Raw genomic sequence first — 72,089 nt, forward strand, 5'->3', positions numbered from 1 at the left:
ATGTGTATGGGTACCCTCTCTGTATGGTACCTCCATCTGATAGCGAATAGGCGACCATGCTTCCATGCTCCTTAAAGACAATGCTATCGATGCAGAACAACGATCGAAAATGGGGACACACACTGTGCGTTTCAGATTAATATGGAAAATCACCAACTCGCGCAATCTGCTGTTCAATGACACCCATTCAATGGTCCTCTTAGCAAATCATGCTCGTAAAAACAGTAGTTATTTTGCTTCTATAGCACACTCACAATCGTGTCATGCACATTATCACTCCCTTTACATGAACAAGTTGGCTCATATGGTAAAGCTTTGCAGCACTGAAAACAATCCCGTATAGACAATTAGCTGCGTTATACTCCGCATAGCCTCGATTGCAACCTTACGGGGGCCTGCATAATTATTTTACATGATAAACATATTCATCAAGATTCGTGTGATGGTACTTGCAGCTTTTCTGAGGCTTGTGGTAGACGAAATAGCGATTATGCCCACGGAAATAAAAATATATCTAAAAAGGAGAGCGTCTACTAGGTATAGAAAGAGTGCACTATGGCTTATGAAAGATTCCAAAGAAATGTGCTCTTTGCTCTGCCTTAGTTAGCGTTGCGGTCTTTCAAATCGGTCCAGTCTATGCCGAAGAACGTGGTCGTACTCTGCTGAGATTCTCCTGGAGGGTCATTGTTGTGCGTCCATTTTTAATCATTGGTAATCATAACCGTCATCACAAGGCGGCGATGACGGTTGACTTTTTCAGTGCACTCCAAGTGGGTTTTGCCTGAGGAACATGCGCGCAACAATACTGTTCTTCAAAATTGGAAGCCTTGTTATGACAGGAATCAAACAGAGAGGTAAAAAACTCAGGGATCCCCGCCACCTAATTTTAATTTGCCTTCACAAATTTCGTCCGAGCGTGTTTTTTTTTTCGTGCTTCTCCTTTTGCTTCTCCTTTTAGGTGTCGTCGTCTTTCTTCTTGTGTGTGTTGTTTTTTTTTTGGCGCAAAATCTTTTCGGTATGCTCCTTTTGCATCCTCCCTTCTGAATTTCGCAATGGAGCAGTGTGATGTGCAACTGGCTCACAGGTATATCAAGCAATAATAAATTATACTTCAAATAGCTCAGTGTGTTGGAAATCCGTGAGGACCTGCGGCAATTGCCTTTATCTTTGAATCGCGAAAAGACCAGGTATACTGAGTAGCCCTGGTTTATCAAGAGATATGCTGTTTTGCTTAGGCGATGCTTGATGGGACGTTACGCAAAAAATATGGACTCACGAATCGAAAGTAAAAACACGGACATCCAATGTTGTTGAATCTGCTGCTGAATCTTTGAAATAAATTAAGGCGTCGGTTTTAGTTATAGAGGTAGCTACAGTAGTGGACCACATGTCTCCTGTAACTGTGTCTGTGTCCTGACGTCCAAGGCAATGTGTGATGGTAGTCGAGCTAACAATGGCAAGTAGGGTGTGGCATAAATTAGTACGACACATATATAATTTCGTTCTAAGTTTCTGTTGTTCCTGTGTAACAGTAGCACATAGCCATACTGGCAGATTGGCCGGGATAGGGCACAAACCCAGTTAGACATACCCATTGCTGCAAGTTGATTTCTATTCGACACGACAGCAGCTAACACCAAGTTATTCGTGTGACCAGCGACACATAACTGGTGACCTAAATTGTCCACTCGGCAAGACGACAGCTGCGAGCCCCCGAAAATTGGCGGAAAAACGCAGATACAGCTTTAAAAGTAGTAGTACACTTAAAAAGTAAATCCTCCATCAGAATAAAAGCAAACAAATTCACCGAAATCTCCACGAGTAAAGCAATGAGGTTATGCAGATCCTAGACAGAGTTATTATACTTTATTTATTTTTGGATTCGTGAGTTTATTTATTTATTTACTTTATTACCCGCAGCGCCTTAACAGGTATTACAGTGCGGGAGGATATACACAAAAAGATAAGGAAATACATACAGTGTAAGTCCCACAACTAATAAAGATAACCACTAATCACAACCAGTCACAAAATACACATGTCATTGGCACAAACTTAAACGTGGTTATGCTAACATGGAAAAAAACGTCATTAAACCCAGTTTTTATAGTGTTACGTGTAGCTGATGCCCAATACTATTTGCAATTTATTTACAAGGGAGCTAACAGAGGTCGAAATGGTGACGCTATATCAAGCGGGCACACGTCGTCTTCTTTCGTCTCAGTGCAGCCACACTGTGGTGGCTGTTCCGTATCATTACCCCCGGCAGTAGAAGCACCGTCCCGCAGCTTACTCTACACATCCGCGGTGAAAGGTGTTTGATATGGGTTTAGTCTCGCCACGTGAACGATGTCACTTGTGGTTGACGATAACGCTGAGTGGTCAGCAGGGACGATTTCATACGTCACATCGGTCACTTGTAACACCACACGGTATGGGCCAGTCTAGCGCAACAGCTGCTTTTCGGAAAGGCCCACACGTCGAATGGGTGACCAGAGAAGCACCAGAGAACCCGGCGAAAAGTGCACGTCGCGATGGTGGCAATCATAGAGGCGTCTCTGATGCTCCTGTGAGGCCTCGAGACGGGTACGGGCGAGCTGGCGGGCGTGGTCGGCGTGTGCGATCGCGTCGTGGGCGTATTGAGTGGCTGAGCATGTGGCCGAGGGCAGCAAACAGTCCAAGGGCAACGCGGGTTCTCGGCCATATAGGAGATAAAATGGCGAATAGCCGGCGGTGTCGGGACGCGATGAATTATACGCGCACGTCACATATGGTAAGTGAAGATCCCAGTCGAGGTTGTTGGCCGCAACACACTGCGAAAGCATGTCAGCGATAGTCCGGTTGAGGCACTTCGTGAAGCCGTTGGTCGGTGGGTGGTAGGACGCGCTGAATTTGTGCTTTGTCGAGCGGGAGCGGAGGATGTCCTCGACGACTGCCTTGAGAAAGCTGCCACCACGGTCAGGGAGTGATTGGCGAGGAGCACCGTGCATTAAAATGATGTCATAGAGAAGAAAGTCAGCAACGTCAGTAGCGCAACTTGTCGGGAGGGCTCTGGTGTATGCGTACCGCGTGGCGTAATCAGCAGCGACAGCGACCCATTTATTTCCGGAGCCCGAGAGAGGAAATGGTCCAAGAAGGTCTACACCAACACGGAAAAAGGGCTCGGGTGTGATGTCGATCGCCTGGAGACACCCAGCTAGGAATGCGGAGTGCTTCTTCCGGCGCTGACGGCGCTTACAAGCGGCAACGTAGCGCCGCAATAAGCGGGCGAGACCCGGCCAAAAGAATCGATGGCGTGCACGGTCGTATGTGCGCGAGACTCGCAAGTGTCCAGCCAAGGGAGCGTCGTGAAGTAGCTCGGGGACTGTCGAACGCAGGTGTAATGGAATTAGGAGCAGAAGGTCAAGGCCGTGTGGATCGATATTGCGGCGTTATAATGTCCCCTCCTTGAGGCGAAACATCCGGAGAAAGGCGTCTCCAGGCGTTGAATCCAGACGGTCGATGAGAACTCGTAATGTAGGATCGCGGCGTTGCTCGTTGCCGATTTGAAGCAACTGGGACACAGAGGAAACGCAAGCGATGGCATCCGCATCAGCCGGCTCGTCGATGGGGTACCGGGACAAACAATCGGCATCCTGGTGCAAGCGTCGCGTCTGATATACTACAGAGAAGGCATATTTTTGCAGGCGTAACGCCCAGCGAGCGAGTCGTTCCGTGGGGTCCTTGAGTGAGGATAGCCAGCGGAGACCGTGGTGATCAGTGATGACACAGAATTGGCGTCCATAGAAGCAAGGACGAAACTTTGCAACAGCCCACACAAGAGCGAGACACTCGTGCTCTGTGAATGCGTAATTGCTCCCGGCGGGTGATAAAAGTCGGCTGGCATTGTCTATAACGCGATCATGTCGAGGCTGGCGTTGTACTAACACTGCCCCTATTACGTTACCACTGCCATCAGTTCGAGCTTCCGTTGAGGTAGACGGGTCAAAGTTGGCCAGGATTGGAGGCGTGGTAAGGAGAGTAGTGAGCTGCGAAAAAGATGCGGCATGGTCAGGATCCCAAGACAACGGGCCGTGTTTCTTCAAGAGGGCGGTAAGGGGATGTGCGATGGTCGTAAAATACTTCACAAAGCCTCGGAAATCGCCCTTGGTAGATTTCATAACAGGAAACTTCGTAACGGCGCGAATTTTGTCCGGATCAGGTCGCACGCCGCTGGCATCCACGCCGTGTCCAAGGACGGTTATTTGGCGGCGAGCGAAGTGACATTTTGACGACTTCAACTGGAGACCGGTGCGGCAGAACACGTCACGAATCACTGCAAGATGGTCTAAATGCGTGTAGAATGTGGGCGAATAACCGATAATGTCGTCCAGATAGCAGAGGCAGGTGGACCACTTGAACCCCTGAAGCAGAGTCCATCATTTGTTCGAAGGCAGTGGGCGCATTACATAGACCAAAAGATATCGCCTTGAACTGAGAAAGGCCGTCAGGGGTAACATGCAGTCTTCTCTCGGTCCATGTCGTCGACAGATATCTGCCAGTAGCCGGGCTGTGTGTCGATAGAAGAAAAATTGGTGGCACGGTACAAGCAGTCTAGAACGTCATCAATACGTGGCACAGGCTACACGTCCTTTTTATGTGATTTTTTTCAGGTGGTGACAATCTACACAAAAGCGCCACGTTCCATCCTTCTTTTTGACAAGTACGACGGGAGAAGCCCAAGGAATATAGGAAGGTTCGATAATGTCCTTTTCAAGCATGTTTTTCACTTCCTGCTGGATAGCAGCTCGTTCCGGTGCAGAAACACGATATGGACGTCGGTGCACAGGTTTCGCATCGCCACTATTTATGCGATGGGTCAGAACGATCGTTTGACCTAAAGGTCGATGTTCAAAGCCACAAAATGTCGCGATAGCCTTCAGGAACGCGGCAAAGGGCTTCAGCTTGAGCAGGTGTGAGGTCAGAGGAAACCATCTTCTCAATGTCAACGTCAGTACCATGCGATGACGTCACGGTATGGGCTGAGCTGTAACGATCTTGCACTGTGAATAGCTCGACCTCATCATGCTGCAAAGCGCTAATTATAGTCAATGAGATGCCGTGAGGCAGAACTTGCGCGATTAGCGTGAAAGAGACAAGGCGAAGGCAGGTGCGGTTGCAAGCAATTGTCAGCACAGTGTGCGACATGGTAACACCATGTGCAAGTACAACGGCCGGAATTGGTGCGACCACGTAATTACCGTCAGGTACAGCTGGCGAGGACAAATCGACGTTTGTCACAGAGTGAGGCGGTAGGCGAATAAAATCCATGCAGCTCAAATATCTTGGAGGCAAGTCCTCAGTGTCAGCAAGAAGAGGCAAGTCAAGGTGAAGTGAGCCGGCGGAGCAGTCATTGAGGGCGGAATGATTGGCAAGGAATTCCAGACCGAGAATGAGTTCGTGAGGACAATGCTCGATGACAGTGAAGAGAACGACGGTGTGTCTCTCAGCGATAGTGATTCGTGCAGAGCACATGCCAACAGTAGTGACAGTCCCTCCATGGGCGACTTGTAAAACTCAGTTCGGGGCAGGCGTCAGCAATTTCTTGAACCGACGGCGAAGAATGTTCTGACTCAAAAGGGACACGTGCGCCCCGGTGTCAATCAATGCGCACACAGGAACGTTGTCGATGAAAACGTCCAAAGATTCTTGTTCGTAGGCAAGGTGAAGCGAGGATTTTGTGCCGATGTCGTCATTGCAGCTTCACCTCCAGAAGCTGCACTGTCTAGTTTTCCGGTAGGGGGTACGGCGAGTAGGTCGGAGAAGGAGCACGGCGTAACGGGGGCGAATGAGATTGACGGCGGGAGGGAGAATGCGAGCGGGAGTAGCGGGGTCGTGTCAAAGGTGTCACAGGGTCCGATGATGGGGCGGGCATAGAAGGAGCGAAGGAAAAGGACGCGCTAGAGGGACGAGGGTCGTAAACAGGAGAATAGCGCGTCGGAGAAGTCCAGCGGCTGCGGCAGTGAAGAGCGACTTGTACAATGCGTCGGCAGTTAAAATAGATTGGCTAATGATGTAGAAACGAATTCTAGATCAATAATGGGAGGGTAGCTGTAGTAATAAAGCTGAATAGTAGGTCTGAAATAAAGGTAGTACAAACCTATATTCCAACCTCCAGACACGATGATGAAGGAAAAGAAAACTTTCATGAAGATTGAGTGTGACTAGAAGGATTTCTGCGACCGCCCAGCATGGTCTGGTTGAGAGCCTGCGTTGTGGCCACATCAGTGTTTTCGTAGCGTACAAACGCTTTGCTTGTAGCCAACGCGCTGAGTCAGAGTAGGTCCTTCTGATCATTAATTGACGCATCTAAGTGCGACTCCTAAAGTTCATAATTTATTATAGGGTTTTAAACATGTACATCACTGCCGATCCCAGCACAGTACTTGGCTGAATGTTCTGCCGCCCCTACCCATTGGACGTACATTTGCCTAACGACGTCAATAGGGCGAGCTATCCGATTGGCTGCACAGGGCGTGTCATCGGTAATTTTTCGAACCTAATTTTCCGACTATAGGTCTTGCGCGTTTGCGACAGCCACTTTACACCGGAGGATTACTACCACAATAGCGTTTCGCGACTGCGGTATTTCGGTAAACACAAGCGAGGGGACAGGTGCTGGCCGCTTGATCATGCCGTTTCACGGGATGAGCAGAAATAAAAACGTGAATGATGCGCACGGTGCAGCCACCTGGTGGCATAGACCTCAACCAAACACAGTAGAAGTAACGAAGTGTATTCTTCTTTGCTACCGGCATAAATTTTTCGCAGAAGCGTAATTGCTAACATGGTGTTTTTGTAAATGTTTAAAATGGTATACACTTGATTCGAAGCAACATTAGCTCAATGTTTGGCTGGTTAAGACCTGCGTCATCAGGTTGGCTTGAACGTGCAGACCGATGAGACCACTCACGTGCGTCTACGCTTAATTTGCTTCATCAGCTTGAGATTATGCATCCAGCGATCCGTCGAAACGCCCAGCTCGCCTGTGGTTACTGAAATACCAGACACGTTCAGCGCTGCGACAGATTGCTCGCAACGCACGTTGCTTCGACAGCTCTCGCTTGGCGGCGACTGCCAAGCAGCTGCCGGAGAGGTTGGAGAGCCTTCGCGCGCTCGCTCGTATAGAACCCTAAGAAGACGACACTACGTCTCATCATCACGCAGAGCCAATGAAGGCGGAGCTATAGGCCCCGATCTCTCGGCGCATCAGTTGAGGAGAAAATGCAAAACTATGGAGGAATGGAGGAGGGTAACATGTAGTCGTCCGTAACTCTGTAATATGATGTGATTCAGACAAATTGTGGTGCGAATGATTTACTTTAGCTGTAGCCTACGCCTCTACAAAATTTGCCCGAACCATTTCCGTGGTCCTTTAAAGTGTACGTAATAATGCCCGCAAAGAGGGGAAAGCTTGCAAATCGAATGATTTCGTGGTAAGTACGGTATTGTGTGGGATGAGTCGCGATCTTTCTACGCCGTGTATGTAAAAGCGAGTCACTCTTGTTTGCACTGCCGCCCATTCACCACTTTCGCACGTTTCGCCTCTACACGTATTATCAGTATGTATTAATACCAAAATGACACATGCTTGCAATTTACTTTTTTCGGCTGACGTAGCCCGGTGGAGCTTCGTACGGCAACTACTGCTGATTACCTGGTCCCACAACGTTGGATGAATGCACAAAAAGCCAGCAACGAGCATTCATATAGAGCAATATAAACATTTCCTTATTTCACAAGGCGTCTTGCGTCTTCTTTATGAAACTCCATGAGGAACATATTGGATGGAGGCTTGTAAAGATCGTCCGAAATAATGTTTACCTAATGAAAGGATTCCGCACGAAGACTGCCCGCGGCTAAGCTGTAGAACCAAAAAGCAATGAAAAAAAAAACCGCGCCGATGAGCGCCGCCGCCGTAATGCGTAGCACCTAGCGTTCAAAACGCGCACGCCAGAAACCGGAAGTGTTGCTCAGGTATTAATGTCGGAGGCTTGGTGCGCTGCAGTCGATTCGGCCGCTGGCCTTTACGGAAGTGTCCACTGTTGCTGAATCCTTTGTCTAAGGCTGAGTGCTTGTGCTCCGCGATGTTTCACCGTTTGACGACTCGCAACGCGTGCGCATCGTGCAGTGGTGCACGAATACCTAAAAAACAAGCCCTGCAAGATTCTTCCGCGTGCCGAAAGACAACAGGTGAGCGCGCACACCTAAGGACATCAGAAGGTGCATGTATGTGAACGCGGCTTTGTCCATGTGTGCGCTCCATGAGACTTCGGACGTCATTGCGCCTTGATTGTGCTACACTTCCTTCTTACCGGCAGAGAAAGCTGACAAACAGATGTTCCTCCTCATTGTCACATGATCTATGACTAGTCTTTTTATGTGCCAATTCTCATTCTGCAACTTCAGTAACTCGCCTAGCTTTCCATTCCACCCTCAGTGCTTTTTCTGTGTGTCCCCGTTCTACAAACATACCAACAACTGAAAAATTACTGTTCGTGTTTAATAATTTACTCAGTAATTGCCGATGGTAAAACCACGCGGACAACCTTCTACGTAGGCAAAATACGTTTTTTTCTCTGGAAAGCATGAGCATTTCAAGTGTCCTATATGCAGATTTTTTGCAGTTCGTGTTTATTGCAAAAAGAGTGCCCAGTAGGTATGACTTAGTGTGCCTTAAGTGACGTAATTTTTGTGCTAAGCATTGCATTCGTGGTGAAAGAAAAGTCGTGTTCACTAATTTAACCTGCTCTTTGATTGAGGAATATGCCTCTCTGCGAATATTTCTTTATGCGTTGCTGCAAAAGTTGACTAGCGTCTGCTCGCCTTTGCCACCGCTACGCAAATTGTGATAAGGTGCAAAATAATGTGCAAATGTGTATTTCTCAATTCAATACAAGGTTACTTTGGTTCTGCCATGTCTTTTCCAATTTACTGAGTAGTAATTAACATGTCACGCATTTCATATACTTTTGTGCAGGTATACATAGGTAAGTTCTTTTTTTGTGTGTTTTTTTCTGGTAGAGCCGTCAATAAAATAATCTTATACTTTTATTCAATTCCTTAGGTATTTTACGTTTTATTCTTTTTACCATCACCAGTGAATTTTCCTTTTCTTTAGTTGTCATGATCATGTCATAGAGGTCGTCCTCTTTTGTGCAATATCTCAGTGAGCGTAGCAGAAGCTCTATGCGCGCATATCAGCCCTTCCACACTTTGGTGTTTGGGGTAATATATATATTTTTTTATTTGTGTAGATGAAACGGCCTTCGCGTATTCTAGAGCATTATTTTTATTGTTATGTCACTCTATGAGCTTTTTTGTTGAGTAGTCAAGTACACGTCATGCATTTTTCGCCTATGTTCATTTCTGAACGTCTCTCATACCCCGTTGTGCGAAAATCTTTGTTATCGGTGACGTAAGTCTAAAACGAGGTCAAAGATTTGTTGTGTTCGAGGTGGAATTTATATATGTTCTGGAATATGCGGGTATACGCAAAGTATGGACCAGACTGCCTCTGTGCAAACGCACAAATAACCCACGGCGCATCATACGCCAGTTCGCGAACAATGCCGATGCCTAGCGTAGGGCGCGCGCACGAGAAAAAGATGCGCGCCGCTGAGAGGCAAAAAGAAAACAAAATTAAAGGTGCGCGCGGCATGAGGAATGGTGGAACAGGAGCGGGCGGGTCATGATAATAAAAACAAAAAGGAAAAACAAACAGCGCTAGGGTGTAAAACCCCTTAAACTTCGTAAAGAAGTGCCACGCTTTGAAGAATGCCGCTTCCTCCTCCAGCGCTCTGGCCGAAGCCGACGCCGCGTCGCTATTGGCCTAATGGTATCGCGTGGCCCCTTGCGCCGGCTTCGTTTGTTTACAGTCGCGCTTCACTGCCATCTTTGCTCGAGAAGCGGCGCTTGTTGGCGGCATTCCTTGCGTTCCTATTCTGCATTGTTGCGATTTTGTGAACGCCTTGAAGGAAGTTTTGTGGCAAGTGCGACGTCGCTTCACGTCATTTTCTGTGAACATGGACTGCTGCGCCTTCGGATGCCAGAATAGCTTTAGCAAAGGCAAGAAACTATTCGCAATACCGTCCAGTAAGCGCGAGAAGTTAAGAAAGATATGGCTTCACCGAATCGCGAGGGAAAACTTCCGACCAACATCCTCCACGCGACTAAGCGAGGTAAGTGTTGTCTCTCTTAGTATAGTGTGTGCCAGGCTTGCATATTCTGTTGCGGGCAGTAACATAGTAGGTATTGCACAGTTCACTGGGCATGTTGTCATTTGTCTGCATGCTTTAACGCGATTTTTACGCAACGTCTACTTTGTTTATATACGCACTAAGTGGTCGCGTTGGTCTTATTTGGTGCGCTTAATCGTTTTGTGCGCCAACCAGCGTGAGTTCGCGGGCAAGTGAAGCTGCGTGCGATAACATGATTACAAAATTTGTAAGATTCAGCGCAGTCTTTTGGACAAAATTTCAGTCTCGATCATGAAAGCTTCTCTTAGGAGAGCCGCTGTCTGCCTTTTGTGGTTGCTTACTAGCCTTCTTAACACAGAATAGGTTTGTTCGCCTCATTTGTTCGTGTTTCTCGTTGGCGGTCGCCCGGTTCCTTGTTGGCGGTCACCCGGTTCCTCGTTGGCGGTCGCCCGGTAGATTTGCGATACAGAGGCACCGATGAAAAGCGTGCGTCCACTCCCAAAACCGTGTTACGCGGTGCATTCGTGACAGTATCATAGGCAATTGGGACGTATGTGCGTAATTCGCGTGAGTTTTATAGTGTGCGAAGCTTAACATGCGGCGGTGGAGCGCTCGCAAAGAAAACGTGCGTTCGCCCGCTCGTTCCCTGGCTGATTTAGTCGTCGTTCGTGCTTAGTCGTTTGCTCGTTCGTTCGCACGCTCGTTTAGTCATTCGCTTGCTGGTTCATTGCACTATTAGTCTCTACAGTTACTGTGTCTAATTGAGACGCGCATGCTGTATGGCACTGAGGCTGTTGCGTTTAATTACGCAACGAGACGATAAATGGTGCCTAAATGTCAACGACTGTACCAAATGTCCGCCTTCAAGCACATAATTCCTTTAATAAAGAACGAACAGGTTTCCCGAAGGTTTCGGCTGCTTCTTACATTGCCAGTGATTGTCAATATTTTCTACATATCTTTTTAACTGTCGCGTCTACTGGCCGAGACACGGTCTTGCACTGGCGATTTCGTTTACATTAAGGTGCAGTGCAAATAACTAGTATCAGCCGAATTCTATTCGAAGTTGTCTAATTGAACTTACCTTTTAGGGCCATTTCACCGAGGACCAATTCGAGCCTTTATTTTTGAGTAAGCTCGGAATTAAGAAATTACACCTAACGCTCTACCAAGTATGTTCATACATGGGAAGCTACCAAAGCCTAGGAAGCCCCCTTCGGAACGTAACAGAGGTAATCCCTCAAAAAAGAGAGAAAGAAAACTGCCGTCATTTTACTCTGTTCGTTTTGCTGCACGATAGGGGCAACTTTGTATCACGGTTAACCCATTTCTTTACAATTCAGGTGCCCTATTGTCGTGCAATGAACGTTCTTCAGAGGACCCTCCATTGAACGATATTTCATCACCATAGCCATGACGTGTAGAATAAACGAAAACTTACCTTTAGCTTCTTAACATCCCACTAATTTTACCCAACAATATATTTTGGGGGGTATTCAGCTGCAGAAGTCAGCCATGATGTGTTAGAGCCCTCCTTGCGCTGTAAGCACAGCAACTTTCTGTGCAACAATGCGGTATCATTGCTGCTTATGCTTACTCAATGCATCATATACAGGCCTTCAAAGCTCAGTACAAGATACGGGCTCAAGTCTCACGTTCGAAGCTGTGACTGATAATGAATGTGAGTTGTTAGTTTCTTGGATTTACTTTGTGCACATTTTTCCGATCAAACGTTGCAACTTCATTGCAGTTAATAAAGATTGCATACCTGTTGTTTTGCTCACTTACAACTCTTGTATCATATTTTCTATTCCCAGCTGCCTCTACTGGCAACGACAATAAAATGTATGGTTACAACTGGCAGGGTACATATGACACTTGAAATGACGTATTTATAAAGAGGACGCCGATTAATCTGCTCCATCCATTTTTTTATGCTAAGTGCTGCTGGAGAAACCAATGCCAACAATGTGGGTGCATACCTCCTACTCGCAGCTGCAGCTCATCTTGAATGTAAGTTGTCATTTATGTTTTATGCATGTATGGCTTACCATTTGTGTGGGATGTTTTTCTATGTCAGCAGCATCCTGCAACAGTTCATATTCTGAGAACAAGCTCTGCTCGGAAGCTGCCACCCCTAAACTAGGTGCTGCTATATTGCTTTGTATTTGGTAACAATAACACCATATGAAGCATTTCTTTGCAAGTTTGTTACAATATTACTGCAATATAACTGCACAAGCCATTGTACTTTCTGGATTTATGGCATCATTACAGGTCCACAGGTGTCTTCACAAGATGCGGCTCCCTTTAACTACCAGGCACTTGTGGTTGACAGTGAATGTGAGTCTACATTTGTTTTGCTGTGGTGCTTGTGTGTAGCTATATTCATGCGCTGTCCCTTTATTGTTCCATCTACTCAGCAGCGCTGGCCTCCAGTCCAGACAGCGCAGATGTCCTTGATGAGGAACTGCCTGAACGCACTGCACATAATGCTTCATGTAGTGTATTCAGCAACTTTGGTTTCTGAAACCCTGCTTCACATACCTATTTCTTTCTCACATTCAGCAATTCCTGCATGCCGTAGTGTCAATGTGAAGTTGCGCTTCACAAGGCATGTATGTGCTACATCTTCTGTGAAAACCTTGGAGTAGTAAAGTGATGTGCAGTGTATAGGAAATATTTATTTGTGCCTTGTGGAGCTTCACTAATGAACAAGAATACGGGTGCTTACCTCCTTCTGAAAGCTGCAGCTCCTATTGTGGTTAAATTTTTATTGTGTTGTGCCACCTGTGTATAGCTACCCCTAAAGTCCAAGTTTTCTCTGTCAACAGCGTCATTGACCAGTGCACGTATCCCGAACAGACATGACTCACAGGCTGCAATGTGTGACAGCAGCTGTAGGTTGTGTTCCTTAGAAATTTGCATCCCTGCAATGAATAGTTAGCTCACCGATTTTCTTATGCATTCCTACTTGCAGCTGCCCCAAGTGTTACCTGTACTATTGAATCTTCGCACGGGGAGTGTCACAGATTGGAGTGGCTAAGAAAAATGGGCGGTGAAAGTGCCAATTCTAGGGTCGGTATGCCTCGCTCCTGCTTTCTTTTTATTCCACGCTGAATTGTTGTAACTGCTGATATCTAATGTTGTCTCATTTATAGCTCTATCAAATGCCATGACTGACAGTCTACCTGTACGAGCTCCTCCAGAGGCCCAGTACATTTCTCCGGATGATGTAGGTGCTCTACAGGAGAGGATACGGCAATTAGAAAACCAGCTGCAAAGTACAAAGAGAAGCCTGGCATTTACACAGCGAAAGAAAAACAAAGCAGTCCAGGAAAACATCAACCTGAAGAAACAAATTGATCAATTTGTAGCCTGTGACCAACTCCAGTGCATGGAAAAGTCATCGACGAGAGGTGTGTGTTGGTCTCCAGCAACAATTAAAAAAACTCAAGGTTAGACTGTCCTGTGGTGCCTGTGGGTATTCTGTTGTAAAGGAACTTTGCACACCACTACCATCTGAACGCACACTATTAGGCACTTGGAAAAAAAACAAATTTTCTCCAGGCATGCTTCACGGCATTCTGCAGTGTGTTGCTCTTAAAGTAAGTGTGTATAACAGCGTTCATGATACATAGTATTAATATTCTCTACATATCTGCTTTCAGGTTAAGGTTAAGGTTAAGCTTCAGGTTAAGCCTATGGATGACCACAAGCGGCACGCAGTCATAATGCCAGACGAGATTCAACTCACACCAGGTTTATCTCTTGATCAATCGACCGGCCTTGTAATTGGCAGGCCGACCCTTCCGTTAGCTGATGAGACACTGCCAGAGGATGCTTTGGCTACACATGCGCCAGTTTTCATGTTAGGGGGTGTGACCACTCGGTGGAAGCAGACTGTGGCATACCATTTCCCCGGAAAATTCTTTTAGTTCTAGTGCTGTTAAGAACGTAATCATGAAGGTAATTGAACCGTGTGAAAAAAATTCCATCAACGTGGATGCAATGGTCGGTGATATGGGAGGTGGTAACCAAGGTGTTTGGAGGGAATTTGGAATAATTGTCGGCAAATACTGCAAAACCTCCGTCTCATGCCCGCACCCCTATGATACAAGTCGAAGGTTGTATTTTGTTGCCGATGTAGCGCATCTCTTAAAGAATATTCGCAATCATTTTACAAGAGGTCACTCATTTTTCTTACCAAGTGATATTGTAACTGACCATTACTTGCCGTCTAACGAGGTTAAGATTGAGCAAAAAAGATGCTTGTAGAGCTTGATGCGAAGCTTGATCTAAATCTTGCACTTCATTTGAAGCCAGCTTGCTTAGATCTTGGACATTTCGAAAAATTGAAGGTAAGCCTTGCCTATTCATTTTTTTAACTATGACACTGCAGCTTCAATTCATTTCCTAGTTCAGAAAATTTTACCCGTGGAAGCTCTGACAACTGCTTGGTTTTTCGAAACTGTTTTCAGGTGGTTTAAGTTGATGCCATCGAGAACAACAAAGCTTGCCATCAGCAAGCTTGATGAGGAAAAGTACGGCGAGACAGTTTCATTCCTTAATGCTGTTATTGACCTATTTCGAAGAGTGCAAATTGGCAGTGCAAAGAAAAATACTTGGAAGCCGGTACAGACAGGAGTAGTACTAGCGACAGCAGTTGCGCTCGAACTGCAAGAATACTACTTGAACAAAAAGGACTTTTTCTGGGTACTCCTAAGCAGATTCGGGCAAGCCGCATTAGAAAATCTGTTTTCCACATTGCGCTAAAAAAACCCACTGCCCAGGCCCCTTGAATTTCGGTGTGCCATTCGAGCTGCAACAATGGAACAGTTTTTAAAACCTAGCAAGAATAGCAGCTATGCCAGCGATGATGGATTTTTTCTGGTAGGCCTAGACAAAACAGATAGAAAGGCCAGTTCGAAGACAAAAGGCGCAGAGTTTGTCGCCCTTCCTGACGACATTCTTGCACTGAGCAATGCCGAGCAAGAATCATTAGACTACTACCTGGGTACGTTGTGAACAATTTACTGAAAATGAAAAACACAGTGTGCTGTAGCGAGTGCAAGGCAGCAATGCAATCAAACAGTGCTAATATGCCGACACAGATGAAATCCTACACGAACAACATTAATCTGGTGATGCCTTCGCCAGCAGTTCTACATTTATTGGAAGCTGCAGAGGGTTTGTTTCGTGCAAATAGCCGAGGCCTTCTGCCCAATAAAGTGCTTCTTGCACAGCTAGAAGCCTCTGCTCTGAACAATGTTCAGTCGGTAAACTGTTTTCCGTCTTGTCATGATGGTGAGAGGAAGCTGTTGAACGTGTTTTTCAGGACACGGTTGCACATTATTTTGAAGAAGGAAAATAAGTGCGCAGCTTCAAAAAGTGCAAACTTGAAGTGTGGTAGCCGTAGTGTGGGAAACCAAGTGGCAACAACTGGCGTTAAGTGAGAAGAGTTTAGTTAATGTCACGTAGTTTCTTTTATTGCTTCTTGCTCTCAGGAGCCTTTAGAGTTGGCTGTAAATTTTTTGCCTAGTGGTTATTCATTGTAATTTTTCCTCCGATTATATTTACGTTGTGATTAAGTACCTGTTGCTAGTTATCTTGTAGACAGTGCTTAGTTTAAATTCCCTGAAGATATCCCACTTTGAATTGATGAAAAAGCACCTTACCTTTTTCTGAATACGGGCTGCCTTTCTCAAATATGGACGTTCGCTGTAAATTCAGCTGTGTTATTTTATTTTTTTATCAGCAATGCTCAGTGGTTGTCTATTGTGCTTTAAATGAAAGCATTTCAGTAGTTAATGTGATTTAATAAACTTGAAAAACTGCATCCTGCCCTTGTTAAACTCATGCATGCGAAGAATGCCTATGTTGCTAAGCGTAATTATGCACACGTACTTGTGACTGCAAAGGCAAATCTGTAATGCATCCATGCTGCAAATAAACTGTTAACTTACAACTCGAATGTCGTTTCATATCCTTTTAACCTATATAAAACATCATTTCACTTGCTGCAATTTCGGCCGCGTCATGGCGGGGCGATCCTTTGCGCGATCAGGACTTCACTATATAAAGTCATGTCTCGCAAATGTTACTTCGGAGAGAGCGCAACCGTCCTCAGTACATGCATCTCAGTGCAACTCGGTTCGCGGCAAGTACGTCACTTAGTCAGTGGACGAACCAACCCACGATGAAGTGGTATTCGTGATAAGTCACTAACCTGAAAAAATTTACTCAAGCCCACTATGGTCTTGTTTGAGAGTGAGTTATGCATTGTTATCGCGCTCCAGCTTCACGCACGAATGCTAAAAACTTATCTTACTTTCTTAAGTACGCAGAGTCCAGACTCGAGGATCGGCTGCGGTATTTCTGTTGACGTTGAGACACGAGAAACATAATAGCACCGGCGCCCACCTCTGAGCCTTTGCGCACGCTTAGAATGGCAAGCACGCACGTTCGTGGCACTGTAGCTTGTAATACACTATCGAACCTTCAGAGCACCGATCTCCGTCAGCCTTTGTACGTCATAGCTGATACGCACCGCGAATTCACATGGTAAGGGCGGCGCGGATTCTTTAGGCTACTGAGGGCTTGCTGGAAGTCATGATGTTGGCATTCGATCGTAAACGTGTTATATACAACCATTCGCAACAAGATCTTGCGTAACGCGCTTAACAAATTGTGCGTAGCTAATTGTAGGGCACGCGATACATTCGCAGTCGTCAACGCACAGCGTTAACACCCCTTCAGATACTTGTTTAAGAAATAGTTATCAAAAAATGAAACGAAAGCTGCCGTAACTGAATTTGTATAACCGCCCGAATATGAAGTCTATGCTGTATACGAAGTTACGCGGAGCTAGAAAGCCAACGCGAGAGCCTAAAGCGCACTGCGTTGCTATGCATGCATTCACTCTGCGAAAGGTCTTCTGCGGCAGAGGAGGAGAGTGTCAGTACTTTACGAAGATTAAGGGGTGTTTACTAGGGTGAGGAGGCGCCACGCGGCTCCTGTTCCTGTTGCCATGACAACGTAAAGAATGGTGTGCGCCGCCATATTGCAAAAGCGTCACCCTCATAGGGCCATAACTGAAGGGGACCTTGGCGCTAGCGTTCACAGAGCGTCTGCATTAAAACAGCGAATGACAGCCATGCGGAGATTCAGCCCTGGTGGGACCGTACTTGCATTTCTTTTTTCGAGTGATTGGCTACGAGAAGCATCTGCAACAAGCAAGCGCCAAAACCTATCGTTTCGGAACTGCTGCGCGTCAAAGCAAAATAACATATTGGTGTTGTATTTCAGCGAACAGCCTTTGCTGCTGCGGACACTTCTGCATTTACTGGGCAGTGTGGGGCGGTTTGTACAGATTTCTTGTATGGCATGCTTGCGTACAAATGGGCGTATGTATATGTGCAGTTCCAGGTGACTTGTGGTTTTCTATGCGCTTTTTTCCTGTCGTCGCGAAAAGATGAACTAGATGCAAAGCGTATTCACGTCTGTAATAGGATACCAAACAGTTAATTACGCTTTGTTGTTTGTTAGGCCAAAACTCGCTTATTCCTGGCCTTAGGATGTCAGCTTTTATACTTTGACAGCTGTGCCTCTGTAAAGGAAGTGACTAAATCAAACATGACCTGTATTAGTTCAACTTACGCAAAGCTTGCTTTCTTTTGTCATATGATATACCCATCTGTCTGACATGCGTAACGTCCATTTGTTCTTATTATTGTGACTTGCGCTGCAATTTATCCCTTTATGAACGGCGTAATTGAATGAAATCTGACAAATACCTGTCTTACCTTTCATAAATTGTGCAAATATATCGCTCACTTTCAGTGTACGTGGATGGAAGGCTGTAGCGCCTTTAAACTGCCGGAGCATCAAGTTTAATTGCAACCTGGCACTGAAACGTGCGCTGCAAAAATTTAGTTTCTGCTTGCTAGTCGCGTTGTTTAATTAGAAATTTGCCTATCTTCTCCAAGGTAAAAAGAAAATCTCCTGGATGGGCGTTCGCATTCCTGTCGCCGACACGGACATGAGCCGGAGAGGGCAGCCACCCCCCTCCCCCCCACCTCAGGGACGCATGCAGGGGATACAAGGGCTAGAGTAAAACAGCTTCGCTGTGAATATTGCAGATTCCAAGCGTTGCAGCCACCGGCTTTAGCTAAGCTGGCGTTGGAGTTTCTGGGGAACGCTGTTCTTGTTTAATTTTCAGTGGCTAGCGCCTACCGCAACAAAAAACTGTAGTGCTCGAACATGAAGATCTGGGGTACGAGGTGCTCCGAGGTATGTGGAAAGGTGTAGTGTTTCCAGGACTTATATTTGGAAATGCGGCTGTTTGCTTTAAATCAGGGGTACAATCAGGACTCGATGGAAACGAAAGGTCAGTGTGTCGCCTCGCATTGGGCGCTCACGGCAAGACTACAATCAAGCTGTGCAGGGTGATATGGGCTGGACTAGTTTTGAAGCAAGCGAAGCTCGCAGTAAAATTGAGTATGAAGAACGGCTGAGGAATATGGAAGAAATTAAATGGGCTGGGAGAGTATTAAGGTATCTGTACAGGAAAAACATTGATTCACAGTGGAGGAAAAGAACTAAGAAGCTTGCCAGCAAGTATACGGCCTGTAGGGTGGGCAACACAGAAACAAAGAAGGTCAAGCGGAATGTCAGAGAGGCTGAAATAATCTCATGGGTGGCAGCAATGGAAAATAAACCTGCCATGAGTAACTACTTTAGAGGAAAAAAACGAAATCAGGAAAGAAAGAATTTATGATAACTCAAAGGGAAGCTCATTACTTTTCGAAGCGAGATTGGGGTGCCTTAGAACACGCACCTATAATGCGAGATATAAGAAGGAAGAAGAAGCATGTGCTTAGTGCGGCAAAGGTAGGGAAACGGAAACTATCATGTTTTATTAGAATGTGAAGTCGTCTGCCCAGCGGTTGAATTAGGCACCACTGGCCTTCTTGAAGCCCTTGGGTTCAGCGGAAGCAGGGGAAAAATAACATGCGCGGTATTAGGCATTAGAAAAAGGTGATTGGAGGATTGGTGGAAGAAGAGTAGGGAAACAACAAAATTCGGAGACGTACAAAAGCATGTTCGCTATAGAGGATCAGAAAATTTAGGTGTGGTAGTACATGGTGGTTTTTTTCTTTTTTATTGTTTAACCTAGGTAGGACATTAGGCAGTATGAGCATCCCCTTTGGAACGGGGTGGTGGGCTGCGCCACCAAGCTCTTGATTTTATAACATCCCTCCATCCATCCGCGCACAACGACGAAGGAATCACGATGACGGTATGATGAGAGCAGCTTGACGCTGAGAATACGACGACGACAGTTTGACAGCAACGGCATGTTGACGAAGGCGTGAGGACGACAGGAAGAATACTCTTGAATGAGAGATGACGGAACGATCATGACGGCATAACAAGCCGTATGACGACGATGGCCTGAAGACGCTGCAGTGACTATAATTGAATGAGGGAGACTTACTGACTATGATGTAATGATGACGACTGTATTACAAGGACGCGATGACGTCGATGGAATTACGAAGAAAGAATTACGATAAGGGAACGACAACCACGGTACGACGAACGCGACGTGACGACAATGGGATGACAATTTTGGGGTAATGACGAAGGTATGACGATGACGCCGTAATGGCAGAGTTATTGTCGTTAAGTCGACTGCATAACGACGATAGCGTGACGACAATAGTATGACGATACCCCAACAAAAAGATCTAAATAACTCGACGTGATCCCAACGGCAATGTGACCAAGAATGGGTGGCTACTTCTAGATAACGGCAACGTTATAAGCATGGCAGCATTATGACGGTGCAAGGACCATGATAGAATGACGATAATTGAACGACCATGATGGCATGACGACAATGTAACAAGGATGGCGATGTGACGAAAATGGCAGCAGGGCAATGTGATGACAATGGCGTGACAGAGATGGCATGAAGCTAATGGGACGACGATGACTGTATTACAACGATGACGTGACACAACGGCCTGAAAACAGTTAGATCAAGAAGTTGGAATAACGACAATTGAATGGCCACAACAGCATCACGACAATGGCATGACCACGAATATATGACGATCATTGTACGACGTAGAAACAGCGATGGCGATGAAATGACGACGGCTACTTGATAAAGATAGGAAAGCAACGAAAGGATGATAACGTCAAACGACGGTGGTGTTATGACGACAAAGTGAAAATGCAGTGACGTCGGACAAAATGAACGTAGTGGAACGATGGCGACGGTATCACAACAAAGGATCGATCACAACAAAGTAAAGAAAAAAAATAAAAATGATGGAAATATTAGGACGACGTGTTTCTGCTGTACCTCATGTCCGCGCTTAACTTTACATCATCTGCCGCCCAGCGTCGACTTGATTCGCGCCAAATCGGGTGCCAGTTTGCACAATGCCCGATACTGGAGAATCGTGCAACATTACATGTATATCCATAAGCATGTCAGCCGAGATACGGACCGCCTGAGCAGACGAAAGCAGCAAATATCCACGCAAAACCCGTGAGGGTAAGCGAAGAAATGTTCTTTGGTCGCAGGAACGTTTCAAACCACAAGCCACGAAAATTAAACCAAGGGGCACTATAACGCAAACGTATTCCAATGTGTTTTCATTCCAGAATCATCACACGTCAAATTTATGAGACCACGGGCGTAACCATCCGGCGGTGACCCACTGCGTTGTTTGAACCAGTCAATCAAGCGCGCTCCTCGTTTATAGGAGGTCACTTTTCTTTGCATTCAAAATAAATAGCATTGCACAGCTTGGCAGCCCTTTCTTATCCATTCGGCTCACGAGAGGCGAGAAGCATGCAGCAGTGGTGAGGGTTCCGGTAGGGTCGAGTTAGAACAGTGAAAGTAGACAACCGGAATAGGAGGGTGTTGCCAGCGGCTGCAATAACCACGCTTCCCCTTGCTTAGCTTGTGGTGGCTCGTCCAAAATCGCAGCGGGATGCAACCGAAGGGCAAAATGCCGCTAAAACAGATCCTCAGCGAAGTACAGTTGCCAGAGCAAACTCGTCAATGTGTCGAAAGTGTTCGACAACGTTACACTACCATGCGAAATTGTTTATTATGCGCACATAAATTAATTGTCCGCGGCAGCCCGCGAAGTCAATGTCCGAATGACAGCAGGCAGACAACCTGTATTCCTTTCCGAACAGGGCTGTGTCCGGCTATTTAAAAAAAATCCTTTTTTTGGTATATTGTTGCGCTTTTAATGTGTGCACGTAACTTTCATGCGGTGAGCTTTCGCATATTTAGGACTTAACGTGACAGGAAGGCGACATGGGTGCAGCCGGAAAACTTGCACATGTTATACAATAAATATATTAACATAAATTATCATTTTTAATATATATGTGTTCACAAGGCAAACAAGAAGCTCAGTGAAGTGGCCATCCCTTCAAATGTGGCTGTTCACGTCGCCAAGATATGCAACCTGTGTGCTCAAGTAGTCTTCTTTCGAGCAGTATTTAAGACCGCCTAATCGGCTGAATGGAATTAAGGAGGAAGTGCTATATGCAAGATATTTAGTAAAGCAATGTACAGGTCGGTTTAGTGGACGTCCATGATTGTATTGCGCTTAGTATGATATGGACGGAGGAAATAAAGAACCAATACAAAAGAACAAAAAGAGCACGTACGTGGCACACCTACCAACTCGTTTAACACTGCTACAAGCATGCTTATATACTCGTAAATTGTGAGTGAAGGGGGTGAGGGGTGAAACAAATACATTGTGCGCACACGTGCGTCACACGTGCATGCACGTGCATGGAAGTGCCATATATCTTTATTCTTCTTGGCTTTCCGCCAAGCGGAAGCGCTTTTTTGAACTAACTGAATTTCTCAAAGTAAATTGCGTTAGAATATTTGTAAAGTACGAACTAAACACAAGCTGCAGACATTACAGCCACGAGAAAACATAATTCTTTTACGCGGAAACACAAAATCGAAGCCCATTTCCATCTCCAGTATGAGGTCCGTATGAGTTGGCGCGGCCGCTAGGTGGCGGTACTGTTTTTGGGTGAGCGCAGAACAAGTTCCCGAAAATTCCAAGCCAGCTAGAGGATAACGCGGGTAACGCTTTGCTGCTATATAAGATATGATAAGATAATTCCATGTTATCATGCGGTCGGTCGGAACAGCGGACTTGCCCACCCCGCCCGCTGGCCCCGGCAAACTCGACCTCAATTTCGATAAACGTGAAGGGCCTGCGCGCTTATCTTTTTTGGCGTGATAGCGCCAAGGGCCCCGTGTCGCAGAAATTGCGGTGCCGGCGTTCGACGCCGAGCGTCCTGTGCCCAAAATCGCTCTACATATCTGCACGGCACTGTAGTTGTTTTTCTATCACTAAAGTTGTTCACACTTGCACTACATTCTTTGCAAAGTTATTCCCCGGTATTTTGAGAATGACAGCCCACAAACAAATGCAATGAACGAAAACACCAACAGGGCGTACTTTCGCGCTAAATCTTCTCAGACTAAACTATTCAACGTGCGAAACAATAACAGAAGGTCGGCCCAAGCAAGAGGCCGTGTTTCTAAGAGAACGCACCCCTTCGCGCATAGTGTTCGCGGCCAACGTTTCCCAGTAAACATTACGGTTACATAAGCTGCAGTTGCCGGGAAGCGTGAGAAATAGAGATATTTGAGTGCTATCGCGTTCCATTCTGAAAGGCGAAGCTTAAGCGCCCTCTACATGTTTGTTCGAAGTGCTTACCATATTTCTGGCTCTTTTGTTGTTTGTGCTGTGCCAATGTCTTTCGGTGTTATCTAGTCGCGGAGAGCATTTACACTGTTTGAAACATGCAGCACAAGTTCATGGTCCAGCTACTGACAGTGCCTACCAACATGGCTGCGCAATGCAAATGCTCTAAGCAACTACACAGCAACAAAGTCGCTGGCACCGCAAAAACGAAAAGACAGCGTGAAATATGAGAAGCAGTTGTGATAGCAACAGAAAAAGGGAAATGCATAATCACTAAGTCCATCACGCTCATCGAATCTGAGATCGAGTTTTCAAGGGCCAACGGGTGCCCACCGCACCATCACATGTCGCCACCTTCTCGTATCTGATATTTCACACCTACGCCCTCCCGCCCTTCTATCGCCATGAAGATAGGCGTAATTTTAAAGGTATTAAAGGAGTTCGCAGGTTGCGCCACGTACGTTGGCTTTTTCTTCTTTTATGTTCGTGCTGCAGCGTCAGTGTGATACTAAGCGCAATACAATCATGAATATGCAAGGCGCTTCATTTTTAAGACAATATCGACAAAAATGCTCTGCGCACACCGAACATCGCGTACTTGCGGCCGAGTTTCAAGGCGAGACGGACCTACTTTTCAGCTAATAACGTCAGCTTCAGAAGAATGCCCAGCAAACTTTCATCAATGAGCTTTTTTATTAGTGCCTTGGGGTCAATTGCCTAAATAGCACATTTCGTAGGGAGAGACATCTTCATGCACACCCATATGTCAAATGTCTTGAAAATGACACTTCATTTCCAATATTCATCAAAATTCAGAACTCAATCGAGCAATAACATTGAGCGCGCCCTGCTGGACGTCAGACGACAATGCCCCATAAAGAAGTGTGGGGCAAAGTTTAAATAAAAGCATCCGCAACAAATCCTGACACGGCACACGGCCACACATGCTTTCCAGGGAAAGCGTGATGTATCAGTAGCTGTCGCGTCTGGCCGAGGCGTTCGGTTTCCAACTTCATCGCTCTTGTCGTGATGAAGTGTTTCGTTCTCATATGATAGAGGCCTCCTTTTCTATGCTCCCGTGATGTTCGGTTTCAATGACGCCTGGATTTGCTGTTAAAATGCGATGACAAATATGTCGAATTATGTGCGGCTTTCAAAACCTAAAGAAAAAAATAATGTGCGCGTTATACGCGCCGAGTTTTGAAGTAAGCGGTCTATGTGCGTGTATATGTGTAGGACGAAAGTTCCCTTGACAGCCTTCCTGATTAATCAGCTGAGCTTACCCCGCTCTGTCCTATGCCAGTTGTGAAAAGGCACAAGTGAAATGGCACAACACGAACGCAAATACCACTCTAACGAGCGTATCTTCTCCGAGGCCCTCCTGCCGGTTTTACACTCTTCTCATTAGTCTGATGGCAATGACCGCTTCCTTAGAGAGTCGCAAAACTTTCTGGTTGTTAGCGCCACTCGACTCGATCATCATGCCGAGAATCCGGATGGCATCCACCCTCGGTATATAGCCTCCATTGTTTGTGCGCTGTTTTATTTCGCACTCGGCGAGTGGCTTCCATCCCTTTGGTTTGGGGCCTCTGTGCACACGGGCCTTTGGTGCGGCGAGCACCGAAGGTCCGTGGGCTCGAGGTACGGCTCTGTAGCATCAGTCGCCTCTTGCAGGGTCGTCTCTACCTGTCCGTCGCTGCCTCCCGTGCACCATGTGGTGATGACGTCTGCGTATGTGGTGTGACTGATACCGCCGATATCAGAGAGTCTTTTGCATAGAACAATCTTGATGAGATTAAAGATGCTTAAGAAGTGACTGCCCCTTGTGGCATCGCCGTAGACGCCAGCTTGATCATGTCTGAAGCCAGATCCCTGACATTAAAGGTGGCTTCTGTGTCTGACAGCTGTCTGGCTGATTCCCCACACGAATCGCCGAATGCCGCAGCTACGCGATAGCACTCCATTCCAAGAGATAATTAATCTGCTGCAAACATTAGGAGGGAACAGAAATAAGGACATTCTATCGTTCTATCAGCTCAGCTTTGCGCCATTGGCCTCGTCCCCAGTGCTGGGCCCGTCACGAAGAACGGAGATATTGCAGCCTAGAGATTCTTTGGGTATTTGCCTAGCGGCACCATTTTACTGGGTATATCGCCATGCCGTTGGGCATGTGGCATCGTCATCGCGCCGTGGTCATCACGCTGTCACCGTCAGGCCATCGTTGTCGTAGAGTCGCCAACATGCTCTCGCGGTCACGTGATCGTCGTCATTCGATTTATGTTATAGGGACGATGTCCGGCTACCGTCGTTATACTGTTCTCGCTTGAATGTCGTTGTTAACCGTGATCCCCGTTCCATTCATATCATTCCAACGCAACCATGCCGTCGTCATTCAACAGTACTTATGATTCTCTTTTCCTGCCAACCTCACCATACACTCTTCGGGATGCGTTCACTGTCATACCATCGTCGTGATGCCGTCGTGGTGGTTTCATCGCTGTCATTGCAGCTTCATTTCATTCGCTTGATACCGTCGTCGCCACGCCATTGTCGTCATACAATCAAATATCGTACATTCGTCACCGCGCCAGTGAGGGCTTTAGCTTCTCTGAGGGCTGTTCTTCTGAAAGCTATCTACCATATTTTGTGGTAACAGATGATGGCACCTACTACGATAACATCCTGCCGTCACAGCAAATGAGCCCTAAGCCGATCGCGCCTAAGTTGGTTGTGTTGCTGTCGGTTGTGTTGCTGTTAAACTGTGTAAATGATGTTCGAGCACCTTATAGGCGACGTTATATCGAGAGAAGTTAGCTAACCACAACAAAAGAGCTCGTACCACAGTAGTTTACGAGAGCACGCTGGCAACATCCTACGCAGTGATAATGAATTTCCTCGTGACTGACGCTTGCGGAAAAGAAGTCTTCAGGAAAACAGCCGTCAGCTATACCCTTGCTGATAAGCCGACGGGAGCGCGCTTGCACAAATGATATCATTGAAATGAAGTGTGCGCATCACAATCTATGCCATCCGAAGACAAAAGGCGCCATCTAATTGGTTTCAAGTCTCGGCGCAAACATTGAATGAGGCCACGTCCCTCGGAGCGGTCCGCGGATTGCAGACGAAAACCAAGTAGCCTTTCCGTCTCGAAAGTTACTGCGTACGAAGAAAAAAAACTCAGGTGAGAAGCAATAAGGTGAAGAGTTAGAATTCTGATTTACTCACTAGCAAATCATTTCTTCGTAATGTTGTTTCAATGAGCGCTGTAAGCTAGCTTAGTATTCAGGATGCCAACCAAGGAAGAGAATGTAGAAATAAGGAAAATGCTTTCTTTTCTATTCCTGTTCTAGCATTGTTCTTGGTCGGAGCGACAAAATTCTTGGTCGGTGCAACGCAACCAGAATATTGGTTCTGTTACCACAGTAAGCTAGCTGCATCCTCTGAATGTCATTTCGTAAAGAACATGTCAGGAAGCACGTATTTCTTTATATATCTCCATTGGAGTTAGTGCTAGTCGGTGCATTAAAGATTAAAACTCCTCACTTGCAGCGTTTGCCTAAATAGGCTACCTTTATGGTACTGCTAAAAGCTATCGCAAAAAGGCATATACAGTGCTCTGAAAGAGGAATGTATTCCCTATAATTATTACTAAATACGAAGGCAATGAGTAATCCACAAACAAAACGCATGCACAGAGTCTTCTTACCTTGGCAAATTATGCATTAGTTCACCATACAGTCGCCATGCTTTCTTTATCATACAATTCTGATGCCACTGCTTCCGCTCTATTGTCGGTCCTCCAGTTTCGCCATCCGACTATCGTAATGCCTACGTCGTTACGCTTCGTCATCCAGCCATACAGTCGTCGCCATACAGTTGTCTTCACACCATCATCGTAATGCGCTCATCGTCATGTCAGTGTCCTCGAAAAATTGCAGTACCAAAGGCATCATTGTACTGTCATCATAGATTTGTTTCTATGCCTTCGTTGTCGTCCCGTCATGGTCATTTTTTCCTCTTTATCATCATTATGCCGTTAACGTCACACGGTCGTGTTACCATTGCCATCACTTGTGAAACGCCATCACTTTTGCCACCGCCATCTAAACGACGTCGTCGTCCCATTATTCTCATACGTCGTGGTAGATTCCATAGACTTCATTCTAAATTCCTCATCCTACTTTCGTAATGTTGTCGTCATCATGCCATCGTTATCCCACAGTCGTCGTCATCCGGCCGCTGTTAATCGGCCGTCGTTACAATGACTTTCGTTATACATTTGTCTTTACTCCCGAAATGGCATCATGCCGTCGTCATCACACAGCCTTTGCCATTCTATCGAAATCATTATTTCGTCGTCATTCTATAGTAATTACACTGTCTTCACGTAATCAAAATTAAGTCGTCGTTTTTATGCTACCACCGTCGTTGTGTCGTTATCAGGCATTCGCTGTCATGTATCCGTTTTCACCCGCCGTGGTTGCTCAGTGGCTATGGTGTTGGGCTGCTGAGCACGAGGTCGCGGGATCGAATCCCGGCCACGGCGGCCGCATTTCGATGGGGGCGAAATGCGAAAACACCCGTGTGCTTAGATTTAGGTGCACGTTAAAGAACCCCAGGTGGTCAAAATTTCTGGAGTCCTCCACTACGGCGTGCCTCATAATCAGAAAGTGGTTTTGGCACGTAAAACCCCAAATATTATTATTATCCGTTTTCATACCATTGCCGTCTTGCCATGGCGCAGTGGTAGTCTTGCCATCACCGCTATACCAGCTTCACCATCCGGTTGTCATTATGCCATCGCCGTCATTTCGAGATAGCCATCTACTGTCATCTTGTTGTCGTCATCTTACCACTTATGTAGTTCCATCGATGTCAACCATTATTCGTCCTTCCATCGTCGTCACTGTGTCGTCGTCAGAGAGCGGCCGTCATGCTGTCATGCTCATGGGTGACCTTGGCAAGCGCGTGGCATTGCGAAGCGAGTCAATTCTGTGTACTGTGTACGCCGCTATAGCCGCAGCAGCCGAAGTATCTGATGAATATGTACTGCAGATGTGAATTAGTCGTGATTTAACAATGTGCATTCTCGTTACATTGCTTGAATGCTAATTGCATCAGGGTCCTCGTGAGATGGGTTGTGCCTCATTTTTTTTACATGGTTAAGCTAAACAATGCTTCTATGTTCGCTGTTTTTTATACTGCGCAACCATGAAAATACTAACTCTTATGATGCGAATTCGTCGGTCGGAGCTTATTCGGTAGTTGCCGACTGTCGCGCGACCTCTGTCGGCCGACCACGAGTGCGAATGTGAATATCTCCAAAGTGTAGCAGTTAGCTATAGGTAGTTGTCGTTGCTAAAAGTGCCTCGCGTTAACGATCGCCATATGAAGTGGAGTGGCGATATCTGAGCCATTTTCTTTTCGGTTTCTTGTGCCAAAAGCTGCAATTGTAAGTAAACTAGAGGCTGTGCTCCGGCATTCATAAAACAGCCATTATGAGAGATCATTTCAGTCAACGTTACAAGAAAAAGGATAATTGGTATGACAGCGTTTCTGCGAACTAATAATGTGTAGTTTTTTTACGAAGCACAAGTCCAGGATCTCTATAAGCATTGCATAGGAACGCATGAAATTATCATCTAGTGAGCTTAAAAGACCACTGACTTGTTGCAAACAGCCCTCAACTTCGAAATCGCAAGAATAATACTATGAAATTGTGGACTTCGTTTATCTGTAAAAGACTTCTACATCAAAACAAAGATTTTCGAAGAAATAAAAAAAAACATATTACATTCATTATGACCCACTGACGTTATTTCTTTCAGGGACACCTTTAGGTAATGGAGCATCGACAACCAGCACACCAAATAATAGACGGAGTGCCTAGGTGCATAAACATCAATGCAGACAGGCTAAGAGAAAACCTGAAATTGATGATGATGTGTGGTTTTTTGTGGCGCAAGGGCCAGGTTTGGCCAAAGAGCGCCATGACAAGTGGTAATGTTGACGATGTATTATGGAAGATGTGACTTGGCTGTAAAGTGGCCTAAAAATATTCGCTGTAAAGTGCGTAAAATTAACTTGTTATAAAATTATGGCGATGACAGATGACGAATACTATGAACACTAAAATCCATCGTGAAAGAATGATGCAGAATAGAAAATATATGAGATGGTAAAAATTGCCTGGAGCACTGTTGCCTCGCCAGAGCCCTTGAAACACAAGGGCCTAGAGGCACGTGCTACACGAAAGAACTATCGCAGCGCCATCCTCTGAAGAGAGGAGACGCTACGAACATGTTGGGCTAACAACATGCAACACAACATCTTTCAGATAACTTAGGACTGCGTTAGTGTCGAAGAGCGGTTCTGGGCCGAGTAACATTACAGGATGAAGGGGAATATGCTGCCGGTATGCTAACGGAAAATGTTTCTTTCTGTCAGATTCGGCTTTCCGACACTCCAGGAGGACATGGAGGACGGTCAGCCTCTCCCCGCATCTACCGCAGGTTGGAGGATCATTTTCAGTGAGTAAGAAGTTGTGTGTACCAAATGTGTGTCCTATTCTGAGGCGACAGAATAGGACATCTGTTCGCCGTGATTTTGTTACGGAGGGCCAAGAACCTAACTGTGGCTTTATCACGTGCAGTTTGTTATTTACTTCTGCGTCCCACTTACGTTGCCAGTGGTTTCGCAGTTTCCTTCTTAAGAAAGGCTTCAGGTCCGTGACAGGGACCGAAGCAGTAGGACTGACTGTATGCAATGAAATTGATGTGGCCATCTGGTCTGCTAGAACGTTACCCTCGATGCCCCTATGTCCAGGCACCCAGCATATAATGACATGCTGGTTAGACATATACGCTCTACAGAGGAGGGAATAGAGCTCAATAATTACGGGGTTTCTGTGTTTACAGTGTGACTTCAAGGCTTTTACCGCGCTTAAGGAGTCTGTAAATAAAATTGTTTTTTGAATATTTGATTTTCTGATATGTTTCATAGCCGACAGTAGTGCATGGGCCTCAGCCGTAAATATGCTTGTTTCAGGGTGCAGTACACCGGATTCCGAGAAGGATGGGCCAATGGCTACGTAGGACACCCCGGCATGCGACTTAGAAGCGTCTGTATAAAACTCTGTGCACGAGTACTTGTACTGGAGCTCCAAGAAGTGCATTTTGATATGTGTCTCTGACGCATGTTTAGTGACCTGTACAAAGGATGTGTCACATTCTATCAGCTGCCACTCCCAGGGTGGTACTAGCTTAGCTGGAGGCATTAGGCGTTGGTCGAGAACTGGGACATCCATTTCCGTGCTAAGTTCTCTTGCACGCAGTGAGAAAGGAAGTCTCACAGAGGGTCTGTTATGAAAAAGTGTTTCACATGTCAAGTCGTTAACGGTTGTGAAACACGGATGTTCCTTATTAGAGCGCACTTTCAGAAAATAGTTGAAGCTGATGTAAGTTCTCCGAAAATGGAGTGACCACTCATCGGACTCAACATACAAACTTTCAACAGGGCTTGTTCTAAATGCCCCAGTGGCCAGACGGATTCCCAGATGGTGCACGGGGTCTAACATCTTTAGCGCGCTCGGGGCGGCAGAGTGATACACTGCGGCTCCATAGTCTATTCGCGACCGAACTAGGCTCCTGTAAAGATTCAACAGGCACTTCCTGTCGCTACCCCATGTTGTGTATGATAGGATTTTAAGTAGGTTCATTGTTTTTAGACATTTTTCTTTAACGTGTTTTATGTGAGGAATGAAAGTGAGCCTAGAGTCAAGAATAACACCAAGGAATTTGTGTTCTTTGCTGACAGGAATTTGGTGTCTGCCCAGTTCTACACAAGGATCTAGGACCAGGCCTCTCTTTCTTGTGAAGAGAACACAAGCACTTTTGTGGGGGTTGACCTTAAATCCGTTTTCGTCTGCCCACTTGGAAACCTTGTTCAAGCCCTGCTGTACCTGTCTTTCGCATACTGTAAGGTTGCAGGATTTGAAGCCTATTTGTATATCATCTACGTATACGGAATAAAAAATGGCAGGTGGTAGTGAACCACGTAGCGTGTTCATCTTTACGATAAAGAGAGTGCAGCTGAGCACGCCACCTTGGGGTACACCAGTTTCTTGCGTAAAGGGACGTGAGAGTTCATTGCCGACTTTTACTCGGAAGGTACGATTTGTCAAATAGCTTTCAATTGTGTTCAGCATATTTCCACGGATGCCAATTTCCGACAGGTCTCGTAAGATCCCGTAACGCCATGCCGTGTCATATGCCTTCTCCATATCGAGGAATATCGATAGAAGAAACTGTTTATGTATAAAGGCATCGCGGATATTTCCTTCCATGCGCACAATATGATCGGTTGTGGACCGCCCTTCTCGGAATCCACACTGATAAGGATCGAGTATATTGTTGAGCTCAAGGAAATGTATAAGTCTGCGATTTATCATTTTTTCAAAAAGCTTACACAGACAATTAGTTAGAGCTATCGGACGGTAACTAGCCGCCAAGGAAGGGTCTTTTCCCTGCTTTAGGACAGGAACCACAATCGCTTCTTTCCATGTGGATGGGAGGTATCCCGAAGCCCAAATAGTATTGTATAGTGTAAGAAGTGTAACTTGTGCGTCAGTATGTAGGTGCCTGATCATGTCATACATGACTCTGTCTGGTCCCGGTGCAGTGCTTTTACATGTGTTCAAGGCAGCTCTCAACTCGGCAATACCGAAAGGCTGGTTATAGTGTTCATTCTGCCTGGATTTCCGTATGATTGGCTGACGTTCTATTATTTCTTTATGTTTAAGAAAGGACTGGGAATAATTGATTGAGCTTGACACACGCTCAAAGTGCTCCCCAAGTGAATCTGCCTGGTCTTGCAGGGTTTCGCCTTGTGTGTTTACTAAAGGGAGGGAGTATGTTTGTCGCCCTCTTATTCTACTAACCCTGTTCCAGACTTTGGCCTCATCTGTATACGAGTTGATACCTGTTAAAAAGTTCTGCCAGCTCTCTCTTCTGGCCTGTCGGCGGGTTCGCCTGCCTTGGGATTTTACTTTTTTAAAATTGATAAGATTCTCCGCAGTGGGGGAGGCGCGTAGCAACCCCCACGCTTTATTTTGTTTCTTACGAGCGATCCTACAATCATCGTTCCACCAGGGGACACGCCGTTTGCCTGCCAATCCATTTACTTGTGATATACATTTAGTTGCGGCATCTATGATGAAGGCTGTAAAGTACTCCACAGCTGCATCGATTTCTAAAGAAGACATATCAGCCAGCGAGATGTTAGTAAGTGTTCGGAATTTCTCCCAGTCGGCTGTATGTATCTTCCACCTAGGGGCTTGTGGAGGAAATTCATTTTCTTTAGATGTTCTTAGCAGTACGGGGAAGTGATCACTCCCGTAAGGATTGCTCGTAACTTCCCATTCGAGTTCGGGCAGTATAGACGCGGAAACTATACTAAGATCTATTGACGAAAAGGTTCTGTTTGCAAGAGAGTAATATGTGGGTTCTTTCTTATTGAGAAGGCATGCACCGGAAGAAAAAAGGAACTGTTCAAGGAGACGACCTCGCGCATCTATACGAGAGTCGCCCCACAGGCTCTTGTGCGCATTGAAATCCCCAAGTACAACGTACGGTTCTGGCAATTCATCTATGAAGGACTGAAATTCATGTTTGCTTAGTTTGTAGTGTGGAGGTATATAAATCGAGCAAATAGTGATGAGTTTGTTTAGCAAAACAATTCGAACCGCCACTGCTTCGAGGGCCGTTCGTAGCTGTAAATGTTGACATGCTATGCTTTTTTGAATTACAATGGCAACACCGCCAGATGATGCCATAGCATCATCGCGATCTTTGCGGAAAGTAACGTGCTGTCGAAGAAAATTTGTGTGTTTTGGTTTTAAGTGTGTTTCCTGTAGACACAGCACTTTTGGATTGTGTTTTTGAATGAGCTCTTGCACGTCATCAAGGTTCCTAAGAAGACCTCTGACGTTCCACTGTATGATTTGTGTATCCATATTTAATGTAAGTTGGTGCTGTGTGTACGGAAACTGAAAGATGTCTTAGATTACAGAGCTCTTTCGAGGCCCTGTAATCGGGGTTTTGCCCTTTCTGGAGCGTTCGAGGGAGCCTCGCCGCTCCTTAGGCGCTTGGCGCGCCGTGAGGAAAGGTGTAGTGTCCATTGCCTCGTGTGAGGCGCCGGACACGTGCTCTTGCGAGCGAGAAGTTACTAGAGAGGGTCCCGCCTTGGAGGGCAAGACCCCTGCGCCCACCAGCCCGGAGGTCGATGAGGCTTCCTGAGGGATTTGGCTGCGCCGGCTGTTGCCAGCGCAGGAAGGGGCCGGGGAGGCCGGGGCAACCTCGGCTGCGCCAACCTTCGGGGTCGATGATCCCTCATTCAGGGTTGACGGAGCAGCGCTAGCTGCAACCGCCGTGGGGGCAGATGGCGTAGCTGCCGACTCACTGCCTGTGGGTCGGACAGCCGCCGGAGGCCGTTGTGACGCTGCCCCCTGACGCACCACTTCGGCAAAGCTTTTCTTTGGCAAGTATGCTACCCGCCTGCGTGCCTCTTTGAATGATATGTTTTCCTTTACTTTGATTGTGACGATGTCTTTCTCTTTTTTCCAGGACGGGCACGACCGCGAGTATGCGGCGTGCTCGCCTTCACAGTTTACACAATGGAGAGTGTTCACGCAAGCTTCAGAAGTATGTTCGTGTGCACTGCACTTCGCATAGGTTTGACGGCCTCGGCAGCTCTGCGAACTGTGACCGAAGCGTTGGCATTTGAAACATCTAAGCGGATTTGGCACATAAGGCCTAACACGGAGCTTGATGTACCCGGCCTCTACAGACTCGGGCAGAATACTTGAGCCGAAAGTCAATATAAGATGTTTGGTCTTGATTTCTTTGCTGTCACGCCTGATCTTAATTCTTTTAACATTGATAACGTTCTGGTCACTGAAGCCCTCCAAGAGTTCATCCTCCGTGAGCTCCAGCAAGTCATCGTCCGAGACAACACCGCGGCTTGTGTTCATGGTACGGTGCGGGGTTACTGTTATTTGGGTCTCGCCAAATGCGACAAGTTTCGGCAGCTTTTCATACTGCTTCTGGTTTTGGAGCTCCAAAAGGAGATCGCCACTTGACATTCTCGACACCTTATATCCTGTACCAAAAACTTCGGTCAAAGACTTGGAAACAAGGAACGGGGAAATGGATCGCACTAGTTTGTCTGGCTTTTCTGAGTGAATGACGTGAAATCGAGGAAAGTTGTGGACTTGTCGTCCGAAAAATTGAAAGAGCTCTTCGGTGCGCCCTCGTTTCTGAGGGCGATCAGGAAGTTTGGGGAAAGAGGTTTCCATGAAAATGTATAAAAATTCGGCAACAGCGCCGACCACCCACCGCGGAGCCCAACGAGGGGACGCGGCAGAGCTTGCATGCAAGTCTGCACGACGCCAGCCGTACGCCGCCACTGGTGTATGGTATATGGCGCCATATGGTGTACCCAAGGTTGGATAACCACACAGGGTTAACCCTTGCCGCCGAGGAGAATGAAGTAAATGGAAGAGAGGAGAAGACAGGAAAGGTAAAAAAGTAAGAGATAAAGACAAAGATTCGAGAGGAAGAGATAGGAAGAGGCGACTGCCGATTTCCCCCGGGTGGGTCAGTCCAGGGGTGCCGTCTATGTGAAGCAGAGGCCAAAGGGGTGTGTTGCCTCCGCCGGGGGGCCTTAAAGGTCCAAACACCCAGCATCGGCTCAACCCCCAGGATCCCCTTTTCCCCAGACACGGCTAAGCCGCGCACGGCTACACGCGGGAGGGTCCAACCCTCGTGTGCTCGGGTCCGTGGTGTCGCCACACACCAAACGCCTGCTGACGCAGACGCCCCTGCGGGGAAAACCTGAAATTCAGAGCGAAGAAAGGAGACGTTGTGCAATATACATTCCCGAAGAGTGGAACGCATTGGTTAATGTGTATCACACAGCTCATCCTGAGGGAAGGGCAACCGATGACCACGCACGACGAGTTCAGCAAAGAATGGCGCTTCGTGGAGTACATGGATATCAAGGACTGGACCTCGTCTCTGCCACTGAGAACATTTGCTACACACCTTGCCCCGGACAAAACCAATATGACGGATGAAGGAAAGTACATCTATGTCGCCCGCAATCCGTGGGATGTTTGCGTCTCATTCTACCACATGACGAGCAATTTAAGTATATTTGATTTCCAGGATGGCACGTTTGAAGAGTTCGTGAACACATTCCTGAATGGCAACTTCGGTTACTAGGACTACTTTGAACACGTAGCATCGGGTTACGCTCTGAGGGAACAGCCGAATGTGTTCTTCGTTACGTACGAAGAATTGAAGAACAACACGCGAGAGATCGTGTTGAAACTGGCGTACTTTTTGGGAGAGAAGTATGGCCCTGTTCTCCACAATGACGAAATGCTGCTTCAGGAGCTCCTGCAGAGGTCACAGCCTGATTATATGCGAAGCGTGGTGGTTGTAAACCTGAGCGGCAGCGCAAACCCTCAGTGGGACGAGTTCATTATTCAAAGAAATGCTACCTGCAAGGAAGGGTACGAAGGAGACAAGAACAGGTACGCGTTAGTGAGAACGGCCAAGGTAGGAGGTTGGAAGGAGCACTTTACACCTGACCTCCTTCAGCAAATGGAGAAGCGAATTCTTGAGACAGAAAAGAAGTCTTCCTTCATGGACCTTTGGAAGGACATCCGAGCTGAAGCGATTAATTGTTTTGAGAGTTTTGAATAAAGTCGCTGCTACGGGAATTCAGCAGTAAGGTTGTACTTCAGTACACTTGCGGATAGAATATTATATTAAAACAATGCATGCACTTTACAGAGTCACGATGGCGCTTTTTTTAGCAAATCCTATACCAGTGACATCTGTCGAGGCATCTGGTGTGACGCGCCCTCAAGTCTGTGCAAGGCTGCCATAATCAGCGACGTTGATAACTTGGCACAATAACACCTGTGTGGAAGCCCCTGCCCCGTAGCATTTTCTTCACTGCGACACGGAGCTGTCCGCAATTGGAGAGTTGTAGCTCAGCGGGATTACGAGCCAGCGGGCGAGGGGAGACGGTAGTGGAGCGTCAGGCAAAAGCAACAGTTTTGGCTCTGTGATCCCTCACTCGTACGAGCACAGCATTAGAGCTGATCCCTCTGTTTTTCCACGAGTCGCAAAAGGCTTGAGTTATGGTTACTAAGCGTCAGCTCGTTGCCGAGCACTAGCTCCAGGTTTTCTATCGCAGTTGCCCACTTCAAATCGCCACCGAAGGGCCTTGTTGCTCAAACCTCTCGCAGGATACAAAGGTACTCTACCGCGCTGGCACACCGCGGAAACACTTTCGCATGCAGGTGAGCTAGCGCCGCATCGGATGGAGGGGCCGACGAGATGTCGCTGTTCGTGCGAGTGGTCACCATTCGCTTCGCAAAAACGTTGGTCCGCTGCGCTCGCTCCGCTGGGGAGAGGATACCAGTGAGCTAGCGACGCGCTCCGTAAAAACGCTCGCCGCCCCAGCGTACCACACATGCGCTGTGGCGTCTACGCTGGCCCACTAGCTCGCCTGGCCGACTAAGCTACAACACCCATAACATTGTATTATGTAGTACGTCGTTTACGATGGCGCAGCGTAAACAGTGCAGCCCCGTGCACTACTAAATATCGTCCACGTCGCCCTTCTTAGACTTAATTTATACAGAAAGACATGCTTTCCATCTTCATTTCACCGTGTTTCTTCTTAACTTCTTCATTACTTCGTTACGGTTTTCCAGTGTCGTGGCTGATATTTGTTGGTGCTAAGTAGTCATCATGTTTTATTCTTTTTCTGGTTCTGCCGCTTGTCTGCCTCTTAGTTATTCCAATATTTCCTCTGTCATGTATAAATTTTTTTTTGCTATCTTTAAACGAGAATTTTCATGTGCTGCCTCCTGCGGCCCAATAATTGGCCTACCCCCTTATTGGATACGAACCAGGACAGAGGGTCTTCATCATCATCATTCGGGGATAACCTTCATTACTTCTTAATATTCAATGCCGATTGCCTTCATATTGCTGATTTGCATGGGCATCTACATCCTCGCAATCTTCTGCTTTCATCCCTGCTAAAATGTTACGGAAGAAGACTTCTTAATGCAGCCTTTCGGTTTTTCCTCTCAGTACTGGCTTATATGTTGTCAAAATTTCTAGCTGTCTTGCCGTCTTAAGGCCAGTCTACTAGTTGGAGAACGCGGACTTCGCATTCATACGTTTTCGCACGAATATGACACTTCAGGGCATCATACCCGGCACCTTTGGCTCACGAAGAGTCTGGAAGCTTTTCTTTATGATACACCGGTACGTGTCTTGTTGCAGATGTGATAGCGGTGTTTTCCGAGATAAAACTTTGTCAACAATCTATGCTGTTTATCGGCTGCAAGTCAAGGGCTAATTCTCAAACTGCATAACGTGGGCTGCATCCTAGTTCCGCAGTATAGCAGAGCAAATATTGTGTGGCAGTGGGAGCTCCAGTGAACACTTACAACAACTTTAGAAGCTCGGGCAAAGGGCTATGAACACCTTTAAAACATGTATTACACTTTCAGTGAGAGTTGGCTGCTGGATTGATAAGGAAGAAAGCTAACGGAGCTTTATAACACTTTGTTGCGCCCAAATGCGAAACCTGCCACTTCAGGTCACAGGTTCGTTGCTAGAAATTTTTACTTTCACGTCCAGAACACATCTCGTTCAAGAAGCTGAAAAACAGAGTTGGCGTCTTTGCTTCCAAAGTTCGCCGCCGCAAGCCATGTACATTCAACGACTGCCACAAGAAAAACATGCGCGTCTCTAACGCCATCACTTTTTTTTACTTCCCAAATGCGAGATGAAACACTTGACAGAGAACTCCGAATACGCTGGCATGACGAACTTGTTTCCTCTGGACTTGTAATGTGATTTATACAGCGCGATCAAAATTTCGTTTAACGGTTTTATTAAAATTACACTGTAAAAAAAATTGCCTTACTTTACAGAAGATTTGCTGCTAATTTGTGACCGAACAGTCTTCCGTAAATTAAGAACGGTCATTTCCGTAGAACGGACAACTGTAGAAGGGAGACCCTAATGCAAGATACGAGTGCTTCTGTATCTAGAAAACGGAAGACAGTATTCTGAACCTGTACTATAACCGTTAGTGTACGGTGCTTCTCGCATTCAGAAAATGGAACACACTGTATGCTGAATTTGTACTACAACCGTTAAAATACATGTGCTTGCCGTATTCAGAAAACGAAAGACTCCGTATGCTAAATCTGTACTATATCCGTTAAAGTACAGGTGCTTCCCGTATTTGATCTTGCAGAGCATATCCATTGTTCGAAGAATGTGCAATCGGGGACGAAATTGCCCAGGACGTGCGAGAGTCGACCGAATTTTATGGTACACTATTTGCTGGGATCAGCCGTGCTACTACCTGCGTTCGTAATGTGCATACGTGACCCACTGTTTTCAGCGGTCTTGAACAGAAATGCAGTTTGGTCAACGCTCGCACTTCCAGGGCACATTTTTCCATGATAGTACATCTCCCTTAATGCAAATATCATGAAGGCAGCTCACAGCCAAAGCAGCAGGTCACCATTGAGAAAATTGTCTTGCCAACACACTGACATTGCTGCAGAGATAAAACACTTCGTGATATGAATGCACTGCATAGCATATATACAAAGAGGTGCAACATTTCAGTCCTCAAGTTTTTAGATCACAGAAGCAACTTTATTTTCTTCAATCACTCGTCTTGCACTTCTTGGTCAAAGTTGTTCTTGACTCCAAACGCTTGCACGGATAAACTTGCTGCTGTTGGGAGAAACAAATACTATTCGTGAATATCCATCTTAAAGAAAGCGGCAAAAAAGCGTGATCACAGAACACGACAAAGCAGTAATTTCTGTGTTAGAAAAACATGTAAGTAGACCAACATTCTTGGAACAAGGGATGTTGCGGTAGCCAACATTTCGACATAGGTGCTTGTCATTAGGGTAGCAAACGTTTTCCTTGGCTGTGTTGTTTTGGATTGTGCATAGCTCATTGGCCCCTAGCCTCATTGGGGGAGAAGAAACTGGTGCATAGAATAGGTGAAGAGAAGCCAAAGTGCTAAAATAAACGAAGGAAGGGTGTGCTTAGCAGTGGTGATTTGTGACGGAGCGGGTATGAGCACTGCTGTCAGTACTTGCAAAGAGTAGGGGTGACCAAAACAAAAGACGATGTATACATGTAAGCAGTCATTATTCCAGTAGACCTAATCTACCCAGAAGACAAATAGGTATCAAGATACACAGTTTGCACTTTTGGAAAAGGAAAACGAAGATATAAGGAAAATAAATTTTGTATCAAGATGCATCTGGTTAAGATCACTGTAAATGGTAAATGAAGGCACATTATCAATATATATACATTGTTGAAAGCCGATGAAGAATAGATATAATAACCAAATATTAAAAAAGTAGGGACATTAAAATTAAACTGGGTATGACCATAAAACAGTAAAGAACAGCCTGTGGAAAAAAATGTGACGGACAATATGATAACCAGATGCAAGATTGCAAAACGTCGAGCGCTGTTTATATTCATGGTGCTGTTGACGGCTTCAAGTTTTTGTCTTCCTGTGGAACCTTTGTCTTACTTTAACAAGGAAATGGGTCATTTTTTAAACAAGTCAGTTCAAATGCAGTTCAAAGCTTCAGCACTATTATAATGAAAGAAAATATTATGTTCAGTTCTGGATGTGCTTTCATTCACCAGTTATTTCCGCTGGTGTAAGCTCAAAATTTGATGGCCTAAATGGACCTTAGCTCCTGGCAAACCATTAGCTGGTCTTTCTTTCAACAAAGATGCCTGCACATTATGTGTTGGCAGGAGTACTAGCGAACTACATTATACTTGTTGCCACAACCAATGTGAAACTTGGTAACAGTGATTGAAAAAAAACCAGCATTCCACAAAGTTGATTCAAATCGTCTGGAAAAGTTGCTTAGGTTAATGTATACCCCCCACCCCACCAGACACAATTAAACACCACACTGACTCTCATGGTGTCAACCAATGCTATTATAACACTAAGCATCAAGTAGGAGAATTAGGGGATAAGAGGGCACACTGCTTTTTGTTAGAACATCAAATGTGCTTTACATTAATGCTACATTCCAACTAACAGAGGAGCAGCTGGTTTGTGAGGTAGTGACCAAAGCATACGAAAGCTGATGACACGCATTAGAATGTTGCTGATGAGGTGTTATGCGCACAGGTGCACTCTTTCATACAAAATGGCATCCTGCAGTCAAACTTTGTGCCAACATTAGAGTTTGAAAAACACCACAGTGGAAAGCAAAGAGTGCTAAATTTGTTGAAAATTACTAAACATTATTCGAATATTGATTATCCTTACTGTTCATTAAAGATTAACAGATTGTTCCGTACGGGTGCTGTAAACAAGCACCCTGCTTTTACAGTCGTAGCAACAATGATCTGTGCCACAGACAAGAATAAATGCTCATGAAGTTTATGCAAGAGTATACCCTACTAAATAGACCCCAGTTCACATTCCAATGTGGTAGAAGAGGAAGACGAAAAATATACTTTCTGGTGGAGGATGCATACCCCAGAATAGAAGAAACAAGTGTACCCTAACCATTGCTGCTGCCGATGCCTGTGCACTAGCAGTTACATATGATATGGCAGTTACAATTGTTTTTCCACAAGCACTGCAAGCTGCTGCCAATTTACCAGTACACAGCTGTAATAAATTTAGGGCAAGTTAAAGCTCTCTAATGGATTTATCTCATATGACACAATTGGAATGCAATATTCTGCAAATAAGTCAAGCGCGATGTGCCATCCCATACAATGAAACACCTTTGAAGAATCTGAATCACCACCTGCACTCTTAGGCATTTACACCCTTTCGAGTGTCCCTTCTGCCACACAACAATAATAGTTATCTGCCTCGATGCGTCTCCTTTCTTGAAAACTCCACGGCCGTGACTTTCCTGTCGGGAATGCTATCATGCTGATAACGCGCATGCCATTCGTTACTGGAAAGTACAGGGCTCGCAGCATTAAAGAAAAGAAACGCATCAAGGCAGATGACGATTATGGTTGTGTGGCAGAAGGGGCATTCCAAAGGGTGTAACTTTGCCTAAGAGTGTGGGCAGTCAGGAGGTAAAAGAGTGTGTTCTGTGTAAAGTAGTGCACCTGTATGACCTAAAGCTGTGGAGAATGTATATAGTATCAGCTGTGAAGGATTCTTATTTTAATTGCGCACAGTAAAAACCTCCATGCAGTTTTGCGAAACGCGAACTCCCTACCTTTTTGTTGTTCAAAGGTAATGACACGTGGGCCCATAACATGTACATTATGGGTTTTGTTCCCATACAATCAAAGTGAATAGCACCACCTTAAGTGTTATGTGCCTTCTGTCTCACATTTTCTGTCAAAAATTGTTAGTGCCAAATGCTGCGATGGGCAGAGAAACGGATTTATGGGGCAATATAAAGTATTAGGTACTGCGATCTCAGTTCTTTCACTGCTGTTTAAGCATTATCGGGTCTTAAAGTAAAAAACGAGGAATAAATACATGCATATTTTATGTCAAAACCCTCATGAGGTAATTCGTAGTCTGGATTATAAAGGATTCCAGATTTACAACGCAGGACAGATTTTATTCCACTGAAAGAATGGCATCATGCCAATGATTCTGCGTTTGGGGCTATATTAATTTGAATTTAGTTCAGTTGGAATGTGTGTGTATTGTCAGCGATATCGCTTGACATGTTTTAAATTGGCTGTTTTCTAAATTTAGGCAAATTCGGAAATAACCTTGTATGACACCAAGAACTTGCTTAGCAGGTGTATTTCTAACATTTGCAAGATATGAGGGTCTTGAATGCATATCTAAGCATGGGGTGCACGCCGCCCCTTAATCTCATCAGCAAGTTTCTGGAACTCATCTACGAGGTTTCTAATGATGAATGTAAAGTTGCTTGAACGGGAGAAATAGGGAAATTAAACAGGTGAATTTTGCTGCATAAGAATGATGTAAGCAAGAAGCAAGCATCAAGAAGCACTGTCACTCAATGTGCATAGACTATCAAACGCAAGAATTATTTGGGATGATTTAAAATTCTAGCATTGGAACAAAATGTCTTTTAATCTCTATATAAACTCTGATTATTCACTCTACTACCACTACCTTCACCAGAAACATTCATAATCATTATCCTATCTATGCCACACCATCCTAGCTAATATTCAAGCCTTCATAAGCTGCTTTTTTACTGCTAATTCTCTGATTTTTGATAAATGATAAGGGAAAAACTTCACACCAAAAATGCATTGAGCTTGAGCAAGTTCTACGTTTGAAGCTGTTGATGCTTTTTTCCCTTTGCCATCATTGACCCACCTGGTTAGCTAAGTAGACGGAAAAGCTGCAGGAGAAAGGTAGGGGTGCCAAATTAGACTTGTGCTCCAGGGGTCCTTTTCACGGACTCTGGAGGAACTGCCTGTGTCCTCGGCATCTTCATTGAGGGCCATGGCCATGTCTAAGAAACCTTGTCTCCACAGGCTGCATAAAGAAGGATAATTTTCTGAGCTAAGTCTTTTTCTTAAAAGAACCCATTTAAGTTCTATTCCTGGCTTTGCACCATAAAACTGACATATGACTGGCCACTCATGACACTTCATGTGTATTCGCAGGCTTATTCCTTGGAAAAACACTTCTATGTAGCACACAATGAGTAACAGTAACAAAAAAGTGTATCAGGAGGCTTTCATATTGCTCTACAACTTTTCATTGAGACATTTCATTTAATTATTTGAGATATTTATTAACTAATTAAGGATTTTGTATTTACGCAGAACGCAAAAAATAATCAGAGCATCTCCAAGCGATGGCAAACAACATTACCTTCATTTTGTCTAGTTACATGGCATTTACATATTTCTAAATCTTGGTGCGCGATAGTTAGGACACCCTGTAGATCAAAAAACAATATTACAGTTTTCATAATCATCTCTTGCTTAATACTGGTGGCTATGACTGCTTCAAGTTATTCTTTCAGTATGGTACAAGCAGTTTTGAAGTGCAATTGTTTTGCATCGAGGGCGTGTAATCTAGTAAATCAAGCAAATGGTCAAGTTGTGTTCACTATTCAGATGTTTAACTAAGAAGCTGCAGGAAAAGGAAACAGGACACAACACCTAATAAACAATGCAAAATTTGAAGACAAACTAAACAAGAAACCAGTTTTTGAAAACACAAAAAAGTCAGCAGCTTACGTCGAATACACCCCTGCTATGTACTCCAAGTGAAGTTGTTACCGCTATGCTTGGGCACCATATGAACGTAACAATCAATAACTTTGAGCAGAATATTAACACCACTAAATGAACTGGCCTTTAAAGATCCTTGATCTGAAATTCTCAACGACTTGTTCTGGCGTTTAATCTGTCGAACTCAATCTGTATTCTCGAAAGCTGGCTCTCGGCCGTAATTTCTCTAAACGCAACATCAGCTTAAATCTCAAGCTAGGGTTGACCTGTATATAAAGTGGATAATAGATGGCAAACATCATGAACACTCTTACACGTTAACAAGAGGGTTCACTCATGCAGCCGTGAAGTTGTGATGCAGACAAGATATATTGAAGCTGGTTTTGCGAAGTGTTTCATGCTTCCAAGGCTTCTTCTCCAGTTGTGAAAGCTGTCTCCACTAGCTAAATAAGCGATGAGAATGAAAAAAGAACTTCAAAATGCTCACAATACGTCGGTCATTTGCAAGTAAACAGCAGCCTTTTTGGGCACCCAGGTTGCCTGATGAAAATCTGCTATGCCACAGTACTTGCGCAACCCAGTACCAGCCACTTTAAAATGCAATGTGTTCAGAGCCCTTTCCCTCTGTTTTTCTGCTTTGGAAACAGTTTACCATGTGTTCAGTAGGCATCGAGAAAGGAGACAGAAAACACTGTGCACCACTGATTTCTAATATGTTTTGCTGGATGCAGCAAACCTCACGGGATGCAGGTGAAGCCAGTGGAAATGCGGTGTCATGCAGGCTATTGTCCTGGAAGCAGGGAATATGGTGGACTAACTAGTGCATGCGATCAGACATTGCTGCCGAAAAACTTTTCTTTGTGGTTTTTCACATTTTAGGAGGTCTCTACATGTCTGGTAAGTGCTTTTATGACAATCTGAACCTGTATGCGATAGCGTTCTCTTACATCAATTTTTTGCACATTTACGAGTGTTTCCATTGCACACCACTTATGCTAGCGACACTGTAGACACTGTAATGGAAAAATTCTGGACACCTCGAAACACTGTTTGGGTAGTTTATGGCACATCAGGCAGGCATGTCAGGGGAAGAAGTGCCACACACCGGTGCAAACGAAGTGTTGCCGCAAAGTTGTGAAGCACCAACTTTCGGGACAAGGTTGGCTTCAGTCGAGGATGCTCGATGTGCTGTCCTTCCCCTGTGGTAGAGATCAGTGGTGCTGACCCTTTTATACTGGCTTTCTTTTCTGGTCGAAACTTTGGCAACAGCTCCCACCATACTTTTTTGAACCTGCAACATGTGCAGAGAAAGTGACATCACTGTGCTTTGATTGTATAGCTTTATTGTTCGACACATTCTATCAAATCATTAAAAAATACAGTTCCCACATTTTTACTACTGTATAGAGACAGTCTAGTTGCTAGACACGCGAAACATTACCATCCCTCTGACAGAATGCAACAATAGAAGCGTACGCTGTAAGGCTACACTAAAATTTAGATTGATGTGACACCGTATGAGCATACCGTATACTTATGTATGCTCTAGCCCTGTGTCAAGTAAAAGGTAATTGTCAATCATTTATGGTGTATTTCTACTTAATCTGGGTCATCAAACTGTGCAATCAATGTTCCAAGTTTAAATATTGTTGGCTTTTGATTGCCTGTGTGATCCGTTTCCTACTTATGCATGCAGTAATCCCACTGTAATAAGGAGAAATAGAAAAAGAAATGCCGTGATAATCTTCCACATTTGCTGAGGGCAGGAGCAATGGCCAATAGCATGTGGTTGAAGCTACATAAATACTCAGTTTTCACACAGCTTAACTGTTCACCAAGTAATAAAGAGGCATGCTGTGCACCTCTGCATGACCAATAAAATCTGACTACTTGACACTGCACTAAGGCTGCTGCTTGGTACTGTTCGGCAGTTCGGCTTTGGTTTTCTGATATACAGAACTGTTTAGGTACCAGTAGTTTACTTTGCGATAAAATGGAGCTTGCACATAAATAATGCGACAGCAAATATAACACAAGGATAGGAATATAGGTCTCTTGGAAAAAGTACATACACATTATGATTATAATGTGATGTAATGCCACAATGAAATGGAAAGCAACGCATAATAGTGGACAGCACTTCCATGCCACCAAGGTTATTGGACAGGCAGTACTTCAGAAGTGCCCGCAACACAATGTGTTGGCGGGCTAGTTTGTGTGAATCCATAAATACTTTGTTAAGCGCAAAACAATGGACACAAGAAAGACGACCAGCACAAGGCGCTACTTTAAACTGACATCACTTTATTGCGTCACTCCTTTATAGATAGTAGAATCTAGAAGAAGATGCGCAGTGAGCGCCAGGTGCAGGAACCACCAAGAACCGATCACAAGAGCGCACTCATGCGACGGGATCCAAAAAGCCATATTGAGCACTGCACAAGGTGAAAGAAGGCACACTAATGCACTGTGACCCCAATGACTGTATGAAGAAAGCTTCCGATTACTCTCGGATGGTGGCATCACAGCACTTTTCCAAAATCGTAGCGTCACGAAACATGGCTTTGCACTTCCATATTTTATAATGTTGAGCCAAATGGGAACCTGTGCCTGTTCGTATGGATCGCTTATGTTCGCAATCTTTCGTGATACTACGATTTTGAAAAAGAGCCGTGATACCATATAGTCACCCTAACAGTAACACCTCATTTGAACTGCACAGTAAGTAGACGCCTGTTGATGCCAGCCTTCCCCAATGCTAAACTGTGCTGCATGCTTTACAGAGAAATTATAGTGGTATCACTCAACTCTGAAGCTATTCAGGAGTGCACATTGTAGAAGACATCTGCAAATATCCCATTTCATGTATAACAGCCTGAATTTCTTGCACATCTTACCAAGTGCAAATTAAAATTACTTCTCCTTGTTTAGCATTTTTTGCCTGCTAGACCACAATCCAATGCCATCAATATATTAACATATTACCTCAAGGAACCTAATTTGGCTTACAGATTAACACCTTCGCATACTGCCACAGTTGCACTCTGTCATATGCGTTGTAATCATAAAGGAGTGCTTGTCCACCAGCACTCCAATGTCACTAACAGTGATCATCTACACAGCTAAGTAGATGGTCATGATTCAGGTGGCAAATAGCTAAGAGAAAAAAAATCCACTCACTTTGAGAGCTACAATACTGCGTGTAGTGGATCCGATTCCGCCGCCGCCGCCGTGAGCGTCTGCACAACGAGCGGATGTTTATGTTCGCGGCGCCGGCCTCCTCGGCCTGGAAGGCACGTACAATAAAGTTTCAGTTTCACCGCGGCTCGACTGCTCGCCGGTCGCTCTCAAAGTTTGTTCTCTTCTCTCTGCGCGCGTCTGTCTATAGCGGACGCATTTCGCGCCCCTATAGCTTGGTGACCCGGACGTAGCAAGCTCACGCAATGGAAGACGAAATGAACACTACAGTGGTCAGCAACGACCCCCCCCCCCGCTCTTCAGCCCCAATCAACAGTGCCAGGCGACATCCCTGCCCCCAGCGCTGGCATGGACGCCATTTCCAATGCCCAGCAGCGGCTGCCGCCGTTTTGGTGGCGTCGGTGCAGTTCTGCAACAATTCCAGCAGAATCTGTGGTGTCCACTCGGTTTCTTTTCGCAGAAGATGAAGCCGGCAGAAACTCGATACAGCACTTTCGACCGCGAACTCCTCGCTGTCTACCTTGGCATTCGCCACTTTCACCACCTTCTAGAAGGTACCGTGTTCCACGTACTGGCGGATCATAAGCCACTGACATTCGCTTTCCGTGGAAACCACAGCACACAGAACTGCATACCATCCGTCAGCAAATGGAAAGGGTTCACCGCCAGTTGAAAGCCGCCCTCATCGCCCGCGAGGCTCGAACTTCATGGGTCGACGAGCTGCCGCTAGTTCTACTAGGTATTCGGTCGGCCATAAAAGAGGACCTCGGGTGTACTGCTGCCGAAATGGTCTACGGGATGACACTACGTCTACCCGGCGAATTCTTCGCACCACCTGCAGTCCCCAACCTCTCGCCTCCTGCCTACGCTGAGCAACTTCGGTCGCTCTTTAAGCGCTTGCGACCATCACCACCTCGACAGCCCTCCACTTATGACGTTTTCGTAAGCAAAGACCTAGCTGCCTCAACTCATGTTTTCGTGCGCCGCGAAGGCATCCGACCCGCACTCACTGCACCGTACGACGGCGCGTTCGAAGTGCTACAGCGCGGAGAAAAGACTTTTACTGTTTCTGTGAACGGCCGTGAAAACGCGATTTCAATCGACCGTGTGAAGCCTGCGTACATGGCAAACTTGTGCGTTCCTCTTGCACTCCCCACTCGTTCCCCGCCCGATTCTCCCCCATCCGTACCCTGCCCCGTGAGTAAACACGTGTCCTGGGCATCAGCGCGACAGCAGCGACCTTTGTATCTACGGGGGGGGGGGGGGGAGCCCTGTAGTGGATCCGATTCCGCCGCCGCCGCCGTGAGCGTCTGCACAACGAGCGGATGTTTATGTTCGCGGCGCCGGCCTCCTCGGCGTGGAAGTCACGTACAATAAAGTTTCAGTTTCACCGCCGCTCGGCTGCTCGCCGGTCGCTCTCAAAGTTCGTTCTCTTCTCTCTGCGCGCGTCTGTCTATAGCGGACGCATTTCGCGCCCCTATACTGCGATAACTTGAGAGAGATGGACCCATTGCACGCAGCAGACCTCTTCTCAGCTCCAGCACCCCAACAGCAACTTGCCTTTCAGTAAAAGAAAAGGATTGATTAGTAATGATAAGTTACCTTGTTTTTGTTGACTATCAATACAATCTGACTTTCATGAATATCCACTCTCCGCTTTAGTAATACAACTGAATTATTCGTAAAAGTGTCTATGATGATACCATTCGCTTCTCTTGTATGTCCAATTTTTCTTCGCACTGATACCCCGTTTACTGCTTGCTTATGACGTGAATGCCTTGACTGCCCAGACATCATGCGAAGCAACACGTCTTGCTGCACCGCAAAAAGTTGCACCAAGGAAACACAGCAGAGCAGCCAGAGCAAACAACTTTTTCTGGTCACAATTAAAACGTGCACCCAAGCAAGAATGTAACGATCACAGGTAGTGAGCGGCTGCTATTGCCTCGAACGTTTATTTCCGGATCTTAAAAGAAGTACTTGTATCGGATACAGTATGCTCTCAAGCCAATACAAGCGTCAATACAAGTGCACAACTGAACGCAGTTTTATTCTACACTTTTAACGCGAGTGAGCAAAAAGTTAGAAGTACCTCACCGAAATTGCGATCGAGCTGATCGCGCTAAGACTGGAATCAATCTGAAAAGATAGGGTGATCCCTTTGCCCATTCACGCGTCATTTTTGGCCTAAGACGTTGCATTGTGGTCTTTTGAAACAATATTTCTGTTCGCGACACCGGCTTACCACGCATCATTTTAACACCTACGTTATGCAAACCCAATGAGATTAAAATGGGCTTACCTCATGAGCAAGTTACGAGCGCGCGGTTGAGAGCAAGCAGGCTAACCGTGTCCGAGCGCATACGTGCATCAAAACACAGGACAACTTCTTCAATGCCGCAGCGTGCAGAGTTTTGTACACGAACTGAAAGGCATCCAGCGCAAATATCTCCGCGCGATGACGGCAAATGACGAGCGCACAAGCGTACACAACACAGCGACAAATTCGGAACTTTGCCAATTCGAACGTGCCGAGACCCAAGCAGCGTAACCATCCATCGTTTCTGTTCTTCGCTCCCGATGCGTCAATCACTCTTCCTTGGGGTCTTGCTCCACTCTTGGGTACAAATCAAGAGATATTTACGGCAAATTAACAACCTTTACAACACGACACGAAAAATTCCGGCTGACTACACATGTGCAGCTCCGTCTGCCAATCCTAGCGGATGCGCAGCGCGCGCTGCTCCCTGGTGCCGCACTCTGAGCGCAAAGAACAGAACAGAATCGGTTTCGTTTTCGTATTTGTGCTCTAGTTCCTGGAACTGCAATATAATTGCTTGACAATTAATCGAATTCTAAAAGAGGAGAACGCTTTCTCTCCCACAAGTTAGTGCGTTTTATACATAGGGAGAGAGAATGCAAGAAGCAGAAAGGCAGGGAGGTCAATCAAAGCGTTCGCTACTGGGGATAGCAAACCCCTGTGCTGCAATGAAGTGCAAAGCAATGCACTGCGATGCGTCCATAAGCTCTAGTATAGTGATAATTTGGGCTGGTTGGTGCATGGAATGAACGGGTAAATAATGAGTTGTGTCACGACATTACCCATATATAAAGCACATGGAACTAATGGTGTTGCATTCTAGGTCAAAAAGAAATAAAGCTTGAATCGTTACATCTCGGCACTGTGCATTCTTTCTTTCCGTATTATTCTTTTCTTCTTTTCGACAGTACACACAGTACTAGCACGGTAATAGGTCCTTCATCTTCAGTCATCTTCCGTAGTTTACACATGTCGGTGCATGTTCACGTTCTTTATTATACCGTACAAGAACGAGCGCGCTTACTGGTCTTGTTTCAAGATGAAGCGCCAAATGTTTGCGAATACATCTTATCGGAAGAATTAACACATGAACAGTGAAGATTATCCGTAATCGATTTGTTTCAATGAATGGGCAGTTATTGTCAGAGACGAGATAATTTGTAAATATTATGGGAATTCGTTAAACCAACTATACATTGCAGTTCAGCAATGCCCTTTGACACTTGGGTTAATTGCTTGCCGCATTCGAAAATTTCTTCCGACCGTCGTACTTGGATCTATAGGCCGTCAGTCCCTTTCGAGACCATGTGTTGCAAAATGTAAACGCAGTTACGGTCATTATACCACTCCCTGCGTTTCGGTACTGATTTAAAGTGCGCACAAGTTTTGGCGTATAGAGCACCAATGTGCTCTATAAAAAATTCTCTAAAATGCAGCATTCAGTGCACCAGCACCTGAATGCTGCAAGCTTGTTTACGTATGCACGTATGTCCACGGCTCTTCATTCACTTTAACATATATGCTGTGTTATTAACTACAAAGCGCTTAATTTGAGAACATTGCGAGAACACGCATATATTTGCGCATATGATCAGCGTTACAACGTCCATATGCGCTGCAAACTACGACCGCAATAGAATATGCCTATATATATTTATACGATCTGTTATTGCAGCTTTTGCTAGAAGGCTTCCTCTCACATTTTGTACGCATATTCATAATGCGTACAGTTTGCGTGTTCAATAAAATATTGTTAGCCGAACTTTATGAGTACGAGCGCTCATTCAGACAGCTTCAATTTTCTCACAATAATACGGATGTTCGCATAACAAAAGTACGGAATTCTGTCTGTTTCGTCCAATACAGTGTATAGCCGTTATATGATTACAGTGAAAATGTCCGTAAAGCTTAAAACGGAGAGCACTTTCCGTATAGTAACGGCAGATTTTGCCGTATTTTTGAAATGTGACAGTTTCCGTATTTTCACCTGCAGTTCTCCGTATATAGACAGAAATCCTCCGTATAATCACGGAAATTTTTTTACAGTGAGGCACGTTGAACTACATTAAGTTCACCTAGGCACCCAAGTTATGCGGTCATGGCGTCACAAAATGAGACGATAATTACCGATGTCTGCCGGCCAATTAACTAAGACTGAACAATTACCTTTTTATTGAGTGCAGTTTGCGGCATATTTGTATTCGAAAGTTAGCTTCAGTCATGATTTTACTTAGTTCCACGTGGCAGAGTTCATCTAGAATGCCCGTGCTTCGAGATATCCGGCTGCAGATTTTAATTACCCATCGCTTGATTACGCAAGGAAACACTCAGGATTGGCGAAAATCTTCCATATGTGAAGCGGCTGTTGCGTGCGGCGTTTAGTCTGAAAAAGGAGCGTAGGCATATTCAAGGTGTTCCATTTCACTCTCGGCTTCCGAATTCGAAGATCGGAGGACCCGGAACCTCTGTCGAAACTAAGAACGGCGCTGCCTCTAACGATGGCGGCAGCTGTCATGACGAGATAAGTGAGCCAGTGGCGAAGACGCACGGCAAAGTGCATACGTAGCGGCGACTAAAGGAGCGGACATTATCTTTGGCTGGGTGACGCAAATTAATAGACAGCTTTTTAAAGTCTAATTTTCATAAAATCGCCAGCAACAACAAAAACACATTTAGCCGTGCTAACACATATTTTGTTATATTGTAAATTCGCTGTGCTTATGCACAAATCATACCTTTCATGGAAACACGACACCCATCAAGATGTCAATGCTTGAAAAATGCTCAAAATGCTTTCCTTCCACAGCAATGCAATGCGTAAACCGCTTTCGCGTTTACTCGATCACTCCGTGCACTACTTCTGGGCCGATGCTCGCGCAAGCATTAGCGTTAATGGGCTCTGTTGCATAAACTCGATCTTTAACGTAGCCAGAAAAGAAAAAAAGAAATCGAACAGAGAAATGTCAAGAGATCGCGGGGGCCAAAACCTCGCTACTCTGCACCCAATCCATGGTAACTGTTGGTCCAACCAGCTCTTTTCAGAGGTGGAGAAATGTGGTGGAACTCTGTCATGTTGGAAGTACATTTGGTGCAGGTCATTCGGAGGAAGGTTGGAGGCGAACTTGTCAATAATGCTTTGTATTTCTCGCGTGTACTTGTTTCCGTGCTGGATGTCCTGAACTAAAGTTAGGTCCAATGAACCTGTCGCAGAGTATGCGAAACCATGCTTTCATACTCCAACGAACTTGGTGCTTGTGTTGCTGTAGTAGTGCAAATTTTCTTGGAACAAGTAATAGCCGTTGTGAACATTCACGGTGGCATTCCAGCAAAACCGAGCTGTATCTGTCCAAATTACACTTTCTACAGGAACACCTCTTCGTTATCAATTCCATCAGGTTTCAACTGCAGAAGTCAAGCCGCTTTTCAATGTCGGTTTCACTTACGTACCGGTGAAGTCCAACAAGGTACGGGTGGAACCTATCCTGCTTTAGCACATTTGTGACTGTTCTGAGAGTCAGCATTCATAGGCAATTTGTGGGATATGGATTTCTGGGATGATTGTTACGTACACAATAACCTCAGTTTCGAAGTCGCCGTCGACAATTATCTTCTTAATCTGTCATTGATGGTGGTCTGAGCCTGCCCGTACAAAAATGAGTGTTGATTAACCATTGATATATTGTTGGGGAATTGTTGAAACAACGGACTTCAACAAATTTTCAAGAGCAATTGAGGTTAGTCAATCCTTGCAAAACAATATTACCTTTGAGTGTTCTCAATATACAATTTATTGGGTAATTTGTGTTGATTTTTCTAATTGTTCTTTTGTTGTGTAGCAGTTGAGTCCAGTATACAATAATTAGGACTCGCATATGAAGACATTCCAAACATGTTTTGCGATGCGTTCCAACCTCATTCCTGTCACTTTGTGGCAGGTAGGTTCTTATTTCGCCTCGCTTTCATTAAAAGAAAATTATGTGTGACCGATGGGGTGGAATGGAACGTCGGCCGTCTAGCCCGGTACTCTAACCAATAGGCCACGAGCGCGCGCATACTCCTCTCATTCGAAAGCCAGTAAGCTCTGAAATGCTTGGCGTGTGCGCCGCGTGCCACTTCCTGGTGCTGTCGCCACAGCTGGCCCTTTGAAGCGCCTATCTCCGGGACCGCCCCACTTTCGTAGCCATTTTCCCTACGTAAAAACTGCAACGTTAGACTAGATTCATGACCACCCAAATTCATAACGATGTACTTCTTCGCCGGTGTAAAAATGTCATCGTAGTTTTAACATACAATAGATGACATAACCATCCGTACGATTCGAAATGAGCACGTTTCGGGGAGCAGAAGAATGCGAAATTCACTTGCAAACACGGTGACTACACGCATGTGGACTTCTCCAAAAGTAGACACGGCGGCAGCGCGGCCGGAGATAAGACAGGCGCCGACAGGCGACGACCCTACCTTGGAGCATCGGACGCACTGTGGGAACCGTAGGATGCAAGCGCGCACATGCTACAAACATACATGGGTGAGGTCTTCGAATTTCCTGCGACGTACGCTCTGTCCGCAAAGCAAATATAGTTTTTTATCCAATGTCCATGGTACGAGAGATCAAAGAATGAACGCGCTTTGAGATCGCAGCACGCAGCCGCTATAGCCATTGACTTCAAAGAGCTTCAGATTCAGCAACAGCCGCAACAGTATCACAGCTAATCGCTGTATCTGCGGCTGCTCCGGTTTCTAGCCTTGCAAAAAGCACGGGATTTATTTGAGCCTCGCCGAACTGTCGTCATCTCATGTCCAAGCCTGCAAGTCTCGTATGTTCAGGTAAAAACACCAAAGGGAAATGAAAGAAATGCAGGTAACGGACTCTCATCGTACCCTACTTGTCACCTTGTCATCTGCAAAAACGCTACAAACTATTTTAGAAAATTTGTTTTTGTAAAAATAGCAGAACTAGTAGTAATCTTTATTTCTAGGTGGCGCGACAAACGTTAAGGTAACGTTCGGGTGTGTATGTGTGCGCGCAAGCGGGCGCAACCGAGCTTCGTTTTGCGCACACTTTTGCAACAGTACACACGGTTACCGCTAGTTTCGTAGTCGCATTTTTTGGTCGTAGTATTTGTTGTTTGCGCTATAAATTAGGTAGTTCTTAAAAATTTATGCAGGTTAGTTGATGAAAAATTATTGCTAAGTAATTAGTGGTTCTTAAGTGCCGTTATTTTGTGTTTGAAAGGTTTTTATAAGTGGATACGATAGTGAAGCCATGTGAAGCTGTGAACTGCTTTCGGACTCAGTTATTCGGTTGCAGTTGTGCGGTGGCTCACGCCTCGTGTTTTTTGATGAAAGTATTTTCTTTTCGGACATCATGACGCACATTTTAGTGAAACGCTTTAACGACGATAAGTGGGACGTTTATCCGTTGAAGTGGTTGGCTCAGCCAGCTACTAGTTTTCTACTGATGTGCGAGCCTGACGGTATTAAAGAGTTGCGCGGCAGAGGCCATGATGCCTGTTGGAGAGAAGGCACCCCGAAACAGTCCCAGCCGCACTTCTGAAGATAGGTAAGTAATCTCGTTTTCTTGGGCACGTAGCCTTCTTTTCAATTTTGACATTGACGAGCGTGACATGTTAAGCACACCGTTCACTTTCTTCAAGCAAACCGCATGCCCCGGAGCAAATGCGCGCGATACTAACTCTCGCTGCCACCTTCACTTCGTTTGAAACAATGGTAGGCGAAGAGGTAGCGGCGCCCCATGTGCGTAAAATTGCATTCCTTCAATTGTTCCTGTCTAATAACGTTTGCTTCATTTGTATGAGAGAACACAATTGGAAGATAAGGATCGGCTTCTCTGCGCAGTGATAATTTTGTACAGTGGCGACGTCATCTTTCATGGGGGCTCATGTACGCCGTCTGAGCGCTTGCTATCGCGTTCCGATACGTGAGAGGCGCGCTGCCTTTCAAGGTATTTAGGCAGGCACTACGAGCTTAGGAGAACCGCGACAAATAATCGTGCAGCAGGTGTGCAGCTGTGCTACGCTTGTACCACACTCGTACCGGAAGGCAGTGTTGCACTTCACGCTTACGCATTTCGTAACTATGGCGGCCTCCGTGGCAATTTGGGGCTCGAGGTCGTGGATACGATCCCTGCAGCGGCCGGATTCCAGAGGAGCGGAATGCAAAAAGGCTCGTGCATTGTGCATTGTATGCACGTAAAAATTTCCAGGCAGTCAAAATTAATACGGAGTCCCCAACTACGACGTGCCTCATAATCAGATCGTTGGTTTGGCACGTGGAACATCAGAATTATTTTTTTCCGTAGTGGCTCATCGTATACCATACGGTTAGTGTGATCACCTTTTGTGCCGTACCGGTTAAGCGCGCCTCGATTTAGGTTGCGGCTAAGGATGCGGCGCACCGCGAAATATGTTTCGCCGCTCTGGGATTTGCGGAGAACAGCTAACCGATTAGTCACAGCTTCCGGGCGGTGACTGTACACGGACACACAGCGCAAATGAACAGAGGTGTGGTGACGTGGTCAAAAAACACAGCCGCCGACGGGCTCACCTTATCGCCTATCACCGCCAAAACTACCGCAGTAAGCATCTTTATCTAGTGCGGCGGGTTGCCGTTGAAGGCGTATTGCACAATTTTAATAGGCGATAACCGAAACATGCCACCGTTCTCTGCTGCCTCTTTGAGTTGGGGCGATCCGAATGTGCGTTGTTTCCAGAAACGAAAGGAGCGCCAATCGGTCCGTTGTCGCCTCGAGCTAAGCGTCGCACTCGAGCACCGTTTGCGCGGTGAAGAATGATGCGTGCATGAAGCTAGCTCACAGCGCGGACGCTACCGTGCAAAATGCGCGAAGGCGTGTACGCGACGTTCTGCACACAAATCGCGCGGGATGATCGGAGCCACGCCGCAGCGCGGCTAGCTTCAAAGAAGCGGTACATGTTCTCACTCGTACAGGCACGCTCACGCTGGCATCGCTCTCGGCGTATGTTTAGGTCAATTCTTCTACTGGACTTCTACCCAAAGATTCGATATCTGTTTTGCATCAGCTATGCACTGTCGCGTGGTCTTTTGTTCTGCGAGAGAGCCGGGAATATTTTCCCCACTGTGAAACATCGCTGTGCGTGTTTATCTAACATTTACCGTAGCAACCCAATTCTTCCTTTTCTCCACGGCACTCGTTAAGAGTCGCAAATTTTTACTTGCCAGTATAGTGTGTACTTCTATTTCGTGCGTAGTTATGTGCACTGTGTGGCAGATTCTTAATCCGCGCAATCTCATTTTCTGTCCACATTCCCTTCTCACAGGTTACGTATGCAGCAAATTCCAAGGTGCTAAAGCATTCTACGTAAAAGCACCTTGGCGTCGTGCAAGAGACACCCGTTGATATGTGGCTGATTCACTAGCAAGCTCGCATCTCTGTTGCCACTCTCCATCAAGTGGGATTTTCAACTATTTTTTTGTGCTGCTCGGTGGTGTACTAGCTGCTGCATGGACGCTGTAAAGGCTTACTTTCGATTTGCTCTGGCGTTTAGTAGTAAAGAATGGGCTATCATTTGCGCGGAGGCATTTACTTTTGTTTGTGAGAATGTTTACCAGCCTTACCAAGGCATACGTGCGTACTGTAAACAGCAGCACGAACAGAGGCGGACGACGGACGACGAAATAGGTAGGAGCGCACACGAGCGCAAGCTCTACTTAAGGTTTGCTTTTGATGACAAAGGTATTAAACACACTGGTCAACTTGGCAAAGGTAAAAATCCGTGCATGCGTGGCAGAAACAGCCACATGCGACAAGCAAAAATATGAAAAAGCCATGTCATGTAGAATAAACGTGCGTGAAAAACGAGAACTATCGGTCAAATCTTTCAAGAAAGCAAAGATTTGTTAGATAAGTGATACTACCCAACGAGAAATACTCTTTTGAGAACTGCAACTTTTTCCCACTAAGGGCAACAGATAACTTGGTTATGGAATTGTTTCGTTTGTGATCAATAAATATTGCTTCTGGAACGCCTCTGGTGTTGCGGTATAGAGCAGAAAGAACGATTGTTTCATCACAAAGACCAGAACACAAGAGGACTCATGGAAGCATTATTTATTGATCACGAAGAAATATAAGCAAGATTTCTGTGACCCTTAGTGGGAAAGACTTGCTGCAGTACTTCTCGTTAATATCACTTACAGGAGAAACCTTTCAGTTTTCATGTTTTTGTTAGTTTTTGACGCACATGTTTATTTTACAGGACGTATTTCGGTCCTGTTTTGTTGTGCCGGCCTGTTTATGCTGCGCGTCCATGGCTGTTTCTTTGTGAAGTTGGCCAGTGTGTTTAAAATCTTTGTCTTCACGAATAAACTTCTAGTTGAGTCAGCGTTCATGTGTGTTCCTACCTTAATTCATCCTTCTCGTCTCTGTTTGGGTGGTTGACAAATATAAATGTACAGCGAATTGGCGAAGTGTCCATAGAATTGATACATGAAGTTATTTGCACGGTTTATTTCAGGAAGAACGCTATAGGGTCTTATGTTCTCTTTTTTTTTCACACTGAGTACATTTGTCTAGTTCAACTTCAAGGAGTCCCCTGAGGAAGCCAATAAGAGCGATGTTAACTTCCTTTGTGTGTAAGATTTATGAGTTTCATCCATTCAAGGCATCACATGGCACATGCCTGATTGTAGGTTGCAAGCATTCTTAGTAAGATCTACTTTTCGGTTCTCATGACGCTTCTTTGTACTGCGCTGCATTCTCCAGGCACATGAACCTTTTTATGCTCTAAGTGCATGCGTTCTTTTTCTATATGTTGGAGCGAAAATTGTGAGCTTAAATATGCATATATATAATTTTCCTTGTAATCTTTTTCAACATGGGTGCTGTAGCTCCCTCTATCTTTCCGTCACTGCTTTGTCCCAATTTTTATGCAACCTTTATGTATTTTATGCAGCAAAATTCTGGTGCTATTTTAATAGCATTTTATCTGCGAAATTGAGGTAATTGGTGTTTTATATATGCATTTATGCGCGTTTTTCACTGTCTCAGCAATCTGGCTGTCGAGTCATTGGAACCTTTTCTCATCCTTTATGACTCTTTCTGGAATGCTTGATACTGAATGTGCAGGTGACCATTTATTTGGCTATTTGGAATTGTGTTAGCCATGTGTTACTACCAATTTTCTGTGCTAAATAATTGTTTTCTCTTATCGTTGAAGGCATTAGCCTTTCCTTATCTCTTTATTGACTGAGATACCACTTAGTTGCTGGGTATAGGGGAAAAGGCCCCAAAAAGTGCTTTAATTAGCTTTGTGCAAGTCCAGAAAAATTACCTGAAAATGAGCGCACTAAATTGAGGAAATGCCACTAACAAACTCTTCTGTACCCGAAATTAACATAATAAAATGGTGTACTGTTTGTTCTTGACTTGTGCCACGGAGATAAGCTGCTTTCATTACACAAAAGCTTCACAAGCTTATTTCTGAAGAAAGCAATCCTGGCTTGTCAGAAACACGAGCCAGGTGTTCACCATGCCCGACAACTTTCTAAATGTTTCGTCAAATAATAGCTAAGTTGAGTGATATTATTTTATACAATAATTGGGCAACATGAATATATATATTGTCACGTGGTGGTGACGTTGAATAACACAGTAGCAATACTGTGAACGACAAAACTAACTTTTATTGGGCGAACCTGTGCCCACAAAACAGGCTACACTTATAGCACAACGATAGCGGCGAACACGCTCGGCGATCGTCGAAAATCTGATCAGCGGGTCAAGCGCGTCGGCTTTTATAGAGCAATCATCGAACGTTCCAGACTAATCGTTCGGACCCGCGTGCCTTTCACAAAGTTCTCACCATTCGCGTTACGCGATGAAATCAGATAACACAAGGTGCGGCGACAACAGAAAGCCGGGTAGAAGCATCGATAACTTTCCAGAAACGTCGGATGCGTCCCTCGCTGTGCGATTACAGTTGTTAATCGGCGAAACGTGGTCGCCCAATAAAGATAAGTACACGTGTCAATATATATCTCGAAGAGAACGCTCAGGCAAGTCTACTTAGGTTACTTCATTAAATTTTAATCCCGGTGAAAGACGTGTGCTAAAGGTTGTATATATTTACGTGAAGTCATTTGTTTCAAGTTTGTTATTTTGCTTTCTCAAAGTCAGCCGTATCTCTTGCTGTGATGTGTTAATGTGCGCAACATTTTAATGTAACATATTCTGATGTCTTTTGTGTATTCACATGCAAGCAGCTTCCAGTGTTCATGTGTTCAAAGTTGGTTGTTACAAGGGTATGCTTAAGCCCTGCCTTTTGAGTCGTTTTGCCTTGTAGCCATAAACTTAAGTCGACAGTGAAGAGCACAATAATCGTTTTAATTAGATTCATATGTATAGGTTTTTCAGATGTATTTACCCTGCTAGAGTGCTGTAGTTACTAGCCTATGTCTTCAGGTTCGATGTAGTGGTGCCTTATGTACTGTAATGTTTCACGTGCACGTAGCTTTAGTGTAAATAAAGGTACTTCAAGTTGATCAGTCTCTTTGATTTTGTTTGTGTTTGGGAAAGTTATGGGCAGGCACCGGGGCACGGAAGTGTGAACAGCGAAGCAATTTCAATATGTGAATAAAAATACACTAGCCCAACGAAACGTCAATCATATTTCAATGGCGACTTCTGAAATCTCAATGGCATCTCAACTGTGCCACAATATGCTTTTCAATGCTGTGGCAATAATAACTCAACAACAGGTCAATAGAACTACCACAACGTCAGTTTAACGCAGAATCAATGGCAACTCAACACCATTCAACAAAACGAACACAACGGGCCGTCTAAGCACAATGGACTTTTAATGGTAACTTAACAATTATTTAACATTGCGGTACCCAATGGTGTTTCAATTAAATTTCATTGGCCAATATTCAAGAGTTTTCAACACTCAACGCAACAATTCTCCAACAAACTCTCAATAATTCCTCAATAAAAAACTCAACATTGGCCAACAATATTTCAATGTATTCTTAATGATTTTTTTGTACGGGTGTTGCTAGAAAGCGCGGAAAGATGTTAACGAAGGTTGGTTTAGACGAAAGCTGAAGGTCTGGGTGGCCAGTCACCTGCAGCGGCATCGCAAATAAGTTGTTGCCGTTCGTTTCAACCAGTACAAGAACCACGTCTTTGTTGTTTTCGGTAGAATACCTCGTCGAAGAAAACATAACATCGCCAAAAATGAGCTTCCGCTATCGCCCGTGACAGGATAATGCGTACTGCGTACGTCCCACCGCAGCCATTCTTTGATTTCGCCTGCCGAGATTCAAAGGGGCGCAGTTATTATGCTTGGATAATCCACCACCCTCTTTTCGGACTAAACGCCGCAGGCAGCCGCGTCACAGGAAGGAGCTTTGCGCCGATCCTCCCTCTCTTGCTTGCATAATCATGCGAACGAAAATTATTATTTGCTGTCGGATATCTCTGAACATGGGCATGCTAGAATTCTACGAAGTGGAAATGTCTGTACCTAGCGTCGTCGGCTAGGTATAGTCGACGACGCTCTTCAAAGTACTAAAAAAGTTTATTTCCTTTTCGCACATGTATGAGCGCTTTATCAAACAGCTCAAGAGAATTTCTTTTTAAAAAAGCATACGACTCTTTTTATAAGCCTACAAGCCTGCTCTTTCTGCTCGACAACATCAAGGCTAAACAACTTTCGCGCATTCCCGCCTAGGCATCTTCGCATGTTGAATACGGGGTTGACATACGTGCACCAAATTCTTTCTCATGCACATTCGTAATACACGAACCATGTATTCCAAACTACAGAGGATGTTATCCAACACTTCCGGTCCTCTTGCGATTGGTTCTTGCCACATGCTGCAAGTGTATTCTGAGCTGGTTTGCACTGGGCTTGCCGGTTTAGAACTTTAGGGCACTGTCACAACGTGTTTGCAAGCTCTGTGTTGAAGAACACGGAACTGCAGTGCGGCTATGAATGGTAGAAAGATCGTCTTTATTTGGAATTTAAACTTCTCACCTGTACTACCTACCGGCCTTTGCGAACAGATCTGAATGGAACACCCTCAGCGTGTCTGTCTCTGTGTGTGCATTTTTTAAGCCTTTGCATTCAGTGCTCTAACCGCTATCCCCCATCCCCAGTGTAGAGTAGCAAACCGGAGACTAATGTCGAGTTAACCTCCGTGCCTTTCCTTTTCACCTTTATTTCTCACCTATATTGATCCTAGAGGATGGCGTCATCGAACGTCGCGTTCGCTTTGCAGCCATAGCTCCATAAGAGCGTTGGTTGTCGTCTCCTCTGATGTAAACGTGAAATATCCATCATTGAGTTCGTAGCCGTGACAATATGTCGGCCAGCTAGCTTGAACATGTAGAAATCACTCACATCTTTTTCTTCAGTAGTCGACTGCGCAAAGGTAAGTATCTAGCTGAACGGCGCACCTTGGATACCTTAGTGAGGCTGTTTTTTTTTTGCTGCTGCTGATGCTAGTGTTGGTGGCGCATACCCACCATAGTAGATCAGCCACGAATCGGTTGGTAACACAATACGAACAAAGGCAAGGTAATTAGGCTATATGGCCCCAAAGTATTTGTTCATTTGTCTCCTGCTTGCTTGTGTCTGCCCCTAGGGACCTTTTTTCCATATTTATCTTCAGCTTCATTAGTGATCTTCAACTTGATTCACCTTTAGTGGCATATAGGGGTTGAACGCACCGTTCCTGGATTCATGGATGATATGAAAAACAAGCGCTAAAAAAATTTCGGAAGACTTTACACTACAAGGAACCTTCGAGAAGAACTGCATTTCTCTTTCAGTGCGGCGTTTATAGCTTTCTGTGCTCTGGTAGTGGGCGTGTCGTTGTCGTTTCTTACGAACGTTACCGGCTGTCTAGGAAGTTGATATTGAGTCTATATGCGGCATTTGAACACCACCTGCAATCTTTTGCAGCGCGATCACATACACTACCGATAATCGCAAGGGTACTTGTGACCTTGCCTTGGAAACTTTTTATTATGTAGCTTTCTTCTTTGTCTATGCCTAATTATAATTGAAATAAAAGCAGGTATATGCTTTGTAATGTGGTGGTGGTAGTAGTGGTCCTGTTGCTACAGGCGAGATTAGCGTGGCAGACCTAGTAGGCAATTGGTCCGCCTGATAAACAGACGGACAGACGGACGGACAGACGGACGGACGGACGGACGGAGCAGGCAGGCAGGCAGGCAGGCAGGCAGGCAGGCAGGCAGGCAGGCAGGCAGGCAGGCAGGCAGGTAAGCCAGCTCGAAACGCGTGAAGCAGGCAAAGAGTGCTAATCGCATTAAGCAAGCGAAGTATTTACTGTTCACGACATGCACTCTGTTTGCCGCTATAACCAGACTAACATGTGTTGGATTTCCTGGAAATATTCCTAGAATTGAAACCCCATGGCACCAGCCTACAAAAAAGGTTGGGGCACGACATTTTCGCTTTTAGGTCACGAGCTACATCAGTGTTTTTGATCTTTTTTTCGTGGGTTAACCATCCACGGGCAACGCAAGAGTATATTTGTCTATCCTTCGCCACTTCTATTGGACTTCGTTGTCTTCATTGACGTCTGACCACGGGAACTCGCTACATCGGCATATCGGGCAAGCGATACCTTATTACGTGACTGGATACTAACCAAACAAGTGTATCGAAATTGTGATGTCAGCTTCGCCTACTTTGTACAGCGATCCTGGTGTTAAATGAATGACTAGTTTTCAGAACTGCGTAATTGTAATTTCAGTAGGCACCATTAGGGTAATGGAGAGCAGTTGTAATCATAATGTTCACAAATGCGCTTTTTTCCGACAAGCGCCTTTATATATTTAGGCGTTTCCTCCTGAAGTGCAATCAAATGCGGTGCAACACACCCCACCGCTCTTTGTGGTGCATTGGAAAGTGAAACTCGATAATTCGCTTCAAAGTATGCTCTTTCCGCATTTTTCATAATGGAAGCATTTCTTTCTTTTATTGCAGAGAAAAACGAGGGTATACTAACTTATGTGTCTAACAAAAATGCGGGTATAAGAAATTTCAGATAGCATAGAAAAAGTGTTTGCTATATTTGATTGCATTCGGTGCGAGAATTTGTTATTCTAGATACAGAGAGAGAGGTAGAGAAAGAGAGGGTGTATATAAAGGCAGGAAAGTCAACAAGATGTGGTTCTAGATGATAAGGGTTAGGAACCTAGAAGAGCACGTGCAACGGAAACTGCGTCCACCATCATGCGGCAATAAAGGTAGCAGGTAGCCTTATCAGTGACCACTATGCAGAATAATAGTTTTCTCGCACTATATGCTTGAAAGGAAAGCTTATGTAGGTCCTTGCACCTAAGAAAATGCATGGCGGTGAGGAACTGGACGAGTGGGAACTTATTCATGATTCACGCTGGAAATTACTGAACCTCTTTCCTCTTTCCTCCCCTCCTTCCTATCTTCAATTTTGTGTTGCTGTGACCTCCCTTCTGAAGAGTAGGCAGGCCTTCTGCCTGCTCCTCTCTTTCCCTTTCCTGGTAATTGTACATATGTGTTCAAAACAAGTAATAATAATTACCAAACCGCTTTGGCTCTTTAGGCTACAATGAATATCTGCTAGCCAGCGTTGTATCGCTCTGGCGAAGGCAGACACATAAGTCCTTCATAACTTCTATTTCTAATCTTCACTTTAACTGCCCCACAATGGTGTTCCACTGTTTTTGTTTTCTTTTTGTGTGTGCAAAGTGTCCTTCACTTCGGTCAGCATAGGAGCCCGCTTTCTAAAACACCCTGTAACCTAAACACAAAACAATTATATCTTTCCTATGTCTGCAGCCATCCTGCTCACGGCGCCTTACCATGACATCAGTGTCTGAGGGAAAGAAGCCCTCACTCGCTGATGCATCGGTTGCGGCGCGAGTGATGCAGTCTGAGCTAAATTTGGCCTACCTCGGTAGTACGCTCGTTGATCCCAGGGGGAATATTTGGGTCTGACAGAGCTGAGTCTTTTATCGTAGGGTACAACCCATCGAACTTAAGCCGGCGATCATCACGAATTACCAAGCTGTCACAAAGTACGTGACCGTGTCCATCTCGACATGGTCGCAGCACCACTTACATGGTGGTAGGGAAGCAAGCTCCCTATTGCTCCTGAGCTCGCCAGACCGGTTGGTTTCGTGGGTCGCCAGAGCATGACGAGGGACGGGCTAGCCACGGCGAGCGGGCAGAGTAGTTTGCACGACGGAGGGGATTGGTCGTGCGCCGAGAGACAGCAGAAGACCTGGTCGGCAGGCTTAAAGCCCCAGGCCGAAGTCTTCACCAGTAGATCGACAAAGGGTGCAAGTCCATCAAGATGTTCAGCCGCGAGGTGCCAGCAGCGCGACACTCCTTCAGATCGGGATCTCGGCAAGCACGCCACAGATATGCTTCGGGTTCTAACCTGCTCTCAGAAGATTCCGCCAGACTCTTTTTTTTTAATCGCGTTTCATCTTTCATTTACGTATTCATCGCGTGTTAATTTGTGTATGTTCTCGTTAGTGTAGCGTTTGCCGCGTTTATTGTCGCGTGTATTTTTCATGTCCGTCGCGTACTTTCCTTATTATTTAGCGAGTGCTAGAAATTCCCACATGGTAGGCTTTGTGTTGCGCGTCGCGTCAGAGTTGGTGTTGTTTGTGACCCGCACGCTTTCCACGAGGCTTTGCAACATCTGCTTTCAGTTTGCGTATTCTTTTTTTCACCATGTCTATGCCCTGATTTTGCTTTATTAAATTGAGCGCGTGTTCTTACGTCGCCTCCCGGCTCATCAGGCGTGGACGGTCGATCAGGCATGGACCTTATCGGCGGTCAGCCGTCGAGCCATCCATAAATGCACGGGAGGTGAGTTTGTTGTCGCCCCATCCCCTCCTGTTCGAAGAGTGCGAATACATTACCACCAATCTTTGACACAAGCCTAATTCTCTACATTTTGGTGCAGACATTTCACGCTTGCTTCACTATGGTGCCCTTGCACTCGACACGTATACGGTCCAGAAATGGCGTGAAGGGATCCTTGCAGCAAGACAAAGGGATACTCAACCCTTTCGATCACGGCGCAATGTGTCCGTGCCCATAGAGGGCGCAAGCGCAGGAGATTGACGCAAGTGCCCGAGCCCCAATTATCTGCGTGTGCGTCGGGATCTCAGCGCCACAAGTGTGGCAGTCTGCGCCTACAATGAACTTAGACGACAGAGGGAGCCGCTGCACATAGGGAGCGATCACAGTCGCAAAAATTGCGAACCGGTTGCGGAACCATTCTAATGCGCCTGTAGATGTAACGCTGTAAATGTAACTTATATATTTGGCTGCGTGATTTCTTTACCTTAGTGCTCATACACCATCTGCGACTCGAACAATACGTTGCAAGTACCCCTTTCTCGTTGCGTCCCAACGTATACCCGTTTTTTTTCTTGCACTTTTTCTAGTTGATGCTGGTTTTCTTATCACATATGGGTGTCACGTTTGTTTCCCAATCAAATTTCATTTGTAAGAACGCTTTGTGGATCTCTTTTTCCGTCGCCGCTTACTATGCGCTGCCGATCCTGGACCTCAGGCACTCCAGCAATTGAGATATAGCTTTCCGCAGGTGGTTCGCCTGAAATCATTCACACTCTTTGTTCTGATAATGTGAGAGTGTCCAGCCTCTCAAGGGACTCCGCACATCACTTGATTCTCGGCAATATGGCGCAGGTAGACGCGCAGATTATGTGCGAATGTCTCATCTCATTATTCCAAACGGTCGAATACTCGTTTCTGTTCGATTCGAAGTTATAGCAAGCTGCATTGTAGTGCCGAGAGAGAGGCGGCCGGTGTATACGGGAACTCTTCCAAATAATTCTGCAGAATATGAACCACCATTGTTGCACGTACACGCCACATGTTCAGCGAAAGCACCCGCCAGGTAACTTCAGCTCAGTAGCTTCTAATCATGCAGAAAGAGTGTGTCATTTACAGTGTATCATGTAGAAATTTGTTGCCTCATATAGGCAAAGCAGTGTATGATTGGCCACTCGCGTAATTTTTGCATCTGTGTAAAACAACGGGCGGCGCTGAAGAATCAGACTTCTCTCCTTGAACGTGACGCTGCGCCTGCATCTGAGTCGTTCTGTTGCCTTGTTTTATTAGTGTCATTCTCGTCATGTCTCATATATAAGTGAATTCAGTTGTCTTTTACATGGAGCAGAAATGACCGGACGTCCACTTGCGAACGGTAATACCCGAATATGTATCAAAAATTGTAAACAACCTTTTCTGGTTATTTTTTACAAAAGAGTATTCTGGCATACGTTTTTTAGTAATGAAAAATATTGTTTGATTCAAATTTCATATTCATAAGTCGCATTTCTGAAATATTTGCATTCGCATCGATTTGGGAATTTCCATATTCGAACACTTATATGGTAAAGGGTAAGGGCCGCACCTATAGAAGGCTGATAATCTAAGAAGACAAGTGGTTTATTCTCAGGCAGGCATACTGGGGCTCAGTCGTTCGCATAAAGTGCCAATGCCGCAAAAAAGCAATGGTACCTCCTCTCAGGTGTTTCTCGTTCTCCCGCACAAGCTCTCAAACGCCAGAGAGGCGCGAGAGTGCTGCCTATTAAGTAATGAGCAATCTCCTGCACAAAAGTGTGAGGCCCTGCACAAAACGCTCCCAGCCAAGTAAAAGAAGGCACGCTATCACGCCACACTGTCACTTGGAAATCGTTGGTGACGCCTCTGCATCCATTCCCACGGCGAAAGGAGGCACTACTGTTGTGAAAGAGGGTGCTGTTGCGTTCTTCCTATGAAAAAGTTTTACAGCGGCAACAACAGCAACAAAAACGAAGAAATTATCGTTCTGGAGAGGACTTCCTCCGGTGGTCCTTTGCTTTGGTGCTACTGAACTTGGTTTTAGGGAAATGAACCATTGTGATGCCTTCTGCAATTTCATCTGTGAAGCATGCTAAAATTTTCTTTGTCGCTTTTCTTTTGTAATTCATATCTAATATTCTGTTGTGTACATAATATATACACCATATTTATATCAGGTGACGCTTATTTTACATGTTCCAGTTGCCAGTACTGATTGGACAGTACTGGTCCCTCAGAATGGATTGCACCAGTTCAGTGAGCAACAGCCAACCAACCATCTCCATCATTTCCTTATATCGTGCTGTTTCTCTCCTACCCTTGAACGAATGTTTCTGTAATTTCCTTTGACCGTTTACGTTTTGCATTATCGACTATTTCTAAGGTTCACTGTATTTGCGTTAGATGTCAGTCACGAGACTATTGAATCTGTTCTGCGTAACCTGCTTCATGAGTTGGAAATATCACGCTGCTTGGAATGCCGTCCTTGGTGCGATCTTCTGTACTATAATATCGTATTCTACGCTTATTGTGCACCAAAACGTTTGTTTCCTTTGTTGGAGCTTAGTGAGGGCCTGCCACCTTCTGACAAGGCTTTTCACGAATTTATTAAGGATGTTTCCAGGTCACAACATCAACGATGATGGCGCCCGCTGTGTGAGCTGCCTGCGGGCAAAGTGTATGAGTCCTACGCATATCACTGCATCGGCTTTATTTATTATGCACTACGTACACGAGCGTGTTTGTGCACCTTATCAGGCAAGTAATCGCGAGGCAAGTTAAGACAACGAACCGGAACAAAAGAGCCTCTCACACTATCGCCCACAAGAGCACACTCTGAACGCCTGACACAGTGATAATCATATTGCTCGTGACTTTGGCGCTTGGAGGATAGACGTCATGAGCTAAGCAGCCACCCGCTATAAAGCTGCTGATCAGCCGCTGACAGGACACTCACATGACTCATATCCTGAAACTGAAGTATCTGAAGCTAGGCCATCCTTCACAGAGAGATGACGACGTTTGCTTGAAATATCGAAGAGAAGGCCCCATTCCGTCCTGTTCCTAGAAGTTTCGAGCGCTTCGCAGCCGAAGAACCGGGCGGACATTCACTTTGAAAATTCCTGCTTACGAAGAAAAAAAAAGGTGAGCAGTAACTGTATTTTTTCTGAATAACTACCATCCTAATATTCGTTCTGTTATCGCATTAAGGTAGCAGCGTGTTCTGAGTGTTATATCATCCATAATATATTTAAATATACGGATGTCTTTCTATTTTTCTGAAGCTATTGTTGGCCTGTGCAGTAACGGGTGGACCTGCCATCTGCAGCGTTTGTTTGAATAGGTTACATTGGTGGCGCTGTTTTGCACTATACAGGATACAGATACAGGATTCTCGTAATGGAACCTATTTTATACTATTAGGACTCACTGACTAGGAAGGCAAACACCAATCTACAAACGCCGGAGATTACGTCGGGAGCCTGCAATTTTAGTAAATAGATGTTGCCTTACCGATATAGCATAAAGAATAATAGAGAAGTAATCATAAAATATACAGAAATATGCAACCGAAGCAGTACGCGTGAGTTCGCAACTCACTTCCGTGCTGTTTTGTAGCGTTCTCTTACGGCGGATAGGTGGTACCTGCCTGCAACGAATCTGCATTACGCAAGTTGGCTATAAGGTTGTTTTCTTCGTGACGGCTTTTCTTATTGTCACTGTTTCTTGACTTCTGAGGCAAAGTTATCTTTTGTGCACAGCATCGCAGGTTCTAACGACATGTGTTGGTCACCGTGATCTCCACTATATTCACAATAGCCACGCAGTTGTCCGCCAGTGGATGGAGGTCATTGGGAAGCTTCTCGATTGCGCTAATGCCAACTGCCCAGGAACGAAAATGATGTTCTTGTTAGCGCATGTAAAAATTTTCATTCGTGTTCCCACAACTTCCTTGCCTTTTGGTGCAACTTTTCCGTCTCCGAGATGTGGGAACTTGGGCTTCTTTCCGTGGAACACTTTTTCGATTTGCTTGTTGCGGCGAACTCCCCTTTCTGCATAAGTTGCCGACGTACGCACATGTCGTGGACGCCGAAGTTACGACCGGCTGCTTACTTGCTGGGTTCCATGTCGTATGCACTAATTTTGAGCGTAAATGCAGCGTCATACACCATCATGCACTCGCTCGCAACCACGGATTCCCGGAAGCTGGCAGATGAGCGAAAGGGGCGCAAATTGAGCGAAGGCGAGCTCGCTCAGTCACCAGCGGGTGAGCGAGCACCAACGAAGAAGTTAGCCTGAAAGCCATGGCCGCAAATGGTTTCTTTTGTATTTGGTCGTAAAGCTACCGCTTCGGGTCATTCGATCGCTGCTCAATTTAGCTTCGCCACTCAATTCTCAAAGGTGATGCGGCAATCAGCTACGCGTAGGATCTGCGTGTCGGAGATGCTCAGGCTTAATTGCGCATGGGGAGAATGGTGGGACCGAAGGCACATACCACTGCCGCTTTCTTTTCTTCCAATTTCGTTGCATAGGCACCACAAAACGAGAACGGGCACCGCAGCTCCTCTTTTTAGACCTTTTAACAGTACAGTCATCACAATAGGTGTTGTGATGAAGAGAGTAGAAGAAATGAAAACCAGCATTGGCGAGCTTCTGTGCGATAGAAGTAGCCAGCTGTTGACCATTGCAGGCAGGAATGTATACCGCTTTCTGGTGAACAAGGGGGTGCCTTTTTTAGCATTTTACACTTACTAAACAGGAACGCCCGAACTGGTAAGATGCAACATTGTCATTCGCTCCCAATTAGGAAGTTGTGGACAGCCAGCGACTTCTGTCTATCGCTGGTTCGAATACCATGTCAGAGTAACCATTATCTATATTGAATGAAGGATTTTCTTAGCGTAAACGAGTTGCGAAAGCTACCGTAACATCAAAGGCTGTGTCTTGCGAGTCATTTTTCTATTTCTTTTGCGATGGAAAACAGGAACGTGCGAAACAAATTTTCGCCCTCGTCGCAACCGGCGCGTCAACGTCGCTGTGATGTTCCGCATAAAATCAAAAAGCGATAAGATGTTCAGCTAGCGGAACCGCGGTTATGCATGGCGCGAGTGGGCGTATACGGGGCCCGTGTAGCCTATATTTTAGGTAAATGGCGGCTTGCGCAAAGCTTCGCCTAGCCATTATGAACGATGTCTTCATATGCGCTGTCTTCCCGCGCGCTTGGTGCAGGTGATCGCGTAATCTAAAATTTTATGGATGGGTTGAAGCGAGAGCCAGCGCAGGGTATTCGCTTCCACTGCCTCGCTGATCACGTCAACGCTGTTACAGGAAGTTGGATCTGTTGAGGTTTGCCTGTGCGTGCATGAAACATGCTTGTTACTTTATGAGAAAAGAAATTTACTGCATTTTATATAACCGATGAACCTACTAAACTTACTTCGGGTAGTTGACTAATACTTTTCTATAGCTATGAATGATTCGCCTTTCAGGCGAAACTGCAAGTTTTCGAATCAGATGCTGTATTCTAAAATATACTAGAAGGTATGCACCACGATTTCCGACACAGGCATTGTGAGAGATCAATCCTGCTAGCGCTGCAAGAGAACAGGTAACTGGTATTACAGCGTTTCTACCAACTATTACTATTTTGTTTTTGTCCGAACCAGGTATAGGACACCTATCAGCTTGTCTTATCAACGCAAGACAATGTAATCCACTGAGCTCGAAAGAATATTAGCTTGTCGCAAACAGCCCATTGTAGGAAAATATGAGGATACAGCTGAAAACTTCGTACTTGGTTCAGTCGTAAAGAATGAACAGATTGAAACAAAAGACGCGAAAGTAAAAACAACAGCCACCAAAAACACATTTCTAATCACAGAGTAATTTTATTGCTTTCAGGAACTCCTTAAGGCAATGGACCACCGACAACCGGCCCACCAAATAATAGACGGAGTGCCTAGATGCATCAACATAAATGCAGAAAGATTAAGAGAAAATCTTAAATTCAGAGCGAAGAAAGGAGACGTTGTGCAATCTACTTTTCCGAAGAGTGGGACGCACTGGTTGATGTACATCACACAGCTCATCCTGAGGAAAGGACAACCAATAACCACACATGACGAGTTTAGTAAAGAGTGGCGCTTCCTGGAGTACATGGACATCAAGGACTGGAAGTCGTCTCTGCCCCTGAGAACATTTTCTACACATCTGGCCTTGGACGAGATCGCAGTGACAAAAGAGGGAAAGTACATGTACATCGCCCGTAATCCATGGGATGTCTGCGTTTCGTTCTACCACATGGCGAGCAACTTGAGTGTTTTTGATTTTCAGGATGGCACGTTCGAAGAATTCGTTGACAGCTTCCTGAATGGCAACTTTGGTTACGGGGACTACTTCAAACACGTAGCGTCGGGTTACGCTCTCAAGGAGCACCCGAATGTGTTCTTCGTAACCTATGAAGAGTTGAAGAAGAACACACGAGATGTGGTGTTGAGGCTGGCGTATTTTTTGGGAGAGGAGTATGGCCGTGCTTTCGCAAATGACGAAAGGATGCTTCAAGAACTCCTGCAGAGGTCACAGCCAGATTACATGCGAAGTGTGGTGGTGGTTAATCTCAATGGCAGCCCGAACCCTCACTGGGACGAGGTGATCAAGCAAACAAAGGCTACCTGCAAGGAAGGGTACGAAGGAGACGAGAATAGATACGCGTTAGTGAGAAAGGCCAAGGTAGGAGGTTGGAAGGAGTACTTTACACCTCAACTCCTGCGGCGAATGGAGAAGCGGATTCTTGAGGCAGAAAAGAAGTCTTCTTTCATGGACCTCTGGAAAGACATACGAGCTGAAGCAAAAACTGCTTTTAAGAGTTCCGAATAAAAACCCTTGCTGCGACACTTGTACAATAGGGTTGGCCCTCAGCAGACTTGCGCTGCAGCAAATTTTCTTCAGGTAACGCAGGCACCTTCCTTACAGGGACCAAGTGACTTTTCCTATCTAAGAGTACTTGCAATATATTTACCCGAATCACTGACGAAGGCTTCACTTTGTTGCTATTTGTCTAAAAAGCTACGAAGTTCATGGCTTGGCTTGTAAATTACGTATGGTAGTCACGTGGAACTTGTAATAAAGATGAGAGATGATGTTCTGACGTTTACAGAGACAGCGGAAATCTAGCCAGGGGCGTGGAATCTGACGTGAAAATCAGGCGAGTGCAAGAGCGACGCGTTTGTTTGGTCTGCTTGTTTGAGTGCAATGCAAACAGTGTTGTTTGGAGGGAAAATCTTCTGGCTCTCGTTGCTGTGCGTTATTAGCACATCTACTGTAGCAGTAGTTTTTAGGTG

At 45.5% G+C, this 72,089-nt stretch overlaps 2 protein-coding genes, 2 long non-coding RNA genes and 1 pseudogene across 5 annotated transcripts; 4 read left to right on the plus strand and 1 right to left on the minus strand.

Annotated features, from left to right (window-relative positions):
* The first annotated feature begins 13,413 nt into the window (after positions 1 to 13,413).
* LOC135903183 (uncharacterized) lies at positions 13,414 to 14,733 on the plus strand (annotated as a pseudogene).
* Positions 14,734 to 26,084: 11,351 nt separating this feature from the next.
* LOC135903250 (uncharacterized) lies at positions 26,085 to 30,996 on the plus strand. The gene is made up of 3 exons (XR_010564766.2): positions 26,085 to 26,192; positions 29,459 to 29,541; positions 30,059 to 30,996. It is a non-coding gene; the product is annotated as an uncharacterized lncRNA (long non-coding RNA).
* A 4,014-nt stretch (positions 30,997 to 35,010) lies between these two features.
* LOC135903182 (3-alpha-hydroxysteroid sulfotransferase-like) lies at positions 35,011 to 35,778 on the plus strand. Its single transcript, XM_065433584.1, has 2 exons — positions 35,011 to 35,181; positions 35,293 to 35,778. The coding sequence occupies exons 1-2, from the start codon at positions 35,011 to 35,013 to the stop codon at positions 35,776 to 35,778; spliced, it is 657 nt and encodes a 218-aa protein (XP_065289656.1).
* Positions 35,779 to 38,753: 2,975 nt separating this feature from the next.
* Positions 38,754 to 49,143, minus strand: LOC135903249 (uncharacterized). 2 transcript variants are annotated; one of them, XR_010564765.2, is made up of 5 exons: positions 48,827 to 49,143; positions 46,507 to 46,612; positions 44,432 to 44,617; positions 42,458 to 42,619; positions 38,754 to 38,853 (listed from the first exon to the last, which is right to left on the minus strand). It is a non-coding gene; the product is annotated as an uncharacterized lncRNA (long non-coding RNA). The 2 variants fall into 2 exon arrangements; XR_010564764.2 differs by having other exon boundaries at positions 38,754 to 38,856; positions 48,827 to 49,141.
* Positions 49,144 to 67,630: 18,487 nt separating this feature from the next.
* LOC135903200 (sulfotransferase 1B1-like) lies at positions 67,631 to 71,779 on the plus strand. The gene is made up of 2 exons (XM_065433605.1): positions 67,631 to 67,893; positions 70,651 to 71,779. Exon 2 carries the CDS (start codon positions 70,666 to 70,668, stop codon positions 71,623 to 71,625), a length of 960 nt encoding a protein of 319 aa, XP_065289677.1. The 5' UTR covers positions 67,631 to 67,893; positions 70,651 to 70,665; the 3' UTR covers positions 71,626 to 71,779.
* Positions 71,780 to 72,089: the final 310 nt, after the last annotated feature.

This window comes from Dermacentor albipictus, chromosome 2 (genome assembly GCF_038994185.2).
Source record: "Dermacentor albipictus isolate Rhodes 1998 colony chromosome 2, USDA_Dalb.pri_finalv2, whole genome shotgun sequence".
Classification (NCBI taxonomy): Eukaryota; Metazoa; Arthropoda; class Arachnida; order Ixodida; family Ixodidae; genus Dermacentor; species Dermacentor albipictus.

What these genes read in the sequence shown, in the direction of transcription:
- LOC135903182 (XM_065433584.1), top strand. Translation starts at nt 35,011, where the DNA reads ATGACCACGCACGACGAGTTCAGCAAAGAATGGCGCTTCGTGGAGTAC. An exon ending in TCGCCCGCAATCCGTGGGAT is followed by an intron (nt 35,182 to 35,292) that starts GTTTGCGTCTCA and finishes TTCGGTTACTAG; the next exon opens with GACTACTTTGAACACGTAGC.
- LOC135903200 (XM_065433605.1), top strand. Translation starts at nt 70,666, where the DNA reads ATGGACCACCGACAACCGGCCCACCAAATAATAGACGGAGTGCCTAGA.